Here is a 72,089-nt window from a genome sequence, read left to right as displayed (position 1 = left end):
TAGCTGTCGTGGTTAGCTCGCCGGAACTACTGCCAAAGCTGCTGGCTGGCTACGCAACGTTAGCTAATTCCGCTAGCACAGGCTAACTATAGCCAGTTAACTTTGTGTGTAACGTAGTTAACAAAAACCCATCTATCTCGTAGGAGCGAAGCTTAACATCTCATTCAATACAATTATGGTACAAAAGGAGCACTAATGCCACATGTCTTATGTTGACAACGTGGACGCAGATATAGGAAACAACGAAGGCAGTCGTAATAGTTACCTAGCTGTCTAGGCTAACGCTGTTGCGCTAACGTTAGCAAAACGTCGGCGTAGCTTTAGCTAGCTGTCTAAACTTGTGAAAAGCCGAACAGCATCCCCATCCAAGTAATAAATAAACACTAGGCAAATATGTTGTTACTGGAGCTAGTAGGGTCCATCAAAACGTGAGATATCTAATCGAAAATGTGTTTACAACGTCGGGGGATTTCACAGGTGGGACTGACTGGCAAGTTAGCCCATAGTTAGCATGATGCCTTCTATTTCTAGAGCTAGCTAGATTACCGGTACTTATCTGAACTAACGACATGATCACTGTCACTAAATATAAAGAAAACATTGACTTCACTCAGTGCTATTCACTGACAGTAAAAACACCTCTTCCTCATCCCAGTCAGTCACCATAGTTCTAGTACTAGACTGAGGCACGTCTCCCCAACGTGACGTCATCACCGAATTGCGTTAAAAAAAACCACTAAACGACTAAAACGGTAAAAACTGGCCTTTAACACTATTTGGTGACATTTTTAACAATGATATACATATGTTGAGTGCTTTATGTACCCATTAATCAACAGTGGTGGTTAATCTGCAACATGGGCTTTAACCTCACAAGAGACATGATATTCAGAGTTTTATCATATACTACCTTAAAAGACATTATCATGCGTTGTCCTTACATTTAATATTGTAAAATGTATTTTACCAACTGAGAATATTAGTGTAATGGTCTACCCTCATTTAAATAAATGGCGTGGACAAAATATTTGCAGCACCACTCTGATTGAACACAATATAATTCAACAGCAACACAAACTCCAGCAAACAATAACCATAAAGTTGCATCAACACCTCTCATTATAAGCTTTGTGAAGGTTGGACTTGATGTACTGTATAGCTGCCGTATTAGACTGCATTATTCTACCTTTATTAGAACCAATTTTAGTTTTACACACTAAAAGTAGGAGAAGTTTTGAAAAGTGAGGACATTTTAACATATCCTATTTTCTTCAAAATGTAGGTTTTGGTTAAATTAGTGTGAGGTTTGGAGGTATAGGCGTTTGTTTGTAATGTTTGAGGTTCTGGTTAGGGGTTCTCACAAGTAAAGAAGTAGAGACGTGTGTGTGTGCTTCTCTCTGCCACATCTCTTCTCCTTAAATTAAAGCCATAAAACCTACAAATCAAACAAATATGCTAAAAGTATATGAAACCACTGTCATAGCATTTGTAATAAATTACACAAAGTGGTTTTGAAGCGTTTTAGATTCAGTTCAAACGAGAAAGAGAAATTCACAATTTGCAAATGTGTATGTTTTCTGCAACATTAGTTCAGCGCAGTGTCTGTGAGACTTAGTTTTGACTGTTTCCACCACAGCGTGTTTCCTCAAAGCTTTAGAGAAGTGACACAGACAGCCATTTGTTTTTAGGAATGATTCCACCAGAAAGAAAAAAACAATTTAACGTGTACTTAATCAAGGCTGCATGCTGACTTGGCAAGAAATAAGCCTGAAATGATTACTCTGCAAAGTTTTCATTGAGAGAGGGTCTCACTTTTAGTTTGAAGAATGAAGTGTTGAAATGTATGCCTTGTGCTAGCTCCAGGCAGATAAAAAAAGAAAGTAAAGAAACTATTTGTATTTTCATTGCTGCACCACATACTGTAGTGGAGGCTGCAGTACTAAGTAGTAATCTTGTTTCAGTTAAGATGCAGAGTTAGATGAAGAAGAGACTAAAAAGACAGATCCAAAAAAGAGGATAATTTATCAGTTTTAATGGAACATATGACTCACAGGACATTCCTCTACGCTGTGATTATCTTGCAGTTTATCTGCATAAACACAATCACAGCAAACTTAATGGGCCTCCTGGTCCTTCACTGCCAGACCTGACTCCAAACATTTAAAGACCCGTCAGTGACACTTGGGTGGGGTTGAATGCATGCAATCTTTTAGACAATTACAGAGACACTCTGCTTTCTATTTGTGATGCTAATCTAGTATTACTGTTCCTCCTGTAGTATTTCTCATCTGGAGTTTTATGCTAGTGTACACTGCTATGCTACCAAACAAGACTAGAAGTCTACAGCCATGCTATAGGCACAGTAGCGGTTAAAGCTCAATGCTAATGTCAGCATGTTAACATGCTACAATGAGAACGCTGACAGCGCTAACATGCTGATGTATAACGGTATATATTTACAATGATTACCACTTTGGTTTAGCATGTTTCATACAAAGTACCGCTGAGGCTGATGGTCATAAACCAAAGCATTGGACAAAGACAATGGCGCTGGATGAAAAATTGTAGGGTCACCAAAGTTATTAAAATTCACCTTGAGGGGGCCATGGATGTCTGTACCAAATGTCAGGGCAATCCATCCAATAGCTGTTTAGGTATTTCAGTCAAATTCATAAATGTCTACCTCATGGCATTGCTAAAGGAAAAGTCAGGGGATCACCAAAGTCGGTAGGACTCGTCCTCTTGGGATCAAGAATTTCTGTACAAAATGTAATTTAATTCATCCAATAGTTGGGAGAAAGTTTAGTCTGGAACAAAGTGGTTGACTGACTGACTGACATTACCATCCCTAGAGCCACTAGTGTCACTAAAACACACACTATATTGCAAGCTTTATAATAGTGCTACATGACAAACTCATGCAACATTTTCTAAATACATATAGTGTACACAATAGTGTTGGCTGACATATTTCTTGTGACTCACATGGAAATGTCAATTCATGCTTGGCATTAAAGTGCTCATATTATGCTTTTTCCCTTTCCTTTATTGTGTCATATATCTTTTTTGTGCGCGTTATAGGTTTACAAAGTGAAAAAGCCCAAAGTCCACCCCAAAGGGACTTACCATCTCTAACAGAAAACACTGTTCACAAACTGCTCCAAACAGCTCTATTGTAGTCCAGCCTTTATTTCCGTCCTCACCTAGCTACTGTGCATGTGCGACTCCCAACAAAGATGGTACAGAAGTGAGATGTCTCACTCTGTAGCTAAAACAGAGAGCTCAACACACAGGGTGAAAAAAGGAGCTGCAGCAATGTGCAGTACAACAAAAATATGGTGTTTTTTGAAAATTAAACCATGTAAACCTATCCTGGTACAACCGCTAAATACAATTATGAATCTGAAAATGAGCATAATATGAGCACTTTAAAGATCTACCAAAGAAAATAAATTACAGGACAGAATGTTCAGAATGGCCTAAGGCTGAAACAAACAACACAGACTTTGCTTGAACCCATCTGAAACCATGCAGCTCATTGATTTGTGTGATGTAAAACACGTTCCAAATGCTCGCCCTCGCATGAGAAGAAACCAGATATATAATAAAGGGAATCTTATTCAGCTCATGTGATCTCTGTTTTAACTTTTTTAAATGTGTTAAGCTTTGTTCACGTTTGTGTGTGGTGCACGATACAGTAAGACAGGCTTTTCTGGTTAGTTCAAACAGAAGGCGTGGCTTTAAAGAAAAACTCTTTCTGTACCAATAAAAGGAGATCTTTTGGCAGCACGCTGATATATGCATAGTGAGTGTAATTAACCGAGCAAAATTTGAGTGATAAAACTAGTGATGGAAGGGATTGTGATGTGTGTGTTTGAGGGAGAGAGACATGTGACCTCCTGTGCGTGGGAAGGGGAGCATGTTACAGTCTCACTGCAGTAAAGTAACATTCTGAGATGCAGATGAGGTGTGACAGAACTGACAGCAGTGGGAGTGTTCGTCATTAACAGCAACCAATAAAACCAAGTTTATTTTTTTCTGTCCCTACTCCTGCAGGCTTTACAGTCCCACCTTTACATGCATACTGATATATTACTTTGATACTCTTTGTAAGCTTTAGAGATGCTAGTAGGCATATTTTTTTAACTTTGGACACAGCCAGACTAGCTGTTGCCCCAGGCTTCCAGTCTTTATGCTAAACTAAAATAATCTTCTAAGCGCTAGTTCCATTCCTTATGCACAGACATGAGAGGGGTGCAGAATTGAGTCAACCTATTAACGCAAGCTTGATTGATTTTCACGTTTCGTTCTACGGCATAAAATATGTCCATAAATACCCCACTCATGAATTTTGAAGCTTGTAAGTTTCTTGGAAAAGGCAGTTGCTAACAAGTTGCTAATTAAGACTACAGAGGTTGTCCAATGGCATTACACCCAACAGGCAAAAGCTAGTGGTGGTGACATTGAAGTCATGCAACTGTGGTATAGTTCCTTTATAGCCTAACATTGGCTTTTTACTCCTGGCAATTGTATTTACACTTCTAAAATCATAAAAGTGGTCTTCAAGATGATCTTGCTGAACAAAATATGTAAGTATCATCAACTGCTGTTTGCCACAGAGCTTATTCTTTTGCAATAATCCAAAAGCAAATGGAATAAATCCATTGGCACTTTGTTGAGGGAACCATGCAGGGTGATGCTTACTGGGTAGTTCTTGTCCACTTACAGAACCCATACATGCCAGCACACATAAACACAAGCTTTATATTCTACACACATTGGCTCCTATAGGAAAGTGGTGGGAAATGGGGGTTCAGTCTTTTGAGGTGGGTGGCCCATTGTGGGGGTCCTGTCAGAGACGGGCCAGAGGTGCTGTTGGTGGTGAGGGGCAGCTGTTCGTCAGGCTGCCTGCCTGATTCAGATTGTCAGGGTCATGTGAAATATTGACCTGGCTGTTTGCCTTCACAGGGTTGACTGGGACCTGACTCAGATTGAAATTGATCCATACCTCTGTAATCAGTGCCACACACACACACACACACACACACACACGGTTCATTTGGCTCTAGATCTCCCTACTCAACATCCCCCCCCGGCCCTCACCCCTTTCCCCTGTGATCGTTTTCTGTCTTTTTCAATTGCTTTTTTCTAGTTTATTTTTCCAGGTGTGAACAAGTATTGAAAATTTCATATTTTAACGGTTTCATCATTCATTTCTAATCTCTTTGTTAATTGGTTCAGTGTTAAATGCTTAGTTTAGTATCATAGTAGATGCAAATACATTTTGAAGGAGGAAGTAAAATGTTAAGTTAACTGTTACCAGTTGGAACATTTATTTGGGGGTGTCCAGGGAACTCTCCTGCTTGAATTGTATGAACATCAGTACACAGAAAATATCTGGAGCATGATCACAAAAACAATTTGTCTAAGGCTCGGTAATTACAGATGCATTTGCGAGTCCGTCGGGAGTGGGACTCTACAGTACATGCTCAGATGGGTCGTAGTGTGGCATTTGTTTTGATTAGTGTGCTTTGATGTGTTAAAATGAGCGACAAAATCTTGTGTTGCAAATGGCAGCTTGCATGTTGCACATTTAGTAAAATGGCCCTCACGTTTCTTCTCAAGTTAAATGCACTGGTCTGTGTTCATGCTGCTAAGAGTGGGAAGTGAAAGGTGAAGCTTTGCAGAAACCTGGTATTCAGCAGTTCAAATCAGTTCACATTTGGATTCTTGGTCAACTTTTGGATGAATTCAGAAAGTGTGGTGTAACATCTTGTTTCCAGTTTAACTAAGGAACCGTTCTGAATTTGCTAACAAAAAGTACTGTAACAAGTAATGTAGCCTATATTTTACCTCTACAATTGAATAAGCAGTAAAGTAATGTGATTACTTGCAATAAAGGGTGAGTAATTAACTCCATTTTCACAGTAACTTGCTCAGCACTGGTTGTGGAAATCTCATAGTAGATCCATAAATAACACTGGAAAAAAGAGAAATCCTATAATTATTGATTCTTTCTTGTCTTTTCTGCAGCTTTTTCTCATTTGTGTATTTGTGACATCCCTGTCTTCTCTCTGTTTAAATCACAGACCGATGATGCCCTCAGGCTCTAACAGTGGTGAGCCTCGAAGAGAGCTGTTTATGAATACAGTAAAACTGCACACATGAGCTCATTCCACTTTCATACAGCCTCTTTTCGATACACTTAACATGAATTACAGGAAGCCCTCCAAACCTGAATGGTTGCCATGGGGTTTAGGAGGGAAAAATTGCGGGGAAAAATAAAATAAAAATACAACAGGGAAAAAGGCCCAGCCGAAGGAAGCCATTAAAAACGTATGGGTATGAACTTGAAGGAAACAGAAATATGAGTTTTAGATTATGGGTTACATACAACAGTAATAGACTACAGACTCAGGAATTGTTTCGTCATCTCTGAATAAAACCTTCAGTCAGAACAAATTATGACAAGAGCCTTGGATCACTGGGCAGCGCTGCAGTAAATCCATCAGCATTTACACCTTAGATTTACAGCAGGAACGCTCAGTGGAAAACCGGTCCATAACACTGTTCGGTGGACTCCCTCTTTTTATTTTTATTAATCCAAGGAATGTTTTAACTGTTTCTACTCACTTTTACACAGTTTATACACATTTACACCTTTTCAGATGCCCTGTTTTGATCTCGTACATCTGTCCAAAGCCCTAACTGAATAATAAATGAATTTAATACACTATACTGTAGGAACACTGGCTCACAGAAAGTTCCACATGTATCATCATCAGTCTTTTTGGCGTGAGACTACATAAGAAAAGCGTACCAGGAGTAAAATTCAATTTGTGGGTGTCTTTGTTTCCCTGTTTAGTATTGGTTGTATCCAGCACACATTTTGGATAGCACTGTTCACATATTTGTGGTCTTTTCCATTAGGTGGTACAGTAGTCTAGTTTTTTTATTTTCCATTTTCCCTTATTGTCTTCAGATGACAACATGGCTGACTTTTAAAGAATATTTCAACATTTTGGAAAATGCGCTTATTCGCTTTCATCAGAGAAAATTGATACGACTCTCATGTCTGTACAGTAAATATGTAACAGAGCCAGCAGCCGGTTAGCTTGGCACGAAGGCTGGAAACAGCTGCTGTAGCCTGTCCATCCTCTAAAGCAAACTCATTAACAGGTTATATCTCCTGAGACCAAGCCTTTGCCTGAAACTTCGGCAAAGGAGCAGTCATTTCCATGGAGTCTCCACTGGTTGCCTGGCAACTGGTCCCAGCCATAAGACTGTCCAACATAAAATGTCCTGTAAAACAGTGTACTTTTATGTTATCAAACAAGAAGAAATCCAGTTAATTATGGAGTTTAAGAGGTGATGGTAGACAGATTTTGTTACCTTCGGACAGAGCTAGACTAGCTGTTCCCCCTTGTTTCTAGTATTTAAGCTAAGCTAAGCTAACTGGCCACGGTCTCCAACTACATAGTAGGGACTTTAAGCAGCAATGGTTGAAGGGACGGATACAGCATTCCAGAAACATTCCAATGGGTTGCCGTAGTAGTGGGTACGGCAAACCAGTCCTACTTCCCTACTACACAGTTACGACAGGAACCCATTGGAATGTTTCTTGAACGCTGTAGCTATCCCTTCAGCCGCCGCTCCTTAAAGTCCCTAGTTACCGAACAGACAGAGAGTGGTTTCGATCTACTCATCTACTCTGGTCAAACAAACAAGCATATTCACCAAAATGTATAGCAAGTCATTTAACTCACATACATGAAACTTTATTTATAAAAGAATAAAAGCAAACAAGCATTTTTATGGAAAATAAATAAAATATATAGGTTTTAGAAGCTTTGTTTACTTTATCTCCTCTAGTTTCTTCAGTGCAGCTGATCCTGACATTTGACCTCTAAGGAAGAGGAAGTGTTGGGTAAGAATGTCCCCCCATGAAGCTTAACATTTAACATGAAACCATTTTCTGTGGGCTAGTGGCATCAAACATGTGCACACACATTTTTATTTTAACTCAAGTTTCAGTGAGTTCAGGTTTTAACTTGTTTGTATGTGGTTGAAAGGAAATGCACAGTTATAGTCTGATTCATAACAAGTCACACAAACAGAAACCCACGTCCTAAACTGAAATACGCACCATCAGTCATTTTATCAATTTGCTTAATTTGTTTAACGCAAAACAAACTGACCACTTACGAATGTACAATACAGTAAATGGAGACAAACATGACTCAATGACATAATCAACAAAATAAGAAATACACTCTTCATTTAGTATTTATTTTATGTTTTTTTCACTGCAAGTTACTTTAACAATGTGTACACTCAACTGTATTTTCTGGGTCTCTTATCACCACCTTTGACCATATGGCTTGGAGAAGACGGTTGCCAGAGAGTTTGGTTGAGCTTCATGCGTCATCTGCTAAGAACGTATCATCCATCCATCTAAACAGTATCCTACCTGTTCCAGCTTCCTGTATTTTCTCTGGCAAAAGCCTTCATGACTGCAGCCTTCTTTCATGAAACCCCCTTGCATTAATTAAGAAGTCTGACGCCCACAGAATGATGGCTGATCCTCTCCTGGAGACTTGGAAAGCTGGACTGATCTGACACGCTCAGCGGAAAGGGAGAGAGAGAAAAAGAAAGAGAGAGAGGAAGACTTATAATGTGATTTTCAAAAGGGAGTTTGATTTCATCCTGCAGGTATTTGGAAAGGAGAGAGAGAGACAGGCTCTAGGGATAAGGCTCGCCTTTGTGTAAACTTTCCGCTGTATATATATATAAAAAAAAAAAAAAGATCAACAAGGAAAAAAAAGGACTACTTTAATTTCTGGGAAAGAATACTGGAGGAGCTGCGGTGGAAAGTTGGGGGCAAGTGCTGGGCATGGTTTTGATTAAACAGTATGAGGTCCTGCAAGGGAGCGTTGCCAGAGCGTGTGCACGTTCTTCATTCCGGCCGTCAATCAGCACTCCGTCTGCTCGTGTACCTCAGAGGAGGAAAACCAGATGAGAAAACCAGATAAGAGTTTTTAGCCACAGGAACATTACTCAGACAATGTATCAACCTCATTGGTGAATTTAAACTATGCTGGGTGAAGCTGTTGTAGACCACATGTTAGCTAGCTGTCAGTTTGAATGGCTAACACTTGTCAAGCTATAAATAAAGAATAATCTTGACAGTATCCCAAGATAGTAAAAAGCTAGTCGATATCGACGACGGTTCATTTACGGGATAGTTACGATGCCGCCGGAAGTTCCACCGGATGTCCCTTATTTTCCACTTTCTTTCTTTTGGTTTAAAGAAATGCCAATAAACCAGAGCTCGTTTTTCTTCGATCCAGGAATGTTGTGTGGTGTAGCCAGACCCTCCTCCGCAGCGCTGTGGAGCTAGGTCTGGCTATGCGAGACTAGTGAAAAGCTAACTTAAGTAATTATATCATAATATTAAAATAGGTTGGCAAAAACAATCTCAGGCAAAGAAAAAAAAGTTGTAGCAGTAGCTAGCAAGTCTTCTCTCGCAAAAACAAATTTGGTGCCCATCTATAACATCCACCTCCTTTGACCTGGGACCATACTGTAAGTCCCACTTAACTAATGAGCATATTGAGATCTGATCACAATGCAGGCATAATTGAGATAACATGAGCACCTATTAATAGTATGATGTAATTTAGTCTATATCCTTGACGTTCCACTCCCGGGAATGCTCCGGTGCCGCAAATTGCTTGTGTTGAAATCGCTGCCAAACAGCTCAACTTCCAATAGAAGAAGAAGCGTGAAATTTCCACAGAGCTTTGCCATAGGCCTTAAGATTAGTTTGTTAGCGTCGTTCTGGTTTTAGCCTCTCTTTGTTGGAACACATTTCTGTTTGTCCTGTTTGACTGCTTCGGTTTCTTCCACTGTCGCAGGTTGACTTACTGAAAATGACAGGCTGACGATCAGTGGAGGTTTTTCTTTTAGACATTAAACATGTTTACATGAGGCTGACAGGATGCTGCAGCTTGGGCAGGGCAAGGAAATTCATGTGAGGCCAAACAGAAACCCACATGTGACTTTAGATGAGGTTAAACTATAATTACTACAATGGTTATTTAAAAATGCAGTGACATCTAGACAGTTGTGGAGTTTCATACAATGTTTTAACCCACATTGAACAAGAACAACATATAAAACAAAATGGACCAGTTAATGTCGGCATAAAGGGATACATATTTTGAATATTTAAACACATTTACCCACAAACACACTCCTCTTCTCTTTAACACACATCTGTTTGGTTGCTCTGTGTTCTGTTCAAACATTTCCTCACCGAATTCTCCCAGACAACCCGTCAGCACACACAGATCTCAGCAACACATCATGAGGCCTGGTTGCTTTTCAGCACGACACTCTCTCATATCTCCTCTCAGAGGGCTCCATACGGCCTGCCGCTGAGTTTTAATATTCAATCTCCCACCTGTGAGCTTTGCAGTGTTTAGAAATCTCACTGGTGATCCCACACAATCCTATTCTCCGTTAGGAGGGAGAGTGATGGCGTGTGTGTGTGTGTGTGTGTGTGTGTGTGTGTGTGTGTGTGTGTGTGTTGTTTGGCACAATGAAGTTCAGAGTTTGTATCTCAGACTGATTATGATTTATTGAATTAGAAAATCTCAATGAGGTTACCATCTCAAAAGACATTTTCATTATAATCATCTTTGTGTTTGTTTTTGTTCAACAAAAAGATGGCATTGGTTTATTCACTTTCTGGATTTACAGCCTCCTACAAATGTCAAACCTGAGGCCCATCACAATTAAATGTCATTTAAAAAGCCAAATACCTTTTTGTTTTTAGATGAATGTATTGATTTTGTAGTGACCAATTAGATAAGATAAAATAAGAGTACACTTTATTGTCAGATTCCTGTCAAATTTGAATGCAAAACAAAAGTTTTGAGAGACTCTTTTTCTTGTGGGTGCAACAGTCTATATCCTTGACATTCCACTTCAGGGATTGCTCCAGTGCCGTAGGAAATTCCGCCGGATGCATGTATATTCGCCAATGTCCGTTTCCTTCAGCTTTCTTTGTGTAGGAATATTAATGTTAGGCTTGTATCATATGGATGCAACAAGGTGACAGAAACTACGCACTATAACTTTAAGTAGGTATCCTCCAAATAGGCAAAACTATTTAGTTTTATATAATAATAATTTGTTTAGGGAATAGGGTTGAAGATGTCCTCCTAGGTAAGTCATCCTCTTTTAAATGGTTTATCAGTTCATCAGTGAAAAAATGGCGCTTAAACTGATAATTGAAAAAATGAACACATACAGTAAGCAGCAAATGGAAACCCACAGATTCAAATTGGCATTCATGTTGCTTGACTCCCATATGGGCACATAAATTAGAACGTTTTAACAGAGAAGAATATACGTATTCAGTGTGTGAGCATTCTTGTATGTTGTGTGTGTTTCTCTCACAATGGGAGCATTGCTGACTTTGTCTGTCTGGTCTCCGAGGTGAAATCATTGTGCACTCGCCGGCCTGCACCTGCTAAACAAGTCTGCTCTACACGGAGTCTGTCAAGATTAAATATTTCATCACACTCGGCTGCTTCAATAGAGACGGACACAATGTCTTTTGTTTGAGGAGGAAAAACTCATAACTGATAGTGGAGGTCACTCACTTGTTTCGAGGCTCGTGGGGGATTTATCTATGTGAAAGGAAATGAACTGCTGTTTGTCAATCAGCAGGCTCAAAGTGGCCTCACATGACAAAAGTGCAGATGTTAAATAAGGGAATTGTAATTTCATCTTGGTGCTACTCACTAAATGTTGTCTCTCTAATGACAGTTCAGACATCCTGAATGTGGCTGCTTTCCAACACACAGGATAACATGGGTGGATTTAATGCAGGGAAGAGTTAGTTTTTCTCAGCAGAGAAATAAAAAACTATTTACAATTTAATGAGGAAGCGTAAAAGAGCACAGTATGCTCATAAAGTGCAGAGAACAATATTTGGTTTTTATGAAATATTGGAGACACAAGACATACTCCACCCAATATGAAATCTTCCATTTCCTGCTTTCGCTAAAACTAAAGTCTGCACACCGGATGGCATTTAAGATTCAAAATTAAATACTTTATTGCCATACAACTCAGTTGTTAGGAATTTGCCTCATTGTGCCCATGACAGAATAACAGTAAATCACAGCACACATAATACGAAATAAAAACACTTATAACATTCCCCCCACCCCACCAAACATTACATACATCTATAGATGAAAAATATATAGGTATAGATCAGGGGGTGTCGGAGGGGGTGGACCAGAATACAGCATAGAAAATCTGCTAAGAAATATAGGAACTATTGGATAGGATAGAACAACACAATGTAATTCTGCTAAATAAAAAAATTACATTCATTATTAATTTCACTTATTTTCATTTTAGACAAATTGTATTTCCGAATACAATACACATTTTCTATAGGCTCAGTCTGCCACTTATTTAAGAAACTGTTCCAGCGCGTATTCCATGGTATCAGATTTTGAACAGTCTCATGGAAACATTAATTGGTCATGTGACGAAGGGCTGGGAAATTGGCAGAACAGGCAGTCAAGTTACAGTACTCTGATCCAATGGAAATACCAATTGTCAGAATGGGCGGGGAGGGGGGGGGGGCTCAGGTTGGGCCATATCATATTTCAGTGGAGAACCTGTGCCACACCATGCCCCCCTTCTAGCCCCGCCCCTGAGAACAAAGTGCTCACATATAAGACTTACCTGCACTCTCATTCTCTATCGCCAATCTATGTAATGCTGTTAAAGGAAATTCAAAGGAAAGTTTCACGTTTTGGGAAACACGCTTTCTTGCCCAGAGTTGCATTAGAAGATTTATACCAGTCTCATATTTGTCTACTAAATATGAAATTAAAGGCAGGAACAAATAAGAAATAACATGTTAATTAGTGAGCTTTAGTGGTGCTGGTAGGTGGACTTTGTTACCGTTGGACAGAGCCAGGCTAGCTGGAATGCTAATTGACATAATGGGCAAGAAAGCTAAGCATAGTTAGCCTTGTGAGACCGTTCTGATCTTGCGAGCTCCAGTTTTCCACCCGCAGATAAGTCTGGCATCTTGAGACAGAGAAAATTTGGAGCTGTTCGCCAAACGACCGACCAATCAGCGTTGGTTTTGAGGCAGGTTTAGGTGTGACCCAACGAGAAGCGACTGTTCAGTCTAAACAACATGGCAGCTTCCACGGATGAGATGAGCGTAGCTATCGCACAAGTTTTATCCGAATTAGAAAGTATTCCTTCATTGAAAGAAGAGCACAAAACGGCACTGGAGGCTTTTCTCGGAGGAAAAGATGTTTTTGCTCTTCTCCCCCGACTGGTTTCGGCAAGAGTTTGATATATCGTTGATCTGATTGGTTGATTTGGCCCGTCTACCACCAACATAGGTGGTGATAGACAGATGGTTTATCCAATCAGCTAACCAGTATTTTCGCCCCTTCCCAAAAGTTCTCCAACGGAAAGTTCCCAGATGGATATGCCGAGCAAATGCGAAGCACTCCATCTGCGGGGGCCGGTTAAAGCATAGTAACATATCTACATGAAATTTGAGAGTTAAATGTAAATTCTGCTAAACACTAACCGGATTTAGTAAAACTAGATTTAAAATAAGTAAACCAAAACCTTTAAAATAAGTAAACCAAAACCTAAACTTACTGTAAAAGATTTTGTTTAAAGGGAGATAAAAGTGAGTCGCACTCCTCTGCTCCACAGCTGGATTTTTTTTGCCAGTAATCTAACACAAGATTTACCAGCGGCTGTAATGACAGAAAAGACCTCACTCATCTGCGTCATCTTCTTTTGACAGTTAATGGTTAACGTTTAGGTTCAATTTTGAATGACAGTAAAACAAATGCTCAGACGAGATGAAAGGCCCGTATGTGGCTTCAACTGGTAGAGGATTTGTGTGGATCAGCAGAAATGATGGAAAAGAAATGAGAATCCAAACTCAAAGCCAATTCTGAAAAAAAAAGAAAGAACTCAAAAGTTCTTTAAACCTTAACACTTGGTTGTGTCTGCCAGCAACATGGCATCATGACTTTGTGTAAATATACATGCCACTTTCCTAAAGCCAAGTGGCGTGTTATCTGTATGCATTTAGAGCTATCCTCGTGTATGTCTACACTGTATGCAGCGGACGGCAGTCTGCAACGTCACAGCGTAAACATAAACGCCAAGTGGCACTTTCTAAAGCCACGTGGTGTGTTATCGCGAGGCTACGTCACACGCGGGTTTTAGGAAAAGAAGAAAGCGACGGATGAGTTTAGGAAAACAACAATGGGGTTGGCTTTACAAATAGAACAATGCCACACACGGGACATGAACCTCGCTCTCCTGAGTGAAAGTCCTGTGTTTTAATCATCCACCACCCCAACCAACCTTCCTACATAGCTTTTTGCCCTTTCATACTACTCCCTATGGCGTCTATTCACACGCAATCGCAAGGTCATGTAAGTCAATGGAGGCCAAACAACGTTGATAAACACGCTAAAAAGCAAGCATGCGTCTTGATAACACGCCAATAATGGCATACAAATTGACGTGTCATACATACGCCACTTCATGAGATCAGTCTGCTGCCATAAATCTTTCACTTTTCCTCTCTCGTTAACCACATTTACCATCAGAAATTATTAATCTAAGTTAAATCAAAGTTTTAGAACAATAACATGCAAATGAGGGTTTAAATCTTAATCAAGTTCAGTCTTCAACTACAAACTTCATTTTTGGTGAAACTGAATTAATGACTCAGCCCAGTATAGAGGTTCATTGTTTTAAATGCATCCTAAATAAAAAAAAAATCCCCCGAAGACACTCTAATACACTTTAACATCATTATGGAATGATTTAAGTGTAACCAGTTCATTTTGATCAGATAGTTGCCTTAGCTATAGTAAACAATTAGTGAAGCACACACAAAACAATCCCATGTCAAACAGAAAATAAACAAGTCTGATTTTGTCCACAAACACTTGCTCCTCCTCCCTCTCCTCTCGATTTCTCCCCCCTTCCCCTTTTCCTTCTTGCCAGGTCATGTCAAAACCTGCTTCACATCTGGCCTGACAAACACCAATAAAACAGGGCCCTTTGTTATTCAATAACTTAATTGGTATCAATTTGATGAGGGGAGGGGGGAAGCCCAGAGGCTCACCAGACATTTCCTGAAGGAGGAAGAAACAGAACAAGGGAGGGCAGACATAAATGGGACGGAGAGATGGGTATGAAACTGAAATGTATCCTTTTTGATTTAACTTTTGTGTCACTCTGCCCAAGAGAATGAGCAAGATTTAAAGAATGTATCATAAAATGAAATAAGAACATGCTGAGTGAAATGATGAGTGGGAGAGATAATTAGAAGCAGCAGAGAGAGGGAGACGCAAAAAGGAGAATGATAGAAAGCAAAGTAGTTAAAGTTGACAGGGGGATGGGATGAGTTACTGAAAATAGAACATAGCACATAACACTTCAAACACACCCTTTCTTGTGGCTATAAGTGGGCATAAAAAGGCTGGCCATGGCCTATTCCTGCCAGAGGTGGAAGGTCAAGGGGAACAAGCCCTGCAGCAGTGAAGCGTTTAGAGAGCAGCTTTGTACAATAAAGCTGAGCTGGACAGACTGAAAGGACATCAAGAGAAGTTCTGAGTGCTGCAGTTTGATACTGAGTCACAAACAATAAAGGAATAAAGACATTTAAAGAAATTCAATTACATTTTATTTATAGTGTCAAATCATAACAGAAGTTATCTCAGGACACTTTACAGATGAGGTAGGTCTAGACCACACTACAATTTACAGAGACCCAACAATTCCCCCCAAGAGCAAGCATTTGGTGCGAAAGTGGCGTGAGAAAAAACTTCTTGGTGCCGGTTGGGACACAGAGACACTGATACAAATACACAGATATATAGAAATATGATTCATAGTAATTATATTATATAGCTATCAATACTCATTGCCTGCAGGGTTGAGAGGTAGCTCTGTTAAGCTTGTAGCTCCCTAGCTTAGGGGGAGGGGGGGGGGTGTGCTTGTCTCTTATGTGAGTTAAAAAATCTGCCACTAAAGGGTGTTTTCCACTTTAGAGTTAATTTAAGGGTTCAAAAGGGTTTTATTTGACCAAATGTTCTAAATCCACCAAAGATCAATGTATTTCTAAAACCTTAAAATCAGCATAACGGATATGTTCATGGGCAAGATTCAAGAAATAATAGATTTAACATATCAACGCTACAATTACTCTCTGCATCTGTTTTTCAGACATGTCTGCCTGCATGAGTGTGCCTTCCTATGCTCATGCATGATTTACACATTGCATGCATGTTTGCAGCATATGGCTTACAGGCACCTATGCCCCGGCCTGGTGTAGAATTGGTGTTGTCTGTTATACTTTGCAGTGAAGGCCTAGAAAAGGTGCAAGTCCCTGGTAATCCCTGCTCTGTGCAGTCATGTCATCTCCTATCACAACATGACCCTGCCTGGCCCTGAAGGACTATTGTTGTGCTGCAAAAATACTGGAGCCCAATAAACCCTCAGCTGCTGCTCCAAGGCCCCGAGTTCACTGCAACAACACAACACTCCCCTCATCTACCTGCAGGTTAGCTCTGCTGACTGCACTTATTTTTCACTTCTCCTTCCCCTTGTTCTGTTGCTTCTTCTTCTTTTCATCCTGCAAACTTTTAGGAAGTTTCTAATTGTAAAAAAACAAGGTCTGATTGTTTTTTCAGTTGCAGATTCAGAAAACGTTATTCTCTGTCAAACATACAATAGCTTATAAAAGTAATTTACACAGGATAAAAACAATAATACAATGTAATTGTGCAAAGTGACAGTGATAGTGTTTGTGTGGGTCTTTACTTTTTATTTAGGATGTTTATGGCAGTGGGAAAGAAGGAGTGTTTGTACGTGTTTTTCTTGGCTAGAGGGACTTTAAAGCGGCGGCCTGATTGACAAGAAGATAATTATTTAGCCACATTAACATTCAAATTTCTTTCTCTTCCGTCTCATTTTTTGGTTATTTGTTATCAAATTTAATTTCTTTCATTAGTAAGAGTAGATCACACGATGAGAAGAATTCTACACCACATTTTTGGAAAAGGTTTTTAGCTAACAATTTCAACCATCAGCGAGATATCGGGTGGTCCTTTGTTGCTCCGTGTAAAGACTTTTTCATTGAATTTAAAATTCTGCCCCAGAGAACATGGAAGTCGTTAAGGGCCCTGGGTAAGAGGAGACCTTTGGTCCACAGGCAAATGAATGGCAATTAAAGCTAATTCAATTAAACATTGTATTGCATTTGAGGGAGGAAAAGAGCCATCCACAGCTTCATCCACTGTGTTTTCTCATGAGAATAAGGAATATGAGCTCTCAACCCACACAGTGTGGGAAGCCATTTTGGAGAGAACTACAAAGTGAACCTGCATTGTGTCTTGATTCAGTTTAGCTCTTTAAGTGATTAATGTTGTCTAAAAGCAGTGATGTAAACACCGTTTGACCATCTGTGTTCTGTCTGTTCCCCTTCAATCTCAAAAGTAAGTTCCACTAAACTTCCACAATGACTACGTTTACGTGTATATAGTATTCCGGTTTTTGCCCTTATTCCGAAAAAGACGATATTCCGACTAAGATGTTTACATGGCTAAAGTGAATATTCCACTAATATTCCCATTTACATGTAGCCATAAAGTTTTCCACCAGCGGCGGACTTGTTGGACCGTGCAGACACAGCGTCCCTCTTTCATTCCTTCAACCAGCTTCTTGAAAAGGTCAGCGTTGCCATGTGTGCGCATATCCAAAAACAGGTTGATATCCAAGTCTTTCATAATGTTTTCAAAGTAGGTGTGTTTCTCCTATCCTTCTTTTCTTTTGGGCATGCATCTCTAGCGCAGCCTAGTTGGTTTGTGTACAACAACCATGGCAACGCACAGAGCTGACGAAAGCCATAAACTGCGGTAAAAGCCCCGATTGAGACGCATATTCCGAATGCCCTGTGTACGTGTCAAAAGAATGCCTCTAAAACCGGAATAATACCGGCATATCCCATGTCTTAATCGGAAAATGCTAAATTCGGAAAAAGGCCTTTTTCAGAATATCCAAACGGAATATGCTGTTCACATGAACTGTATAAAATTCTGACTATTGCCATCTTTGTTATAGTAGTGGAATATTGGTATTCATGTAAACGTACTCACTGTTTCCCTAACATTAACAAAGCACTTATTATAACAACCACCATGTTTCCCTATAGCTAACCAAGCCTTGACCATAGCATTAGCATACCATGGTTTTGGAAGGCACTGACAAATGATTCTTTGTTGATAGGGGCATCGGATCATAAAACGCTTTTATGTATCGCACAGACAAACAACATATTTAGTTGTGCGATTTGGAGGACTGGATCTAAGATGAGACGCCGGGACATAAAACTTCAGTTCAGAATCCCTTTTAAAGATTAGAAATGCATTCCGGAAAAGGGACCATAGATCTGTGTTATGAATAAGTGCCAAAAGCTTTAGTGCATTCATAAATGATTTTAAACACTATGAAGTATGTAATTCCCTTTTAACCGAGCCACTCAAACTCTATGTGCCAGAATTTGCTCTTCAAAATGCATCAATGTCCCAAAGACATAAACCATGCTTTTAGTGTGTTAGCAGCTGTGGTAAACATTCTCCCTCAATCTCTCATTGGCCTTTATATTTTACACAGGTATGTCAGCATTGATAGGAAGATATATTGCAGCACAAATGGGTTGCATATGGAATTCCTGGTTGTAATATGGTAAGTTAGGTATAGTGTTTAGACAGAAGTATGTATGCATACATACACACACACACTGAGCCGGGGGGTTAAGAGGCTTGGAGGGCCTGTTATCAAGTCCAACAATCTGTCTGCAGTTGGATTTCACCCCATTTACTCTTTCCTCCCCACTCTTTTCTCTGCAAACTCCATCTATCCACCCCCAGCAAGTCCTGACTGCTTTCATTACAACCAGATTGCTCAAATAAATCAAGCCTACCCCCAACTCCCCTGCTTTCTTTTTTCTCTCTCTGTCTCTTTGTTTTCTCTCGGCACCCTGCAGCAGTCTACAACAGAAGGTCTTTAAACGAGAAGCACATTTCGGGGCTAATGAAGGTGATGGGCTGTGAAGTTGGGGTTTGTTTTAATTTAGGGACTCTTTGTGGACCCAGTGTATGTTGTGTATGTATTGACTGTCTATATTGACCAGGTTTGTTGGTTCAATCCAGTCAAAACCACATATTTAAGAAAGAAAACGCAACCTTTAACCACACAGAAGTCCACGCACATGCACTTTTAAATGGATATCTTGGATTGTGGACGTGTTTTCTACTCTAGGTCTTAAGGGTTTTGTAACTGAAGAAGTGTACTGTACACTGCTATGTTGCATTATCAAAAACTACACAGTGAAACTATTTGAGAGAAACAACACTTGTTGAATATATAGTTTCAAGCCTAAACTGCACTTAAACGTATTGATGCTTTTATCAAATACAGTGCTGGGATGGGACAATGTTATTTCGGAACAATTTGCATTTAGCCCTGATCCCGAGCTAGAAATTAGACAACTGCTTATCAGATGGGAAAAAAGTCAATGTTGGGTGGTTGAAAAGTAATAAAAAAAATGACTGAAATCTTACTATATATAGTAAATATAGGGCTAGCTAGTAACCTGCCTTATCACAATCAAAGTTGTCTTTGTTTTCCATCATCGTTTGCCAGATGGCAATGATAGAAATGTTTTTTTTCTCCTATTAAAAAAAAAGGGGTCACATCCATCAAGTCTGACTGCTTACTTTGGCTCTCATATTTTTTAATCCTCTTGCTAAATAAGTGAATGATATATTTTTTTCACATTTTTCTGTCCAGTGCCGCAAAATAGCTTAAGCATAAACTTGCAGCAGTAGCTGCTGCTTGGCTACCAACTGATCTCTTCTGTTGACTCTGTTACTGTAATCTAAACAGAGAAGATGTCTTTCCCCAGCTCTTCACAACACATTGCTCATATTCATGTCTTTGACAGGTTCAGACAGCATGGCACCAGATGTCATCCTAGCGTTGCACTGATGTCTGTTATGTTTCTTGGGCACAGACACGGATATGTCATTGGTCAAATGTTTGGTCCAGTCAGTTTTTTCAAGCATCCCCGCTCTAAAGTTAAAATCTAAAATTTGTCTGTAGTATTACAAAATTTCAGAAGAGATTAGGCTAATTTATACAAATTCTTCACGATAGAATGAGTGCCACGACCAATCCTGAGAGGCAGGTTGTAATTCAGTGTTTTGCTCAAGGTTTATGTGACAGTAAAGAAAGAAAGAAATTCTCTCTAATTTCTTTCACCAATAAGCTGATCCAAGAAGTCGACCAAGACACGCTCCAGGTGGCTCAATTTCAGTTCCATTTTATAACCCTTTGCACTATTGAGACATTTTATTAGTTTTGATTTGACTTTTGTGTGCACTACAAACTGTTATGCTGAATCCTACAAAAATAAATCTCTCTTTCTTTACTGCCACAGTTATGCCATTCAAGGCCACACCCTTCAAAAGTGGTTCTTGTTTTAGCTAACACAAAATAACCAAACAAAAATGTTAACCCCCCTAGTAATTTTCTGTGGAATTCACAATAATAATCTAAAAACATGCCCACTGAGCCACAGTGGCTGCAGCTCTTTAAAAGAATCCTCTTAATTTTAATCACCTTTTCATTAGAAACTGAAAGGGTATAATCTGTTTCGTGAATATATAATTCGATTTTTTTTTTCTGTATCGACTCCACTGGTTTACTGGGCATGCTGAACTGGCAAATTGACTGATTCAGACCTCAGCATAGAGTTTAATCCACGTCCTCTGAATGCATTTCTTCTGTGTCTATAGATAGAGACTATTTAAATCTAGTTATATCTAAGAAGGCTTCATAGAATAAGCTTTTCTTTTTTTAACTAAGTCCCAATAGTCTACCATATAACTTAAAACACTACACTAATGTTGATATTTTGGCAGTTGGTATACAAAATGTACTCTCAAAGTGTACTTTTTTTTGTATTATTGCTGCTGCCATTGTACCATTGTCCCTTCATTTCCATTGTGCTTTACCTTGTGAAACAATAGTCTCAATAAATACCACTCTCATAAATCAAGCAGTTTTACTATGCTGGAGCACAGCTTTACATGTACTTCATCCTATGTGAACATACCACATTGTCGAAACATCTGCAAATTAGCAGCTCCATTACTATACGTAAGAGCCGACATACCTGAACAGTGAAGTCACTATTGTTGTTTTCCATGGATACTGATAAGTGACCTCCACGGTTGAAAGATGTAGTTAACGCAGCAGTGCCAAAAACTGCAGTTCAGCGAGTGGCCACTTGCAGCTGGCTCCAAAAGCAAGTCAATTCCCATTAGTCTCACTTTGCCAGACCCTCCTCCAAAGCGTGCTGGAGGAGGGTCTTCGGGGATGGAAGGAAAACGTGCTCTGGTTTATTGGCATTTGTTTAAACCAATCACAATCGTCTTGGGCGGTGCTAAGCACCGGAGAAAAGCTGCGGTGCCGCTGCAAAATAGGCTCGGAGGGAACTTGTTTTGGTGGAACGTGTACGTTTAAAAGTTGTTTTACTCATGCAACAGAAAATTCAGATTGGCCAGATAGTCTAGCTAGCTGTCTGGATTTATCCTGCAGAGATCTGAGAAAAGGTTAACCATATATTAGGTTAACCATATATTAGTTATATAGGTGGCTGCCGTCACAGGTGGCTAGCATTGACTGTAGGCTTCAATTGGCCAGCCTCAGCTCCATCCACGCTCCACTTATTTGCCTCTTTTTGGATTCTGAAAGCTGTAGGTGCCGGAAACTAGGTCCATATTTTATACAGTCTGTGTTAGTGACACAACGCTGAACGCTGAAATTAGTTTATATCTGAATTAATAATCTAAACCTTCACTTGGTAGTAAAGATTTACCAAATGCTCAGAAGAGAAATGAACACAATTTTCTTGCATTTTGTGGACTTTTATCCTATTGCACTGTTTTCATTGCGGTTTACTGATGTCAAAATGTTGAGTCAACAAGAAAATGGCAAAAAGCAGCAGAGCCATGTAATGTCGGTTATTTGGAAATTGTGTGTTATTTTGTAATATTTTCCACTGACCTCTGTTCTTGGCTATTAGGGAAAATATAAAAGAAAATACAGAAAATGAGCTCCATCCACAAACCAACATAACGTCACAAAGTAATTATGTTGTGGTTGAGGTTAGTGGGAATGTGTGAGTGTATGAGTGTAATAAGGTATTGAGAGATACGTGCTGTGTAATCAGCTTCTGTTGTTACTGGAAATCCTTTCTCTGTTTTTGTATTTAACTTTGCTCTATGACAACATCCAGAACTGGGCCTCAAATGAGCCAAAATTCCTGAAATCCACAAGGAGAAGGAACACACATGAACGTGTATGTTACTGCATCATTATAAAACCATATACAAGTGACTTGAATCGGGAAGCCAACACCAAGACACAAATGCGTGGGCAGATTTAACATTACATCTTTTTAATACTGTTCTTTTTCTCAGCATTGCTTTTCTGGCAAACACAAACACGTAATTGACATAATTGACAAACATAAAACTATAAGAAAAGAAAAAAAGACAAGCTTCCCTAAATAAAAAGGGAAAGTTCTGTAACAAACATGTTGAATATATTTCAAACATTTCCTGCCCCTCTCACTGTCCCAAGCAATACAAAGAGTCTTCCAGTTGATATATCGGGGGAGAGCAGATATATGAGCATCTGTGTCTGTGTTTATACTGGAATATTGACAGAATGAAGATAGCAGAGAAGCCAAAGAATGGTAAGTTGATTTTGGACAGTGCTGGGGTGTAGTGCATGGACTCAATTATAAAGCAGACAAGGTACTGTGGAAGCTGAAGACACACACACACACACACACACACACACACACACACACACGTAATATGACACCACAAGATGTCACAAAGGCTCTGCATGAATATTGCTAAGGCACCTCTCTGTAAACCGGTTATACTTTGCCATTTAAGATTCTTTCTCATGAAAGGAGATTTTATATATATATATATATATATATATATATATATATATATATATATATATATATATATATATATATATATATATAAAATGAAAAGTAACACTAAAAGCTTGTGACATTCCCAGGCCCAGAGAGGAAATACAGAACAAATACATCAGAACGGTGCACTTAGCCTGTGCATTTCACAGTCTGGTTGGCAGTAAACAAGCAAAACAGTCACCAAACACACACATGCCTATAATCCTTGTTGACCAAAACACACGATGGATGGTTAGAGTGGAGGCACAGAGAGCCAGTGAGAGGGTGTGTGAGAACAGCTTTAGGGGGACACTGTCTAGACCATATCTCAGAAACGGTTCAGTCAGCAACGCCAAGAGGAAACTAGTGCCTAAAACTCACTGACACACACAGCAAATTTCCTTCAAGCTCTTTGAACTTGCTTTTCTGTTCTTGGCACGCGTGTGCTGCTTTGAATCAGTGGATTCTGCGGCAATAGGCCTTTGAACACAATTTTGACAGCTTTGGCTTTCAAAAACAGTCTGTGGCTTGTCCTTTATGTAGCATTGGCAGACCTGGCAGAGAAAATAAAGTGTCTGACACTTAATACACTTTACAGTTACATTCACTTGGTGAGTTCAGACGTATTTTGGCGAACCTCATACAAAAGCATTCTGTGAATGATGTAAAGATTACGGTTTTAATGAAATCTTTAAATTGAAGCTTAATTAGATATTTGATTATTGTTGGTTGTGTTTAGTCCTTTTAGCTCAAGAACCTAAGCTAGTATTTACTTTGCACACACTGCAAGTAGCTCTACAAGGTTTTAGCTACATGTAAGCTAAATGCAAATAGAAAAGGATAGAAATCCTGATGACATAAGCAGGCGTTTTCAAGGGAGAACAATTCATGTTTCATCTGGCAACCATAGCAATATTTAAGGGACATCAACAGAAACAACATGATTAAAATACAAAAAACATGACCAAAACAAAATATCATGATATAAGTTCGACAAAACAGCCTTCCCGTCACGGCACAGAACGATGCAGGCAAAGTCCATTCTCAATGGCTCTTTATTCAGTCCATTTATCTTTCACAGCAAATTCATCTCCTACGAAGCCAAAAGCTTTAGGATGTGTGGAGAGAATTATGGTAAATCTGTTGACACTGAAGGATCCAACTCCACATGTGAAGAAACTTTAAAGTTTTGTTTCAGATTAGATAATGTCAACAGCAAAATATGAAGTTTAGACAGCTTTTACGGTCATCAACCTATTACTAGCTTTGTATTTTTTCAAAGTTTTTGTGTTATTGCATTCCTTTATGTGACCATCATCAGTCTTGTGGCAGTTTGTGACTGGGACACTGGAAAGGAAAAGAAATATTTCTTTTCAGTGCAAGTTAGATTCATAATCCCCATGGAGTGGTTGGTCGAAAAACCCATGTTTTACCGGAGCATGTGGTCCAGGCATCACACATCTGCATCGCTGTTTTTTTATTTAAACCACGGTCACTTCCTCCATTTCTATAGCCCAAACACTGGGGCACTTTTCTCCAAACTGTATCTCCCAAATCCAGCAGCAGGATTACAGCTCATTCGTATAGTTTCTTTTATATAAACAAAGATATTTTTTTATTTTAAATGAGCCACTGGTGACAGTTGTGTCAATGCAAAAAGGCACTTCCGTATTTAGTCTACTACTAGGACCCTTCTAGTCGATTGCACTTAGTTTATGACTTGGTTAGGTTTCACCACCATCAAACTCTGCTAGATGACTTTAAACCACATCCTGATCATAGTCCCAGAGTGGTTTAGCACATTGCCAATATGCTGTAATCTTAAATTCATCATTCAGTATTTCTAAAATAGATGATCCAGTCCGTAGTGTTATCATTTGGACAACAAAGGATAGTAAGCGCCACTTTTCAAATTGTTGATATCTGAAATTGGAATGAAAATTTGATTTTTAACCACTAAGTAAGCCATAGCAGGATCACTCAAGTACTGATGGACAAGCCCACTCTCTCAAAAATGTGTTAGTATTTTATTGCATCTTAGAAATAAGATGGCTTTAAGGATGTTAGATTGTTATTTGATGGGCAGTGTCCTTGCATCAAGGATACTTCGTAGTCCAAACCCTCATTTTGTTGCAAGGATGGAGGCGGCTGAGGAGTGTGACAGCGGTCAATCTCAGGCTGTTTGTGGGGTAGTGTACCATTTCCCCCATTCTCCAGGCAGGCCTTGATCCCCTCCAGTTCCATGGGATCAGGATCTGCTGGGCCCAGCTCCAGCTCCCTTCCTGCCTTTGCCTGTCTTCTTTTTCGGACACAGATGATTGTCCCCACCACCACAGCCAACCCCAGCACCAGGGCCAGTGCAGCTAGGGCGAGGATGAGAGTGTATGTCAGCGGGCTCTGTGTCTCCACCCTGGACTCTGGGGATGACTGTGGAACCCCTTCAGTGCGAGCCTCTGTACACGACCCTGTTTCTACAGAGCTGTTGGCCCTAGAGTTGATTCTTTCACCCAGGGGACTGGCACAGACTGAGTAGGTACAGTTGGGTCTCAAACCACGCAAAGTGTACTCAGGGTAGGATGCCGGTACACTCAGGATAATGGGGCGGCGGTCAGGCCCGGAGAGGTTACGGTAGGTCAACCTGATGCCACGGATATGTGGCCGTGTCTCGATGAAACGGTGCAGGTCAAGAAGAATAGATGTGGATGTGACCTGTCGTGAGCTGATAGCATCAAGTTCAGTGGGCATCGCATGGGCAACTATCAAAACCTCTGCTGCTGACGGTTTCGGTGGCTCAGGAACCTCATCCACATTTTCACAGTAGAGGCCAGAGGTTCCCGACAGACACATACAGCTGAGTTGACCTAATGGGTCAAAATTACAAGTGCCCCCATTGAGGCAGATGTTCGGTGGGCAAATGTGCTCCCCTAGCTCCCTGCTGGTGGAGCTTGGGGAGACTGGAGGTTCTGGTGAAAGAGGGCTGTCTGTCTTTGAGGAGACAGTTGTCTCACTGGGTGGAGGAGGAGGAGGAGGAGGAATGGCGTTGGTATGAATAGTTTCTGGAGATGTGGTGGGCATCAGGGGAACAGGAGTACTTCCAATGGGGGAGCCAATCAGCACTGTTGTGGTGGGTGGACACCCAAAATCTTTGTGCTCCAGTGCTGAAAGCATCTTCCCAGCATTAACTAAAGGGAAGTGACATCTGGTTTCCTCAGGCCTCCCAAGATTCACATCCTTCTCTTTTAGCCAGACATGGAACCAAGCTAATGGACACATGCAATTAAATGGGTTCTCAGCTGCTGTCAGGTGCAATAACCTAGGGAAGTTCTGGAAAAAACTCTGTGAAAATCCTTGAATATTAAGACCACTGAGATCCAGTTCTTGAAGTCCACTTAGTTTCTGGAAGTCCTCCACCCTGAGCTCGCCCAATGGGTTGACAGCCAGGCTGAGCTTGATCAGTCCCTTGAGGGAGTCCTGCTTTAGGGCCTGGGGTACCTCAGTTAACTGGTTTGAGGAGATGTCAAGCTCATGGAGGTTCCCCAGAGAGGCTATGAGATCTTCATCCACAGAGGTAAGCCCCAGAGAGGCCACCTTAAGGGCTTCCAGGTGGGGAGTCTGGAGGTCTGAGGGTCCCAGAGTTGGGATGCTGTTGTAGCTGAGGTCTAGAAGCAGAAGCCTGGGGAAATGAAGAGATGGCAGAGAGGTGAGCTGGTTCCCTTGGAGCTTGAGTTCCAGTAGCATCTCTAAACTCTCAAAAGCTTCCAAATGTATGCTCTGAATGTTGTTTGCGTGGAGATACAGCCTCTCCAGCTGGACCAACCCAGAAAAACTGCCTTTGGAAATGTGGGTAATGTGGTTGGTGGACAGGTCTAAGTTCTTCAGCTTTGAGAGCATCTCAAACACACTGTCTGGAATCTCTGCCAGCTCATTCTGGCTCAGATCTAGCAACTCCAACTCCCCCAGGCCTTTGAAGTCATCTTGAGACAAAGTGTTGATGCCGTTCTGGAAGATGTATAGATTTTGGGTGGTGGTGGGGACACGAGGCACAGTGCTGGAGCGTCGTTGAATGCAGAATATTGAGCCCTGGGTCTGGCAGGAACAGTCTGCTGGGCAGTCAGAGGATAACACCAGACCAGATGAGAGGAAGAAGAGCAGGAAGTAGGGCAGCATGGTGACGTCAGCCTAAAACTCTGAAAGACATAAGAAAGAGAGAGGGAGAGAGAATGGTTGGTGTTACTCACCCTTCGCTTACTAAGCAGGTCACAATTAAAAAGTGAGGCTTTATAGTAAGAAACCAATTCAGACATAAAATACTGTAAATGGATAGATAGGCTGTTAACGACATCATTACTGAGGAATAAATAAATTATGCAAGAAGTATTTTTCTCAATCTAATTCCTAAAGCCTTAACACAATTTGCTCATAAATAAATGCCAGAGGAGTTTTGTCTTCATCCCTTTCAAAAATGCGTCCATACACTCACATTGAAGCATGTGGGCACACAGACAAACACTTTAGTACAATACAATGGATACAAGCACACTTTACCAATCAACACACACACACACACACACACACACACACACACTTTTACATCTTTGGTGAGCAGACACCCCAGGGATCAGGACCCACAGGCTGAGGCGACGGGTTAACACAGCCCACCCAGGGTGAACTTTCTGGGGTAAGTGAGAAACCCATTCAGCCTCTTCCCTGTGTTTATGACATGGTCCTTAGCCCGTGAAACCAAGTCTGCAGTAATGATGCTCAACACTTGCAGCAACACGCGGCTACTACAAACAAACATATCCAAGGTAAATATTCTGCGAGTGTGTTGTACACGGACACTCAATCACATCTTTTGACATATTTTTGTAATAATTTTACCGAAAACAACAGCGGCAAGTGTGTGTGAGTGTGTGTGTGTGACTTACAAAAATTGATCTAATTTAGATCAGACAAATGAATGTGTGCATGTGTTAGTGTAGGTGATGGTTAAAAACGCAACGGAAATATAAATGTCCCTCTTACAGCTAGTCAGTGTTGATACAATATCAATTTGAATTGCCGCCACATAAATTTGGCTAAAAAGTTAGAGAGCACAAGGTCTTATTAACCAAACTGTCCAAACAGAGCTCTACGACGAGATAAGTGGGTCAAACCTCCAAACTTTCCCTGCCTCTCCTCCTACTTTTCCAACTTCATCTTCTTTAAAGTTCTATCTATGCAGTCCAGATTTAGTGGCCTCCTCCTACTAAGGCCTTCTCAGTGTAATACATTATTTGATTCACTTCACTGTGCAAGAAGATAAACAATCAAACTCTTATTAGCCTGACTTATACCGAGGTAATGCATTGTTTCCTTTCCTTTCATTGTCTTGTGACTATTTTCTCACTCCATAGGTAAACTGTCCATGTATTTCACACCTACGTTATATGAAGAAATTCAATTTTGTCCAAATATTGTATATATTTGTTTTATGTTTCATAAACATCTCTGTTTGGACTGGATAAACTAAAGATTGTTTTCTATTTTAGATGTAGCCTCAGATAGAATGGGATGTGCTGTTTGTCCACGCAAATTATATAGAGATAACTGCAAACACTGCTGTGTGGTCGGCATTAATGATTCAATAGTATGATTGGATCAAGTCTGGATACTGTGATGTTGTACTCCAGACCAGTTGGAGCCTAAAAATACTTTTTTCTCAAACTTGTTTAATTTCATCAGCATTTTCGAACACTTAGAAATTGGGTAAGAAATGAACTAGAAGTCCAGAAGAACAGATCTCCCCTCTGACCTGGTCTGTGTTCGTAAACTCTTGCACTCCTGCCCTTTCCAGGACTCCTGAGGTGGAAGTTGAGGAGAAACTTGAGATGTTTTATTAAAGTCAGGAGCGCACCTCCGGCCCCATGCCTCCATTCTCTTTCTGCCCTCTGTCTCCTCCATTTATTCCCCTCTACTCATAACATACGAGGTCAAAGCCCGTCAGTTGACAGGAATTTGCAATATTCTCTCAAGATCTGTCCTTATTAAAGGTGCCCTGCCACACGTATTTCATTACTTTGTGGTGATGTCTGAAGTTCTACCATGGACTCTGTAACATTTTGTGGAAAAAAATGCCTTGGTTACCTTGTTTCAAGCTATTCTAGCGTGGTATAGAAAGCCTGCAAGAAGACTCTGCTCGATTTGTGCCAGTTCTCATTAATATTCAACGAGCTAAACTGCTTGACTCTGATTGGCTAACAGCTAGCCAATGCCTGGCTATCATCATCCTTTACCCAGTGCAACTGGGCGAGCTCATGAATAGTAATGAGCTCAGGCAACATGATGTTAGACTGACCAGCTTTTGTAATTGGCCTGATTTCTCCGCTTATTTATTTTCAGTGGCTAGAGCTGACAGAGGAGGTAGCAGTTCAATTTCACATTCACGACATAACACAAACACATATGAATCTAACATATTTCAAAAAATACAAGTAAAAACGGTTTTGTGTGGCAGGGCACCTTTAAGCACAAAGTGATGAGATGGAAAGGAAAGGAAGTGGGGGAAGAGGGTGGGAAATAGAGATGTTAGTACTGGAGTTTATGCACCGATCCAATATCACGTAATAAAGCCCTAAAGAAAATCTATGTTAAAGTAGTTTATTTATGTTATTTTTCCGTTATAACTTACTGTCAAACTGGATAATAAAAGAAAGTTCTGTCACATTCATTGTTTGTGTTTCTTCATGTTTCACAAAGAGTTTAACCTGAGCCAGACCGACAACAAAGATAGAAATCATATCACATCCATACAGGGATAGCAGTATACAGTTGTTAAAACATAATCAAATATATGACACACTGGTATCAGATCGGTACTCGGTATCGGCCGATACGCAAGTTCAGGTATCAGAATCGGTATCGGGAAGGAAAAAATGGTATCAGACCATCTCTAGTGGGAAACAAAGGTTAAAAACGTGTCAATTGACAAAAAGAACATTGATATCTTAGTGGCAAACACAAGATTGAAACACAAGTTTTTGTTTGTTTTTTAGAACCAAAATTGGGATTTCAAAAGCAGCTAATATAAACCAGAAGCTGCCGAAGCTGCCAATCTTGTGGTCGGGTTTTATGGCTGGCACACTTGTGAAAGATCAAACCTCCAACCTGTTACTCACATGACAGACTAAACAATAAGCCAAAATGCCACACTTTATTGGTTGGTCTATAAATTCAAGTTCTCAGCATGTTTCTAATGCTTTTCTTTGTTTTATAGAAAGTAACTATTGTCATTAACAAATGGGTGACAATAAGGCAAAAGAATGAGGTGGAATACAATGGGTTTTGAGTATGTAGAATTAATCTTTCTCAATCCGCCTTGTCTTGTTGTAAACCACAGAGTGATGTTGGATCTTTGACAGGCTCTTAAGTTTTCTTAAACAGATCCCAAGTATAATTTGTTTTCCGTTGATACTTGTTGGTGCAGTGTTTTTTTATGTTTGGGCCAAAACTTGAAAATGGCGGGAACATCTGTTTAGGTGGAAATGTGCAAGTCCTACACCAATTAGATAAATCTTGCTTGTACGTGCAAAACATGTTGAACTTTCATTCAATGTAAAAAAAAAAAAAGAAAAGAAACTGCTTCAGCAGATAGTTATAAAAACAGCCTTCTATTAAAACTCTGCACATACATCATTCTGGATACTTAAGCTCAAATATCCAAGTAAAGTAACAATAAGTAAAAGACATTTTTTAGTGAAGGGGGATTTGGATATTTGATGTGTTTTTTTTTGGTTTTTTTTAGAAGTTCCACTAGAGTTTAGACGCAACTAAATTTAACATGACCCTTGTACAATTGAGTATCTACTCAATTGTTACTGTCATCAGTTGTTCGTGCCAGTGTGACAGTATTTGTTTTCTTCTGTGTGAAGGATGAGTGAAAATGACGTAAAAAATGTGTGGCATCATGTTGCTGAAGTTACCAAACCAATCAATCATCGCCATTATTCTAACTAAGAATCAGTCAAACAACAATACACACCTTGATTCACATGCACTCACTCAATGAAGCTGTCTGCAATCTGACAGCATTTTCCACCGATGACAAAAGGCTACGACAAGGCATTTGACTGTTTTTATTTAAAGTGCATGACGAGTTTAAGGACACGCTCTGCGGAATCCGGATCTTTCATTGTATGAAAAGACATGTTTCATTGTGTGCAGTCACTTATACTGTTATAGAACAATAACAGAGTTATAAGAAGAGCTGCTTGTCATTTCTTTAAGGGAGCTGCTGCTGGCGCACTGGTGCAGTGAATGGTTTGATGACAGAGGAAGAGAGGAATGAATGGAATACGAACAAAAGAATAATTGTGTTTCTGCGTCGAGAAAGAAAATAACTAATCATGCAATAGGAAGGCTTTGCTTTTGACAATTCTTAAAAATTAAAGTGAATATTACAGGTTTCTGCTCTTGATATTTTCTCCTATAAAAAATTAAATTTCCCCATGGAGGATTCATAAAGTATGTCTTCTTCTTCTACATATTTATCTGCAATGTCAAATCCCAAGTAAACAGTGTATATGTCTTGCTGTTCCAAAGGGACTGTGTCAAGACATGCACTGTAGTAAACCCTCCTAACAGCATGTGTCAGTTGCAGCCTTTCTGTAAGTCTAAGTCAGGGAAACACACAGCTGGGTGGTAAGGTAGAAACACCTACAACCACAGATTATAAGGATTCAAACCTCCATGACAGCATCCACCCTGCTGAAGCATCCTTGTTTAAGAAACCGTTTAAGCCCCATCACGCTACGGGGCTGCTGCTCTGTAGTTGAACCTGACCTCTGACCTCCCTGTAGGTAGGGATGAGACAAAAGACAGTTTTCCTTCAAAGGTCACAAGGATCTTCTAGTGATTTGAGCCTTGTCTCGCCAAAGGTGATAGCATCTTTATGTGTTGATGTCATCAAAAGATCAGCCAATGGGCTGGGAGCTCCTTTTCCAGCTGTGGCCATTGTCAGTGTAGCTTCACTGGAGCATTGTTTTGTTTTATATTCACAATTCTCTGCAATTCAAATTGCTTGAGGAAGCATTTAAATTATGTTTTGTAAATGCTATGTTCCTAATAAGTCCACATAAATTGTCTTGTGTGTTTTTTTAATACATAGTGAGGCCAAAGACATTGGTTTCCATATTCGGTTCCTCACTAACTGATTACATATAGAATTATCAGGGTTTTAATTTCTGGACCTGTTCTTTGAAGGTTGAGTCTTTCACTGAGGGCATTCTGGTAAATGCATGGTATTAATAATGGTAGTTTTTAGGTTCTAATGAGCTGTATTATTCGTGATTTTGTGTTAAACGCACTTGTGCTTAATTTTAGTTTATCAGTGCAGGATTTTGACAAAGACTCTTACAATTATAATAACTTATGATTAGTATTAGTTGAAGTAGTAGTATAGCTTATATGCTGTACTTGTGACATCCTTGTGATCACAGCTGGTTAATATGCACTTTGCTCAACTTTTAAAAGGAATGACAGAAAGAGTGGGAGGGAAACAAGGATGCAGGAAGAGATAAAGTGAAGAATGAAAAGCTGACAGCTCAATCTGTGTATAAGTACCTCTCTTTTTTATCATCTTGGCCCTCTTCTGTTTGATATTGAACGGGTGCCCACATTACAAAGCCAAGAATCTGCCATGTACCATATTAACCACAGCAGTCATGGGGAACATCTTCTTCCTGCATTCACATAACCTGGAGTTGCAAAACCAGTTCTCTTTGCTCTTTCATATATCCATGATTAAATATGACAGTTATTCTGCTGTTAAGACTTCATGGCACACAGTATATCATCGGCTATTTGTCTGAGCGAAGGCTGCATGATGAAAGCAAAACATCGGCGTCAAAATGACATGAAACAGGTCAACATGCACCCAAGACATAGCAACACAGCCACGAACAAACACACATACACTCCTGCACGTGTTCACGCCAGCAGACACAGACACACATACCAAGTCTACAACACAGCTGGATTCTGTTACCCACAATACACAGCAACCATCTCTCACTGTCAGACAGAATGAAAGGCTCACATAAACCTTTGTCCTCCCCGTGATAAGAGAAAGGTGAAGAGAGAAACTAATGGGGGGGGGGGGGAGAGAGAGAGAGAGAGAGAGAGAGAGAGAGAGAGAGAGAGAGAGAGAGAGAGAGAGAGAGAGAGAGAGAGAGAGAGAGACACATTTGGTGGCTTAGCTGGTAGCTGACAACTGCTCTAAAATCTGCTGTAAACAATGCCTGACTCTGCTAAACTTAAAAGTGCATGACAAAAGCCAGATATGACAATGTATTCTCTCAAACTGAGGTGGATGGAGTCCTACAAAATCCTGTTCAAGCACACCTGCTGCGTGACTATTACTCAAGAAGAATTAAGGAATGAGGATATTTTTTTTAGAGGTTTGTGCATGATTCCTAAAACCATTTTACTCGATAAATTACTTGCTGGGATCTGGGAAGTCATTGTCAGTAAGAAGAAGTCAGACAACCAGACAGGTTGTAAACAAAGCCCCAATTTAGCCAAACTTGTTTGGACGAGAAACCGAAGGTGAACCGCCCAAAATGTCTGTGACAAACATCAGTCACAGTTTCCAGACTTCTGGGTTTCAACTTTTGGCGTTTTTCCATTACATGGTACCTGCTCGCCTTGACTCTACTTGCCTTTTTTGGATTTCCATTACGAAAAAAAGTCCCTGGTATCTACTAACAGGTACTTTTTTTTAGTATCACCTCAGTCGAGGTTCCAAGCGAGCTGAGGCGATACCAAAAGGTGATGTTAAAACCTGCAGACTACTGATTGGTCGGAGAGAATCGTCACTAATCACCGCGTTATCATTGCTAGCGACAGACGGTGGTGTCCTGAACAAACCCGCCATTTTTAAATTGTTTAGCCAGCTGTGTTTTTTTTGCTGCCTCCAGCTTCTTTTGAAACAAAATGTGTCTTCTGGCTGTAGCAACAGCCACACGCTGAGACACAAAAACAACACAACTTTGACGTTCTGTGTGCGTCACTTCAGGCAGTTTCCTGCGGCGTTGCTTGACAACCAGCAACGCTCGCCTCACGCATGAGGCGGTACTAAATCTGCAATGGAAAAAGGAGGACGGGGCATCGTCCCACAGCCCAATGGTCCCACAGCCCTATGTTCCCACATTTTTAAGAATTTTTTTTTCACTGAAAATTAGGCTCTATGTCCCCACATTTATAAGAAAAACTGATGTTGACAAAGTTTCCTTTTGGGGGACAAAATTTGAAATTGGGAAAAATTTGAAGTTGGAAAAAAGGTAATAAATCACAATATATCACAGAATATTGCAATTTATTATTTGTGACACAAGTATCCTGATGATATTATATTGTGAGGCCTCTGGTGATTCCCACCCCTACTCATGGTGTGCAATTATTTAACTTTTAGAATTAATAATACTTGTGTTGAAAATACTCAAGTAAAATTAAACAAGTTGCTCTTTTGAAGACTACTCTATGTATGTCCAACTGGCCATCCCAAACATACTAAACATAGCCTTTGTCATTTGATTTCACTGTATTGTTTTTTCTTTTCATTCCAGTCAGGGGTGAGTACTGAGATATCAAAGGAAAGCAGCACAACTCCTGTGGTTAAATCTAACCAGGTGGGGGAGGCTCGGTATTCTTCATTTATTTACATTCTGTGCCAGTAGGGAGCATTATGAAGATTAAAGAAGTCACCAAGCGAAACTGGAAATACTGATGACAAAAACACAGTGGCTGCGATACAAGAGCAACAAAAGGGAGCAGACATTTAGGAGCTGTTTTGCACAGGTGTCACTTTTCCCCACTGTAGCTCTAAGTTCAACTAAGACTTAAACATGCTTTGGTGCACAGGAATGGATGGGTTTTCCCTTTTCCAGTTTTATTAGAATAAAACAAAAAAAACTTGAGTTAGCATTACCAGCTATATCCACAATGAAGAGTACCACCTACAGGAAATCAAAAGGATCAACCATGTTGGCTGAAATCACCACAGCAATGACCTTTAATCACTAGAGATGAAGCTAAAATCAACTAATAAATATTTCCACTTTAAGGAAAATCGGCGAGGAAGGATTTTGGGGGGATTGTGGAAGAGGTGAAGGAGGGAGGAGGAGGGACAGTACAGTTAGGAATGAAGGTACAAAGAGGGAGAGAGGGTATCATAAATTGTGTTAGAAAGTTGGTCTACGGGGAGATTACTTCATTTTCATGGAGAAAAAAAAAAAAGCAGAGTTGAGTTTGTGGTAAAAACCTTCCCTCAACTCCCACGCCCCCGAAACTCCCCAAAGTGGAATATCCTGTTACCTAATGCCTGAAAAAGCTTACAGTACCAGTAAAATCAGTTTAACGGCTTCAATCTTTCTAAAACTCTTAGCCCCAAAAACGATTGTGTAAGCAAATAAAGTCGGCCATATGTGTTGTGTGGGTGTTGCAAAGTGATGAATGGACATGCACAAACAACCACGTGTAAGGATTTAACAACATACATTAATCCTGAACACACACACACACTCTTTCCATCACTTGGTTCGTTCTTACAGTTATGAAACCAAACGGCATTGTGAAAAACACAATGCAGCAAACAAGTTAACCAACTGAAACTAATTATTTAAATGACACAGCCTAAGTTGCTTTGACAACTCTTGATCTTTAACCCCTGTGCACTCAGGCAAATTTTCCCAGTAAGAGTCTACAGTCATGCTAGCAGCTCTCTGAGGCGGCTTAAGCACAAACAAACGTTTTGTTGGTATTTAGTCACAAACAAGAGTATTGGAAGAACAGAAATGTTGACCTGATACCGGCACTAGTTGAAAAAGTAAGAGGAAAACGTTTTTTCCTCCGAGGACGATGAAAATCTGTATCTGTAATATCCGATGAATATTTCATGGCAATACTACAGTATAATTGTTGATATATTTCAATTAAAACCAAAAATGTCAACCTCATGGTGACTGAATAGGATAATTAGAGGTGTCATTAAAGTCATTAGGATATATTGTCTGGGAACCATAAACATCTATACAAAATTGTTGCTCAACACTTTGTATCCATCGAGCAGTTTGGATCTAGTCAGTAAAAACTTGAGGAAAAATACAAACCAAAAGGTCATGTGATGCTACTGGAGGAAAAGTCCTACAAAGACATTTCTGTTGGTCTTTGCTTTCACGTTTCGATCAGAAATCCAAATAGACGTTTAGTGTGAAACGGCTTGACAGTTTTATGATGTGAACTACAAGTAAACAGAGACTGTGAGACATCGCCAGCAACTTAGTCAGCTTCTACGCAGCAGTTAACACCTGAGTGGTGACAACTGTTGTCTAGACTGGGAAGTGACAGCTGTGATTAAGTCTATATTGGGATGAAGAGGGACTCATGAATTCTCTTACTTAAAATGATTAAATAAGGCAGAAGGAGCCGTGTTCAGGACTTGTTGTGGACTTCCCTCTACATGACAGTGAACTGTGAGACAGACGAAGCCAAATCACCTCTTGACTCACAGTAGTGGAACATAAATATGTCTCACTGAACACAATTACATGTAACTGTGTGAAAGAAATAACAATCAAACACATACTACACTTACTTTATTTACCTTCTTTTTGGAAAGCTCATCTTCTCTGTGCCGAACGTCTTTCTTAATATTGCCATTCATTTTGGCAAAATACACACACGCACACACACGACAAGTCACCTCTGGAACAAATTAATAACACGGTGTGTGACAGCCATCTCCTGTTATTTGAAACTACCGTAAACCTCCCTCTTTAGGCTTTCACCGGCTGCCAAATCTTGATCTGACTTGAGTAACGTCTTTCCATACCTGCTGGATTTTTCTTTTTCTCCACCAGTCCTCCTTTCTTTGTGCCTTGTCTTAACGTTGTCTAAAGACTCTGGGCGCTCTCTCTGTCTCCGCTCGCTTCATGCTTTTGTTGCGTTAACAGGCATAAATCGCAGCTTGCCATTTGTCAAAGCCAGAAGTAGCTTCATGTACAGTACAAAGCTTCCAAAGCCTCCATGTGGAAGTCACAGGTCAGGGTCATGGTAGGGATCCAGTGCCTGCTTCAAGCATGCTACAACCATGTGAATGCATGTTGATACAGCAGGTTGACCTCAGAGCTAGGACGTAGTAAATGGTAAAATAAAACCCTCACAACTTAAGCAAAGGTGCACTCAGCAGGCATGAATACAAATATTTAAAAAAAAACATTACAGTTAGTTATGAGTTAGTATAGTTATTAGGCACTCCTTAACCTGGTTACCCACAGTGGTTACAGTGTTGTTAGAGAGATAATCATACAAAATGGTGTGGATGGTTTGGCCTGTGTGGCTTGCATAGTGACGCCAGGGCGTTGTGGTGTCTGACTCAGGTATATGGTAGAGATGACAGATCTGCTGCTGCTGCTAAGATGGAAAAATGCAAAGTGGCTTTTAGGTGTGCTGCTACTGCGTGTCAGACCTCAATCTCTTCTCTGGGTTTGGGAAATGTTGCTGTAAGGGGATCAACCCCTCTCCCACTACAATACCAGATCCTGCAGGTTTCCACAACGGTATCTTGGTTTAGCTTGAGGAGTTTGTGGGCAAATGCCAACAGACAGATTTGTGTTTCCTGCTGAAGTTGTTTCAAACAGAACTGCAGTGACAAGTACCTGACATTAGAGGGGAGAGAGAGAGAGTGTGTGTGTGTGTGTGTGTGTGTGTGTGTGTGTGTGTGTGTGTGTGTGTGTGTGTGTGTTCAACTTCTATCTTTTTAAAAAGGACCAATTTGAGTTTAAAGCCTTGAGAGGAGGGATGTCTATACTTGTGTTTAGTGAGAGCCGTTACGCAGCCTGTGTAGACATACAGATTGATTAAAATAGATGTGTATCTGTTTCACAGATGCATGTGAGACGACTGAAAAACACGCCTGCAATGTCCTTGTTTAGACACGCAGTAAGTGTAGGAGTTAGTTTCATGTCATTGAGGGTCATGTGAAGTGTGTGTGTGTATTTTTAATACTAAAAAGGCCAATGGATGTCTGGTATTTAACCTGCTAATACACATAGAGAGTCTACAAAAAATAAACTAGTTGGGCAATCTGAAAGCTGAAATGTTTTAATTTGAGCTATCAACAGACCTTTCTCACAGCTCACATTTTGGCGTATGAGACACAGGTGTAAGTAATATCACTGATAATTGCTGCATTGCATTTTGGTATTTCAGTGCCAGGTCTCTGGCACCAAAGTGAAACAGAGCCATAATTAAGGTTATTAGTTACGCCTGTGTTTAACAAGTCAAAATGTCCATGGTTAGAAAGCTCTTTCAGACATGGCCCATCCTTTGTGGTTGTCCTTCTGTAACTACATAGTCTCTGTTCCATCAGCGTAACAAGACATTACGTTGGTGCTGCAATAGCAGATAGCAACTACTGCGCAACTGCAACAGTAATTGTTGCTGGTACTCAACTGTTGAGGGACTTCTATTCAAGTCAATCATAAAATAATTGAGCATGTTACTGTACGTTAAGGGAGAGCACTGAAGTCCCACCTATATTCATTCATGCTCCCCCTTCAGTGGGTTATAGAGCAGGGGACGATATGCTTTGCAATTTTCATTTATTGCGATTCTAGAAGTATTGCGATTCTTTAGTATTGAGTGTTGCGATTTTTTTTTCCTTTTTTAACAAAAGGTTATTCAAAAGTTGAATAATACACTTTTATAGGCAATATATCATGAGACATTTCTAAAAAAAGAAGAAAAAAAAAAAATCTAAAAAGAAATGCACATCCCATGTCAGTCAGTCTGACATTTATTTCATTTGTAAAGAAGTACATAACATGTATTTTCTGAATTGATTGCTTTTGGTCAGAGAACGGTTATGATGTAGTTGTAGTCGCCGGCAGCGGTACCGTATAAACAGAAAATATGTAGTTGAATCATTGGTTAAAAAAAAAGGAAAAGGATCGATTTTAAAAATCGTCGCGAAAATAAAATCACAATACATTCCCCCCCCCACCCTAATGGGTTAACAATCAGCTGCTTGTCTTCCAGCTGACTAGTAACAGTAGAGAAAGCTCCTCATGTGCTTAGCAGGGGTGCACGATTCAGAAAATGTCACGATTCAATATCGATTTTCAGGCTCAAGATTCGATTCAAAATCAATTTGATTCAAAAAACGATTCTTGATTCAAAAAAAACGATTCACAGTATGTAAATTTAGTTACTTTTCCCATGTGATTGCAGTTGACATACAATTTAAAAAAAAAAAAAAAAAAAAACATTTATAAAAAATTTGAATCGATTTTTGGAATTCTATGAATCGATTTTGAATCAGTAGCACTTGATTATGTATTGTTTTATGTGAAGGAAGGAATTAACTCAGTTGTGGGTACATGAAAGAGTAGAACAGGATTTGACTTTGTTGGATGTAAGTGGACTTTGTACTATTAGATGTACTCCTTATTATGTATGTAGGTGCACAGCTATGCAGTGATTTGCTAAACAAACTTCCAATTAAAAGGTTGGATTTGAATGTGAATCGATTTTTTTGCACACCCCTAGAGCTTAGCTTTTTGGTGTTGTCGATTCAACAATTTCCAGTGACTAATTGAACTTGGAATGGCTATGTATGACTTTATTTATATTTTTTTATTAAAGACACATTATCCTTAAGGCCTAACAAATGTGTTGCATAAATACCTCAGAAGTTTTTTTTAATACTTTGAAACCTGGACTTAAACATGGACTTGTGGTTTTCTTTCTCTACTCTTTTATTGACATATTGCTTCTTTTTAGTGCCAATTACCGCTGCAAACTACTAGCAGCCTCTGCAGTTCAACATGAGATGTATCCCGTCATCCAAATGCTTATAGCGTACACATGCATCCTCAGAGGTGCAACACAATAATCATACAAGTACATGCTCATTACATGCTAAAACACAATTCATTCAAATTTCACCAATCAAAGCAGTAGTGGGTTTTTAAGCCATTGACCTTCTGGTTACAAATTTTCGAAGTTATCACTATCACTAAATACACTATACGGTTAATTGTCCACTCAAGTAGTTTTGTTTTTCATTACACACTCAGGTAACTGGTCTCTTCCTATCCAGCAAAATATTTAATAGATGCATGTTTTTGTACATATAAATGGTCAGTCGCCTACTTTTCATTGAGCACAGACTAACACTAATGCAAACCTAACTTGCATATAGCGAGCAGAAAGTACGAAGAGAAGAGAATAGAATGTAGAAACGCACCAATTTAAGAGGAATTAACCAACCTTGTTTGGTATTTACTTGTGGCACAGTTGGGCACACACCCTGATTCAGGATGACATTGGTGATACCGGTTTTTCCACTGAGGTGATACAAGTATAAATGCCAGCAATGAGGCACCACAAGCACATTTCGGCTACCTGCAGAGCCTGTCTGTCATCAGCTGGAAATAAGCATGTCACCTGCACTTATCTTCACACAGGTGTGCCAGTGGGACACAGACAATAGAGACAACACTCTCAAATAAAATATCCTTCTCTCATAAATATATTTGTTTAATTCTCCCAGAAGGGAAGTTACAATTCCTCCACTTACTTTGCCAGTAGCACATTGTAAAACCTCTACAGTGGAGTACAGACTTATTACATTCTTGAAATTAGAGTACAGAAAGTATGCCATTCATGGACAAAATGTAAGAAAGCTTCACCCAACTTTTTTTCAGGATGCAACCTACCATCATTGTACTGTTGCACATTGTAGCTTTAAAGTCAAATACACTCCACGTGTCACCTCCTTTCATTCATTTATCTCCAGCCTCGCTCCATCCATCCATCCATCCCTCCCTCTTCCCAACTCTAGGCCTGTTTACTGAGTGATGATCACCTGCGGGACTCTTACCCAATAGGGGCCCCTTTATGCTTGTTAGCCCAGCTGTCAGTTATCAAAGTCTGGCCTCTGGCAGGGTACAGGTTAGGCTGGACTGTGGGAGACGAATGGGGGTGCTAGACGCCTCCAGTTTGTACAAGTTTAGACAGATACTGTACCATTACAGCTTATCTGTACTTACACAAACATCAGAGCCGATTCTAGCTTTGAATGATATTTCTCTTTTATTTTATGTATATGCTTAGCCTGTTAAAAAACATTACACAACCATTCCCAAAGCAGAATTTGGAATTTGTGCAAAAAGAAAAATGCTCAGATCTTCTTTCAGACTTCACCACAGCCTCAGCTGTAAGCTACAAAATCCATGTCTTGGTATCATCATGGGACTTCTGTCTTCACCAGAAGTAATTTGTGCTGGAAATTTACAGGCACGGCAGACTCACACTGGGAAATCAACAACACTCAGTGCAGTCATTTACACTCACATGTCTCAAGATCATATTTGTCTCGTGCAAACACACCTTTACACCATGAACGCTGCCTCCGCTACACCCACTTAAATCCTTAACCAGATGCATGCACACACACCAACACACACACACACACACACATACTGGAACAGGCCCAAAGACCTCCACCAACCGTCCCCTGCTGCTGGATCACCTCATTAACCCAGTGTTAGGTCATGGATTGTGGACAATTTACTGCTAAGAGAGACTTCTATTAGGAACTGCCAGTAAAAAAACACACACACACACACACACACACTCCCTGGGGTGTCTGCTCACCAAAGATGTAAAACTGCAACTCTGTGTGTGTGTGTGTGTGTGTGTGTGTGTGTGTGTGTGTGTGTGTGTGTGTGATGTTTACTTTGTCACTTATCTATTTACTTAAACTCCTGACAGATCCCTTAAAAGTAAACACACACACACACACACACACACACACACACACACACACACACATTCTTGTCTCTGCTGGAAGAGGAATCAATTAGAGCAAACTGTGTTTGTTTGGCTCTGTTATAGTCAGTGACCTCGGCTGGTTCATGACCCAGAAACAAAGGCAGCATTTTACACAGGAACAGAAAATCCGATTTTTTTAACTCTTTGTGGTGCTTTTCAGAGCCACGCCAGGCCATCAAGTTTACAAGACCAGACCTGATTCATGCCATTATTTTCACAGTGTGAAAGCAGCTACAGGCGCGTAAAATGGGTCCTGGGAGGGCGACTCTGTTGAGAACCCTTTGTGTCTGCAGGAGACAGAAAATATGGAACTACTTTTAGTTTGTAAGTTCATCCTGTGCTATTCGAGCAACATGCCAATGCCAGGAAATCACTTTTTCGTACGGTATTTTTCTACTTTTGTTAACTCAAACCATCAATGACAAAATAAAATCAAAAATGTAAATGTTTATGTTTACCTAATGGTGCATTCCATTTGTACTGGAAAGTCGAAATTTCCGAGTTCCAGGCTGGAAATTTAAATTGAACACCCCCTGGAGTCGTGAAACCTCAAAATCCAACATGGCTGCTCCGTGCATCAACAGTAGTAAAATCTGTAGTAATATACAGTTTAATAGCACTTCTGTCTTATTTGTGTCTCATTAAACCTGCCGTACACACACACACAAACTCCTGTTCAACTTCTGTGTTGCATGTTGCTACAGTGTTTGAATGCACAAAAATAATATACATAATAATACGTTGTTATCAACTGTTATTGCTAACAACGGCTAACCTGGCTAGCTCAAACATTCCGACTTGTTTTAATGGAACGCCATCAACTCGGCTATGACGTCAATCCCAGCTCCGACTTCCGAGGTAAATGAACACACACACACACACACACACACACACACACCTGAGCAGACCGTTTATCAGGACAGAAACCAGGCTCTGTCTCTCTATCTCTTGCACATGCTTACTATCAGCTGTGACAAACTGCAAATTTATGAACATTCACCTCAAATAAGAGACAACTTATTCAAAGTCCTGAGTGAAGTGATAGTGGGTGTAATGTAGCCTGTGCTAGGTTGCAACTGTGCTGGTGCAGAAAAAGCAGCTCAAATTTCCCTGCAAGTGATTTAGCCAAATAGGGTCAAAGGTCACGTTGACACTCCGTCTTACTCCTTTTGTTTGTTTACTTTTTAAGTGGGACGGGTTTTTTTCTGGCCCCAGATTTTGTGATTTATTTTTGATAATGTATTGTTTTATGTGAAGGAAGGAATTAACTCAGTTGTGGGTACATGAAAGAGTAGAACAGGATTTGACTTTGTTGGATGTAAGTGGACTTTGTACTATTAGATGTACTCCTTATTATGTATGTAGGTGCACAGCTATGCAGTGATTTGCTAAACAAACTTCCAATTAAAAGGTTGGAGACAGCAGATTGCCTTCGAGGCTTTCACTGGGAGCGAATTGTGAAACTTGGGAGAACAGAATTGGACAACAAACTCAATGACGGTGATTACAACTCAGGAAACCACATGATTCCATAAACAAGAGTTAGACAAGGGAACTGGATTCACAAAAGTATAGAGTAGCTGTCAAAGAAGTTATATTGTGCTTCAAGTCAATAATAAACAAAGTATCTTCAATGAAAGATCAAGATTAACTTTTTACAGGAAGCAAAGCACAGTAAATAATCTAGTAAACATACATATAATTTCCACAAGAGTAAAAGTAAAAAAGATGAAATCACAACAGTTACATAGACAGCTAATATAGTGGATAGCTTAATTATTCTACTAAATCACAAATAAACAAACAATCAAAGCTGTAATAAAAGGTGTAGCTCCAGATAATGCTCCAACAAGGACATCAAGGGAATGGATAAAAAGATGCCGGAACACTGACAGTCTGTTAGTTTAAGGTGCCCACACAAGTCAAATGACCCACAAAAGAAAAAGTCAAAAAGAGTAAAAACAAGAAACTACACCACAACTCTTCCCTAAACTCTGTTGACCAGTAGCTTCTAGCTATTGGGTGGCCGTAAAAAATCCAATGCATGTCATTTTACTTGTGTGCAAGTATTCTGCAGGCATCGCTGCACTCTGCGTAGCGTAACTGGACTCTGAGGAAGAGAAATGTGAAGGAATGGCGAACAACACGCTCCACTGCAGAACGGGTGCTGACACACGACTCGCGGAGAAAAGAATAACCCCGAGGCTTGTAGCGATGGTGTAGAGGGAATTGGGGGTGGGTGGCTGAATGGAGACACACACACACACACACACACACACACACACACGACGACCCTTTGCACTGATATTAGCATGAAGAATGCCTTACTTTATAAACAATTTGGCATTCAGGGTATAAAACAAATGGAGTCATTTTTGGTTTTATAATTTCATTAGAATACATAGAAATAGACGAGTAAATAGAGTACTTGGAATAACCACAGAATGTTCCCAAATTGTTTTTTAATCCTCACAGAAACATTTAGTTTCAATTGTTTGGGATATATATATATATATATATATATATATATATAATTTTAATTTTAATTTTTTAACTTAAATGGGTTTCATAAGGAGCTGAAATGGGCCAGTGAAAGAAATGCCATGCTTCTTTTCAGAATGTTTTAACGATAATATCTGGCCTGTTCAATTCCACGGGAAGGATATGTGAGTTTTAACTAGTCAAAGAACATACTGAGGCTGAGCAGAACAAAATACAGGAAAACCAAACATGGGGTATATTTCTGAGCGTGTGCAGTTCGGCTATGTTAATCACAAGTGTAAGTCTAGCGATGGAAATCAGATCTGAACCAGTTTCCTCACATATAGCTTTGATCACAACAGCTGTGAATAAAACACACAGGTATGCATAAACAGAAGTGCTGAATCACAGCTTGACCATGGTTAGTCCACAAAAGAAACTCAAATCCTTTGGCAAAATCACCCTGAGACAAAACATTTTGTTATTCCACTGTTCCAAAAAATGAGCTAATTGTTCATAACATGTTTCAGCAAACTCAGTTCATGCTGTCACTTCAATTCTATTTTACAGCAAAGAAATTGTGCATCTATTAATATTTTCAGATCAGGACTACATCACTGTTTTAGTGCATAAAAGTAGATTTCACAGTGGGCCTCCTCGAGTTCTTGTGGCCCGAGTTCATGTGGTTTCCACATCATCTGAACTAGTGGTGTGCCTCTACGAGAGTTTGGTAAGAGCGTACATTTACTAAAAACACATTGTGCAAGAGCATAGTGAGCCACAGAGATGTTAAAACAAAGAACCGGTTAACATATAGGCTCAGCTGTTCTTCAAGCTGCCAATTATGAAAATACGGTTTGTTTGTTTGTTTCAACTGTTGGGACATTACTGAGTGAACTTAGTCTTTACTTTTATGCCCACTGTTATTTGCTTTCTCAGCTGTCCTGTGTGCCGACCCTGATGTGTTGTTACCCTCAGCTTGCAGACTAAACTTGTGACTCCCTCTAATGAAGCAGAGGCAATAAACCCATAATTAAAGCCATATTAAAAAAGTAAAAAATAATGATGCATTTGGTAATTTTTCACCTTCATCAATTGGCTAACTATACAAACTTTGAGGAACATCTCTTAAACCCCACAAACGTGCACACATACACAAACCTTTCCATCACTGGAATAATGGCAGCAGTCAAATTTTAATGACCAGGGAGTTTAGCGAAGGCCAGAAGTCTCTGAAGTGACCAACAACCCAATTAAACCCAACACAGATATATTAAGTTCATTTTCTGCTATGCGGCTGTGAAATTGCTCCATCAATCTTTGCTACCACTGTTTGTTTAATGTGTCCCATCTGTTCCAATGAGGGTAACAGTCTGGTGTGTTTTGGCCTCGTCAGAGGTACGGAGCGGCGTTTCTGCAGCTGACTGACCTGCTGACTGCTTGTCTTGGACTTGTGTTGGTGCGTCTGTGTTTATGGAGTGTCTTGGTTTAGCTAGCGGTCCTCACTAATGCACTGGTTCACTACACATAGCAGACACAAAGAAATAAACACTGTCTCCTCTATAAAACTTTAATATAGAGTCCAGCAGGTATCAGAGACCAACTTTTTTGGTAGTGGACCCTGAAATGATTAATTATTTTACCCTCCAATTACTTTAAGTGTTCTCTTAAATTAAGAATTGGTGCACACAAACACAATAATTATCCTATAAAATATGTTTAAGAATATGTATGTCAATGGCAACCCAACATTGTATTTGGCAGCCAATACCTGAGTCATACGTTTTGCAATCCAAAATCACAATAAGAAAACTTTAGGCCTTATTAAACCCAAGAATCACATTTATATTGTCCATGAGCTGATAAGTTTTACGGTTTATTTTCCCCTGCATTTACCCAGCAGCATGTGTGCAGCTAGCTGCTTGTTGGCAGAAGGTAGACATAGAGCGCTAAACATGTAGCAACAAATGTAGCATCCGATGTAGCATTAAAAACGGCATAGTAGCAAAAGTGTGTTGTGGAATGAGTGTGATAACTTAACACTATTTATCTCACAGAATTTACTGAGTAATTTGAGGGTACCCGAACATGAAAAGCAGACGCTAACTTGCTGCTAACTCCTTGCTAACTGAACAAACAAGCAACAAGTATGTAGGCTATAATGTCAGTTTGAGGGCACAACATTATCCAAAATGTCACCCTTTATACATTCTGGGCTCTTGCTATATTCTTAACTTTTGTGCATGCTGTTTTTTTTTTTTTAATATATACATACACTTAAACTCTTGCACATGCAACACACACTTCCATTATTGCCCCTTCTTCCCGCCAGTGTGCATTAAAAGCTGCTGCAGCATAACCTTTGAATTGTTTGCCCCCTCTTTGAAGTGGCTTTGGGTTCTCATCTGTCAACAAGATGTCCAAATTAAAAATACCACAGGCTCGCCCACAGCCAAAGTTTTCTAGGCTGGGTTCAGTGGGTAGAGGATGTGTAAAGTGCCGAGTCAAGTGCAAAGCAATTTAGATTGATGTTCTGAAACAGCAAGAAGTCAACCAGAGGGTTGGTTTGAAAGCCGGAGGGAGTGTTACATTTGAATGACCAGATAAACCTGATTAGTTTCTCTGTTGTTTACACGTTTACCCTAATGCTAAGAACATGACCACACTTAAAGCTTTTTATCGTCTTACACCTAAAAAGCTCAGATTCTGCTAAAGAGGGTTCTTCACCCTGCAAACATACCATATGTGAATCTTTGCTTCTGCAACTCAAAACAACTTTAAAGTGTTCATACTGAACATTCACAACCGTTTGAAGTTTTGTGTGGATCTTCTCGACTCTGTGTAATTATCCTCAGCTTTCCGCATATTTTAATATTTTAGTAGCTGTTTTACAGCAAACCAAACATTGCAATGTCACCCACAAACAATTAAATACATAGCTTTGCCCTGCCGTTGCCTTTTTTCACTGAAGCACCAGACAAAGCTGATTCATTTACAGAAACCCTCTCACTTCCACAGTAGTTCTATTTGGGTACTTTGTATTATATGGATCATTTAGCCTGTCCCTTTGATCTTATTTTTAATTTTCCCCTCAAGATTTGAGTTTTTTTTTTTTTTTTTTAAGTTTGCCATCAGCAGCCTTGTTAACACAATGGAAACTAATGCAGGCTCTAGAAATATATTTTGTGTTACAATATAATGTGCAAGTTAACAAATAGCTAACTAAGCTATTTTTAATATGCGTCATACTGCTAACAGCTAGCTATTTGGGACCAGGCTATTTCCAGGAACAAAAGTGTTGCTTCCGGAAGTTACATTGCCGATGCTTGAAATGTTTGAGTTTGCTACAATGTAACATCTCCGGTCTCTCTTCCGTTATCTGTTCTTGAATGTGTTGTAGCGAGCAAAGGAGAGCGAACTGTATCCAGCATGCCATTCAGTGGTGTAAAAGTTAATAGGGGTCCCGTCTTAATACACTACACTGTGTGTGCATAATGTATTACTAATAAATATGTTCCATAGATCTGAAGAGCTCTTCAGCAATATCACATCAAGTGTGAGGTCGATCGGATTAACGGTTGTCGAAAAAAAAAAAATAAATAAATAAAAATCGACAGACAGACAGCGAATCCTTCCTTTTTTTAGTTTGAAGATGTTGGCAATCCTTTATTGCAGCGCACCTCAAGAACCTTCTACTTTCAAAATACCACAAGCCTGACAGGATCTGTGACATTTAGAGCCAAGCCAACTGTTGGAATCATGACCTTAATCTGCTCTCATCATGATAAACAAGTGAGTAACAGTTGGAGATCTTGCACAAGCCCGAACGCGCTAGTCTGTTGACTGGTCCCCCCTTTGACTCCTGAACTCTTAATCCCCTGCCAGCTGCAGCGAGGCCTCCAAGGAGGACTCTGTGATCGTGTGTGCATGCATGTGTGAATGTGTGCGTGTATCTTTAGATGTGTGTGGATTGGTGAGTGTGCATGTCTCGGATCTTTTCAGCATCAGTGTTGCGACAAGACATGAAGGACTGTCAGTTAAAAAATGGGCTATTGCGTATTACAACATAACTGAGTATGGCAAGACTGTGCAATTATAGTTCTGCTGCAAAAACACTTGAGGCTATTACTTACCAACACAGAGGTGTAATTACAGTTCACCTGCACACAAACACTATGCGTCTGACTTAAGGCAAAACAAGTCAATCACAATTTTCCTGGTTTAATTAGTTGAGGAGCAAGTGTGATGCCACGCCTCAAGGCTGTGATTCAGTATTCGCCCTAATTGTACTGTAGCATAATTCATCGGGTTCAGTTACACACCTTCTCTCATAAAGCAATGAATATAACACTCTGCAACCTATAATATACTGTAGTTTAAGGAGCCATCCACACGGAGACGCCTTTTGATGCAAACGCACATGTTTTGCATCGTTTGGGCCGACCGTCCATACGAATTCTGTAAACGTACTGCCTGAAAACGCACTTTTTTGAAACCTGGTCTCAGGGTGAAAAAATTCGAAAACGGCTCTCTTTTGGCTTCGTTTGGACGGAAAATACGAATACGTCCGTATCGATGATGTCATCGCCACACCCCTCGACCTCTAGTGCACGGCCACACACGACTTCACTCACTGCGGTGAAGCTAAGCGAGCATATCCCATCTCAGTGGTCAAACCAGCTCACTTCATCTAGCTAAATAGTTTGTCTCTGCTCCCTGACACTTCCCTCTGACAGAATTGCAAAATAAAAAGCAATCCAACAGCAGATTATACAATGTAAACAAAGACACGTTTTATTGCGGCGGCCTTTATAAAATGAGCAGTGGTAAAAGTTATTATAGCTAGTTCATGGATGTATTAAGAGAACGTTATGCCGTGTTCTATTTACCTCGGAACTCGGAAGCCGGAGCTGGGAATGACGTCATACCCGAGTTGAATGCGTTCTATTTAAAAGTCGGATTTTCATTGTTTTCATTAGCTCTAGCCCGGTTAGCTATTGTTAGCAATACCAGTTGATAACAACGCATTACGCCGTTTTTTGTGCATGCAAACAGCGTAACAACATGTCCACAGATAGAAGTTGAACATGTCTGTGTGAACGACTGATTTAGTGAGACACAAATAAGACATAAGTGCTTATAACTTTATGTTACTGCAGCTTTCACAACTGTTGATATAGGGGGCAGCCATGTTGGATTTTGAACTTGGGCTACTGTGAGGTTGTACGAGTTCCGAGCTCGTAAATACGAGGTCAGGGGGCGTGTTTACGACTTTGACCTCGTAAAAAACGAGTTGCGAGGTAAATAGAACGCGGCATAAGTCTAGCTAGTCATGTTATGATGGGAAGTGGAAGTTAACTATGCTCTTCTTCTCCGTGTTTTGGTGAATTTCTGCAGCAGAAACAGCGTCGCCTATAGGCCTGGAATATGAAGTAGCGTGTTGAGTCATTTACAAACGGTTTCATTTGGATGCAACTATTCTTGAAACGAATCCAGGGAAGATGGGTAAAAAAAAAAAGATCGTTTTGGTACGTGTGGACGTGGCCTAAATGTATCCTCTGAATCCAATACAATAAAACGGAGGAAACAAAAACAGCAAGAGCTTCAACCAACAGATCAAAGTTCATCTTTCTATCTTTCTAGACTATGTTGCATAAAACTGCATAAAATCTTAATGGCTAGACGCTTATGTGAAGCAGGTTGAAATGCAATAATTTAACACTTTTAAATTAATCATATATAAATTAGATCTAAATTAAAATCATTTTTCAAACATTTATCTGCATTAACGCCACTACAAAAACACAGTTTTAAGAGTTAAAATGACGAACACGCACACAGACACAAAGCAAGGTTTACTGAACAACAAAAGGAGGATAAAAGGGGACATGATACTTCATGTGCAGCTGAATGCAGACAGACATAAGCACAAAACACATTCCTCTAAGCTTAACACCTGAGGCAACTGCAGCTCAATACTGTTTCACACGTCCTGACACATACGACGTGCTACACACAAGCGTTGACTTCTGCGCACGCGTCCATAGTAACCATAACTGTCGGATACCTTCTGTCAAACGGCTTCTCTCTTCACCTGTTGTGCCTTCGAGTTGTTCAGGACATCATAGATCCAGACCTCGGCTCTTTGAAGTGCTTTGTGAGGCCCTGCAGCCCCCAGGCCATGGTCTACTTCCAGCCTGTGTCTGTGTGTGTCTGTCTGTGTGTGTGTAGGGAAATGAGGGCTGTTGAATGGGGATGAAAGAGTGTGTGTGTGTGTGTGTGTGTGTGTGTGTGTGTGTGTGTGTGTGTGTGTGTGTGTGTGTGTAGCCAGAATACATGCCCTCAGGAAAAAAAGAGAGAGGGGCTCAGAAAAAGGGAGCTAGAAGGTGGGGTTTTCCTAATCTACCACACCACCCCCTACACCAACACCTCCCCTCAGGTAGTGGTTTGGCTGCTCTCGGACTATGGAGGGGGAGGGATGTGTTATCTCAAAGACTTTGAACAGATTAGATGTCAAGTCAGAATATAAAAACTTTCTGTACATGCAATCTCTGCTTCTAAAGAAAAAAGGAAAGCATGTTTAATACTTGGTTAATAATTATGAATTCTCTGGATGACTTGCTGTTGTTAATGGTAAAATGCGTTGGATTTTAAGATCTTGGACACAGAAAAGGCAGATATTGTTTCCTAACTAATGAAAAAATGAGGTCTGATAAGATAAGTTCAACATGTCGGCCTTAAAGCAAAAAGCATTCTTCGTGCATGATCTCCCTCTCTCCCAAGCGGTCGTGTCAGATGGCCGCCCACCAAGAGCCAGGTTCTGGCCGAGGTTTCTGCCTGTTAAAAGTCGGATCTCGGCAGACCTCCGTTGCTCCGCTCCTCCGTGCACTGGCGCCAGGGAGGGAAGCCAAACACCATTCATCTAAACACACTGCCCGCACAAAGATGACAAAGAGCTTGATTAAACATCGGCAAAGTATCCCTTCATGGGATATGAACTGAGGGAGAAGCTGCTAATATCAGGTTATCAAAAAGGTTAATCGTTCAATCTCAGCTGAGGGTTAGGGTTGCATCTTTCTGTCCTGGTGCCTCCTGGTACCACAGAGGAATGTTACGAGAAGCTTGGATGTGTCACGCTCTTTACCTTCCTACTGAACCGCCGTGTTTATAAAACACACTGTGAGGATGAGGGGGGAGATACTTAGAGACACGCTTCATGGGTTAGTAAAGGAGTAGCAACCCCTAAACCCTCCCTAGGGGTGGAGGAGTGGAGGCGGGGGTAGAGTTTTAGGAAAGTAGAGGTTCCCCTCTGGTGAGCATGTTAAGTCTCAGCGTGTTGTAGGTTTGAGTCTAGAATTCCTCGGGTGTCAAGGAACCTTGTAAAGATGTAACGTGAGCCTTTTTATGCTGAAAACAGAAACCAAGTTTAGCAATATCCTAACTGCCATCATTTTATTAATACTATGATCAGCAAGTTTATGTATAGAGAGGAGCGTTCATGCCAGAAACTTAAACTGGGTTTACGCATATTTGTTTAGGCAATATTCAGTAATAATCAATTAATTAGTCATTGAAGTCATTTATCAAAAACAAATGGCAAACACTCTCTGCTTCCATCTTCTCAAACATGAGTATTTTCAGCTTCTCTCGATTTTATTTCAGTGTAAATTGACACTTTGGGTTTTGGACTGTTGGTCAGATAAAACACGCATATCAAAGATGTCACCATGAGGTCGGGGGGGGGATTGTCATAGGCATTTTTTCACTCATCAAGAGAGTAATCAAGAATGAGAGTGATAATAGTTGCACCTCTAGACACTTCCAAGGTTAGATGGTTTAGAGTGCACAATAATTTGGAAAAATGCATTTGCCAAATGCTTGAGCAAGAATAGAGCAACCAGGGAAACAACCTATCGTCAGCATATATTATCAAAATAGCTTGTTACTGTAAATGGTTTCAGCATGGCTGCAGAGTTCCAGCATGTTCATGAGGGGGAAATTAGCCCAGAGCAGCATAATGACTGAACTGAGCAGAGTGATTTATCAGCAGTCAGAGGCTTGATGCTGGACGTCCGCTCCATCTGCGTGGTCCCTGCTTCCTTAAACGTTCCCAAATGAGCTGACAAGCGACTCAGCCCACCCCACCTATACATCTGCACGACGGCAAGAGAAGGGAGAGATCAAGATTTCTTCCACCTGTTTTTATAAGCAGTTTGATGTGTGCTTAAAACACTTAAAAACAGAACACCAGCAATAAAAAGCCAATGTTTTCAACTGAGCCTTAGTGGAGGTTGAAAAATGTCATATTAATAAAGAAAAAAAGCACAAAGCGATGGGGCAAATTCCTTTTTGTTGAAAGTTTCTATGTGTACTATGTCTTATTTGGTTATAGCCTCTTTCAATAAGTTTGTGTTAATAGAAAAATTAAACAATCCCAGTGAAAATTGGTGCAGACTCTGTGCTGTCTCAGCCCAGGCTAGTGGCAAGCTTTGCTGTTTACTACAGTGTCATTCTTGACACTACCACTTGGCGGCGCCCAAGTAAGACATTTTCAAAATTATACACAGTGGCTTTAAACAACGCATTCTCCTGAACGGGTCCGTATGACATCGTACGAAAACGTATGCACGTATGATATTTTTGCAAAATTACAGCAGCTGCCGACAGGTCACGTGACAATCAAGTTTAGCTGCCTTTACAGTGAAGTTTAGCCGACAAAAGGTGACTGCGGGCTGGGCAGGCCTACCCGTCACAATGAGGCAACGATCGTGACAGCAGCCACGACAGTTAAGTTTGGCCACAAAAAAGTGACTGACATCCAGCGATGTGAGAGTTAGGTTTAGGCATCAAAATGACTGGTTAAGATTAGAAAATAGTTTGTGGTTTGCATTAAAAACACCGGTCCCCGTAAGTAGTACTGTCGGAACAAGAACACCCGCTTCCTGAGTAAGAGTAGAGTTGCGTTTTCCCCTTAACTTCTTGTTGTTATTAAACACCCTTCTGCAACTTGTTCTTGTCAAATTCCTTACAGTGATGCTGTAGATGCTGTAACTCTACCTGATATACATTCATTAATAATGCTGTATATCAGGTAGAGTTAGAGAAGACGCTATGCCGTCCATCTCAGCCCAGAATGGAGAAATGTCTGGCTGAGTCCTTTCCGTGTCATGCTCAGCATCCTGAAGCATAACCAAAGTTAAAATGCAATCCTTCACTAAGCATACCTTATGTCCATGAGCTTTCCCTAACCTTCACCATGCCATAGTTGCCATGCACAGATATTGTAGAAGGAAATACTTCTACAAACATGGCAGTGTCATTGAATGTAATCAAGGGTTTTGCAGAATCGTCCAATATCAGTGATTTAAGTGAGAGTGTTTGGCACTCTGTTCAGAGAAATCTACAGAATTAGGCTAACAGCAGAAAACCCAAGATGGTAAACAGATCAAACAGAAACCAGAACATGAGAGCAGAAGGGTGCAGGCTAGACACGAGCCTCTCTGCACTGGTAAAAATGTCACATCTGCACATGTCAAACACAGTGGGTGTAGAGAACAGCAAAAAAATGGTTTGTTTGTCCCTGAAAGCGAAGAAAAACTTTAAAAACTGCAACATGGAAGTAGAATGCAGAACTTTTTAAGTGTCAGATAATATGAACAGCCAGTTGTGTTGTTGATTTTATTTCCCTATAAAAAAAAAATCTACCCGACCAGTGGTACAGTGACCGAAATCTGACCTGAAGGGAGGGTGTGTGTGTGTGTGTGTGTGTGTGTGTGTGTGTGTGTGTGTGTGTGTGTGTGTGTGTGTGTGTGTGTGTGTAAGTAACATCCCAGCACCACAGGGCACACTTAAACCCCACTAAGAGGAGGGGCTTTAAGTTGGTGTGGCTGATCACACACACACACACACACACACACACACACACACACACACACACACACACACACACACACACACACACACACACACACACACACACACACACACACACACACACACCCCCTCTTGTACCTCTTAACTTCCTTCATGGTGTTATTAACTCCCTGATTGTGGAGCTTTCCTTTGGGTTCACTCCTATTTAGTTGTCATGGTGGCATGACCCAAACACTTATTAGCTGACCCTTGGGATTACTCCAAGCTGGAAACGGGAGGGAAGTGGGGTTAAGCCTTCACCTTGAGGTGCTCGCTGTAGCATCTCCTAAAAACCTTAATTAAATTGCTCAGACACAGAGTCAGGAATGTTTGCTTTGCTATCCCTCTCTCCCGTACGTACTTCAGTCTCCACCTTTCTTTGCTTTTCCCATACTCATACTCCAGGCTGGCTTTATTTTTTCTCCCTGCTCACAGACCAATATTGATTTGGAAAGCTCTTATTGTACCCAAACTCAGCAAGTTGTAATGTATAAGGTAAAGACAGCAGTTCATGGTCGACATACCACTGTCTAGATTTATTGGATTCTCCATGCATTACAAACTCTCATTTACATATTGCTCATGGGTTACCAATGCATATCACAAAGTGCAGGTTTATATGGCAGTTCAGACATGAATAAAGATCACTTAAGATTTTTTTGTCTTTTCTGAGACAAGAACAAGGACTGCAAGGGCACAGGCAAATGTCACAGCTGGAGCTGTAACTTATTTTTGATAATACGTGATAATGCCCATATCAACTTCCCAAAATGACGTCCTGTTTCCTTGTTTTGTCTGACCAACAATCCAAAAACCTTGAATTATTAAACTTGCAGTGATATAAACCAAAGGAAAGCAACAATTCCTCACACTTGATATGCTGGAAGTGCCAAATTTTTGGCATTTTATTCTTGATTAAAAGCTAAAGTAGTTCATCAATGATCAAAATGTAATCAGTCTATCGACTAATCATTAATCATTAATTTCAGCCAATTTACAGTTAGCTTCTGCTGCAATAGAGAAATATGTATAGGCTGTCAGTAATAGAGTAGAACAGAATAGTGGGGCTGCAACTAAAGTATTTTCATTGTAGAATCATTTGATGATTGTTTTCTCATTCAATTTATATAAAATGTCAGAAAATATTCAATTTACAACACATCCTCACATTTAAGAAGCTTGAACCAGAAAAGGGTTGACATTTCTGCTGGAGAAAATTTACTTTGGCAATTAATCAATTAGCAAAATTGTTTGAGTTCTATAGAATAGAATAAAATAGAGTAGAAGTGCATAAATAAATTAAAAAAAAAAAAAAAACACCTGAGTATATGTGCAAACCTAAATGCACACGGAACCGCACATGCAGAGAAGAACATTATAAAGTAAAACCGTTTTAAACCCACAGTCAGCCTTTATGTCCCAATGGGAATGTCTCTACGTGTCTCTGGGGATCAGCAGCCAATCTTACAGATTAAAGTCTCCTCATCCGAGGTGAAAACAAACGGCTAGAATTGAGAGGAACCATAGAGGGGCAGATAAAGATCCTCTAATCCGAAACATTCGACCCAATCACGGTCTGAAGCAACGACAACGATAAGAGCTAATCCTGTTTCCACATATCTCTGCAGGAAACACTCCTCTCAGTGTCTCCTGTCCGTGCCTCCCTCTGAGCGCGTCTGGCCGCCAGATCCTGACCCAAGATAGTGAGCCGCGCGCCGGGGAGAGGAATGCGAGGATACAATGACAAATCCACATGTGAAGCCCGGCTTGAGTAAAGAAGCTGAGGCTGGATCAATTATCAGAACCTCTCGGAGTGTCACGGTTTACAGGATAACTGATTAACTATGTGCTTTTATTCGATAATACACACCGCATCTAAAAGACTTCACGAGGAGGGGTTCTCTTTAAAATGCCGTAAAATCGCATTCATCTCAATTGAGAAACATGTGGAGTTCTTGTTTTATTCAGTCATTCGCATTTTGCACTAAACATGCACTTCTGCATTTCATTGTGTAGAAATCACACTTGAAGCTTACCTTGGGAAAGTAATCCAGAGTCCGCGGGAATGCGCTCGAGCAGCTTCTTCTTTTTATCCACTTTGTCGGCGTGTCTCTCTGTGCAAAGCCCCAAAACTGTTCAAAACCCTTCTGCTTGTGAGGAAGCAGAGTTAGCGTCAACCCGAAAACCAAAAGGTGTAGGCAATCACTACAGCGCACTCGCTCCGCTCCGTCCGTCTGTCTGTCAGAGAGTTGGAGAGACGCAGGTCCGCGAGAGTTCAGGGGCGCACAGACTTTTCAACAAAAGCGCTCATCGAAGTAAAGGAGGCGAGCACTTAAACAAGCTGGGAAAGTGGGAGGGACCGTGTGAAGCCGAGGCGCGCGGTCGTGCGCGTCCCCGAGGCGCATTGCACCTGCAAAACAATATCCACAGCAGGAAAGATGGTTTATTGTGAAATCTTGACACTAAAAAGCTTTTCACAAAACTGCAATTTACAAGACTTTCTATTCATTTTCTATCTTCCATCTGGTTATATATGTATTTGTCTATTTCTAAAGTGCCTGGCAGTCTGTATACCAGTTTTGTATGACCCATTCTAAAGATTTTAATTGATTCAAGAGTTCAGTGATGTGTTCAAGGACACATGAGGAGCGTTCACACCAGCATTTTGTAGCAGTTTATCAAATGTCTGGAGCTGATCTCCTTAAAGCTGCACTGGTTATTGTTTTTGGGCACTTGGGGGCAGTGTTCACTGTTCACACATCACTGACATATGTTGTCATATATGTCAATATGACAACCTATACAACCACACATACAATATGGTGTAGTGTTTAGCAAACAGTCTCTCAATAAGAATATTTACAGAGACACAGACATTAGCATTTATTATTACAGTATGTTTCTGGCCACTTGGTGAATATAAGTTTTATAATACCCTATGTCCTGTTTTGGTCCCCAACTCCTGAGGGAAATATTTGACTCTTTAGCTGTTAACTGCTCCACAATGTTCACCAGCTAGTCGCTATCTTACTGTCATTAAGTGCTGGGTAGCTAGGGCACAGTGGGCTTTAAGAGGTTTTTTATGCTGAAAAAAATTGCCTGCTGTCAAGAGATTTGTTCGATGCGATAATGTAATATCTAATCAACGACAGGAAATGACCTTATAACACAAGGGTTCATGGGTATAAGGGGACGGATGTTGAGGTCTGGAAACCCCACAGCTCCATTACAGTTGGAAACCTGAGCAGACAAAAATGAAGCTTAATTTTTCCTCCTTCCTAACCAACATGAACATCAAAGAAGGCCAATTACAACAAATAATGCAGACATCTGTTGTGTTTAGCTTAAGTAACAGGGTTTCCACTGTTCCTACTAAAGTATGGCCAAAATTCCAGGAGTAGGCCTACAAATGAACTAAATTTAAAAATCCAATAAAGAAAACCTTTTTTTCACTGATTAAATGTAAGAAAATGTAATTGTTCTGTAGATCTGATACAAATGAACATGTTTACTGTCAGCAACAAAAAAGTAAATCTGTTGACAAGACTAATCTAGTAACTATTTCCTTTTATTTCTCATCACTTCAGTATTATGATAAAGTACTAAAAAACCACAGGTTCAATCCCCATAAAGAGTCTCCTGTTTCCTGTTGAATTGACACTAGTCTCGCATTGCCAGACCTTCCTCCACAGCGCTGCGGAGGAGGGTCTGGCTAGTCCACACAGCATTCCGGGATGGGAGAAAAACGTGCTCTGGTTTATTGACATTTCTTTAAACCAATCACAATCATCTTGGGCAGTGCTAAGCGCCAAGCGGAGCCACGGTGCCTCTGCAAAATAGCCTCGGGAAGGAACTTGTTTTGGTGGAACATGTGTAGGCTACGTTGAAAGGTTGTTTTAGTCGTGCAACAGAAAACTCAGATTGGACAGATAGTCTAGCTAGCTGTCTGGATTTACCCTGCAGAGATCTGAGGAGCAGTTAACCATAGTCCTCAGAAATTGTAGATCATAAATTGTAATCATAGACCGGAGTTTAAAATTACAACACAAAGAAAGCGGAAGGTAACAGGCATCCAGCCGGAAAGAGTGACATCTGGCGGAATTTCCGGCAGAACGAAAGCAATCCCGGAAGTGGAACTTTGTGGATATTGACTAAATTGACACTGAACCTGATTTGTTGTTAGTTGTTTCTAAAAAAAAAAAAAAAAAATACACTCGTGGGTAGGCGTTTTTAACTTACAAGCCACACACAATCAACATTTATAATAAAACTTTGCCAGCTTTGCTCTTCTGAAAAATCTCCTAGCCAACTGTATCGCAAACGTTTGCCCACCCATTACATTTCTTTTTATTTACAGTTCAGTCTCCAAGTGTGCATTTCCATTTTAAGCCTGTGTATTTATACACAGTCGTGGGAAAGTTACTGTAGGTGCACCGCTAACCAAATACTTTCTACCATCACCTTAGCTGTAAATGAGCTGTGGATGAAGACACTAAATTCAGCTGCTGGGTTGTGCTGCGTGTTCAGGAACACACTGAAAGCTGAAACTCGTTGTCACCAGCCCTCAGCTTGTTATACTGGGTTTAACAGCATCACTGTGGACTGACAGTGAAGACCACAGGTGTCACTCACACACATACATACACAGACATTCATAATCAACTAATAGAGGAAAAACAAGACAAAAGCATGTACATATAGCATATTTACCAACATATATATATATATATATATATATATATATATATATATTACATGTGTGTGTACAGCACCCAATACACAGATGCCTACACACACACACACACACACACACACACACACACACACACACACACACACACACACACACATAAACACATCTGAGAGTCTAAAATGAGACGGTCAGTCTGACAGGAATATGCATGAACTGTCCAGATAAAATCCTGCTCCCATCTACATGACTCACACACAAGCCAAAGGTGGTGTGGCTAATTCTGTAGAAAAAAAAGTTTTTAAATACTATGTCCATTAGAACTTCACAAAACATTAAACTGGACATTAACCCAGAAGTCTCGTGAAAAAAAACTGGATTATCTGGATTGCAGCATGAGGAATCAAGTCTGTTACAACAACATTATCACATTAGTACATTGGATACATTTAATAGTACAACAGTTTAAGTCAACAGACAGGAGTTTGAGAATGTGATTTACTGTGTGTTTTAACCAGGACGTACCTCCTAACTAAAGATGTTACGCAATCGCATATTTTTTTTAAATAAGCATAAGCACCAATCTCATTGGTCCAACATAAATTCCAAACACATTAATAATTTCCATTAAAGTTGACTTTTAATGAAAGATGCTTATGTTGCTCAATATTTAACGTGACGTCATGGACTAAGGTGCGTTAAAAGGTAAAACTTATAAAGCCTATAAACTCATTTCAAAATGACAGTTGACTTTTAGTTTCACACGGGACACAAATCCCGGTCTCCTGAGTCAAAGTCCAGTGTTTGTTTGACCCTTGACTCCCAACCTACCTTCTTATGCAGAATTTGGCACCCTCACGTTGTCACGTCACTTCCTCCAATTACTACAGCCACGAGAGATCTAACAAGAAACGTAAATGTCGGATGTTATAAGTTGCTAGCATAGCATCAACCCATGCGGTTGTTTTCTGGGTGAGGACGGGTTGATCAGTGGCCTCAACTCCCTGAACAAGGCCAGATGGGCTGTGGGATCAGTCCCTGTGTGTGTGTGTGTGTGTGTGTGTGTGTGTGTGTGTGTGTGTGTGTGTGTGTGTGTGTGTGTGTGTGTGTGTGTGTTCTTGTTTAACTATATTCGTGGGGTCCAAAACCCCGGAATACAGTATACTTGTGGGGTCCGGACAGCTTTTTGGGGCCTAAATGCTGGACCCCACAAGTTTAAAGGGCTGTTTGAGGGTTAAGACTTGATTTTAGGATTAGGGTTAGAATTAGGTTATGGTTAGGGTGAGGGTAAGGGTTAAGGTTAGGCATTTAGTTGTGATGGTTAAGGTTAGGGTAAGGGGCTAGAGAATGCATTATGTCAATGACGGGTCCCCACAAAGATAGTGAAACGCACGAGTGTGTGTGTGTGTGTGTGTGTGTGTGTGTGTGTGTGTGTGTGTGTGTGTGTGTGTGTGTGTAATTGCAAGGCTGAGAAAGAGGAACAGGGTTTGACAGGAGTGCGAGAAAACAAACACAACAACCCTGATCCTCCACACTCATGTTTGATCTGCTGCTTTACAACGAAACACTAAAGTGGGATTTTCTCATGGGAAGAAATCAATACACTGAACTGATGGGTTGGCCGCTGACTGCAGATGAATCAAAAGGGGATAAAGGTTCCATTGTGTGTATTTAATCATCTATTTAATCATTGTATTCGGAGTACCAAACCAAAAATCTGATACATAATAAAGTAAGAAAAGACCCCTTTGGTTTCTTTTATAGCATTAAACTGAAATCAATGTGGATTTTTAGCCATGCTAGAGGTATAACTATGTATTTAGGAATAGACCATCACCAAATGTATCGACGTCCAGGGCTGGAGCTGCCATTGATGATAATGTTTCTAGAACTTTAGGGGGGTTCAATGACTTACAGACAGGTTTAAGGTTAATACTGTTATTTCTTACATAACTATCTTAAAATGTCACCTTTGCCAGGCAAAACACAATGAAAATAAAACAATATATTCTCTACTGGAATTACATACCTGGCAGTGCGTAGGGCTTTGAAACACTTTGAACTGTAATATTGGAAGATTACATTCAAATAGAAATATAACTGGAAAGTTCAAAGGGGTGCTCCAACAATTTTACACATAAAGGTTTTCTCATCATGGGGAGTGCTACTCAGCCTGTGAAAACAGCTGTGTAATGCCTTCTGTGGCTCTGGATTGAGTTTTCTCAAATTTGGGGAAATAACCCTGGCAATGTCATCCGGGTTATCTTAAGTTAGGCTTGAGACTTGAAATATTTGACAGCCTGTGTTACGGAGTTTGAAAGAGGAGAGCATTTACCAAATAGAAACTGAGCCAAACTAACTTTTCAAAGTCAGAGTCGGGTTAGGTTGTACTGTGGAAATATGACATGTCTCCTCCGTTCACGTCTCCATCCATAAAAGGTCCAAAAAGTCTGCTACGTGACTGTCAATGGACGTATAAGACATACAACAGCATCTCCATACCATAACACTAATAGTACAGTGCTACGTGGTGTGATAAAGACTGAGTGTGACGCCTGCAGTGTGAGCACCAGAGGGCTGTTAGTCGGGTACGAAGTGGGAGTGTTTCAGTCTGAGTGTTTATGTGATTCACACAGCCGGGGATGGGGAAGGCTTGACCCTTCACAGACCTCCCCAACACAGCGGAAATGACTTCTGTCTATGTACGACCCTCGCTTTTCTCTTTCACAACCGTCCAAACTCCCCAACTTGTTGCTTTACAGGAATGTAAATAAAACAGAATTTACAATAATAGGAATAAAGCAGAGGGAGTGTTAGCCTTTGTGTATGCTTGTATACTTCAGGGTACGTGCTTGTATGTGTGTGCATGCAAATCGGTCTACATATACTTGTATACTACACATATACAGTGTGTTTTACAACATTGCAGACATTGGCAGGGTTCCTTTAATGAGGGCTGGTACACAGACTGTGTTTCAGGGAGAAATTGCAGCGGTGGAGAGGAAAACATGAAATAACACAAAGGAATTCAGGCCTGGAGTTACTCTCCCCAGGGGAGGCAGTCAGACTTGCTGTTTGGTCCTGAGCCAGGAACACTAAAGGAGGACGAGAACAGCGTCCATGTCTTTTTTTATTCTCGTTTCTCTGTCTCTTAACTGCTCTTTGTGTGTGCTTCTCTATGCCTTTACTGAAACTCTGGAGAAAAGGTCCTGTTATAATAATACAGTTCACTTTCTTTTTCTTCTTTAGTGCTCTTTTTACTTTCTCCATATCTGTGTGTGTGTGTGTGTGTGTGTGTGTGTGTGTGTGTGTGTGTGTGTGTGTGCGTGCTCCTCTAAGACTGGTATATTAATAGAACTTTTCTCCACTGATGATGAAGTTGCCACCTGTACACTGACACACACGCGCGCACACACAAGTGCGTTTCACTATCTTTGTGGGGACCCATCATTGACATAATGCATTCCCTAGCCCCTTACCCTAACCTTAACCATCACAACTAAATGCCTAACCTTAACCCTTACCCTCACCTTAACCATAACCTAATTCTAACCCTAATCCTAAAACCAAGTCTTAACCCTCAAACAGCCCTTTAAACTAAAAGCATTTTGGCCCCACAAAGCTGTCCGTATACTGGATGCCCGGTTTTTGGACCCCACAAATATAGTTAAACAAGAACACACACACACACACACACACACACACAACCAACCATGCACTGTGTTGATTCCCTCTGATTATCTCAGTTATGGACTGCATTTACATTGAGCCTTTTTTTTAAAACTCACACACACATTGATGTCAGCGAAGCTACCAATGCGAGGTTCTTGCTCAAGCACATTTTGACATGTAGAAATACGGAGCTGGGGATCGGACCACAAACCTTGCAATGAATGCATTCTCCCTTTTTAAACAACAGAGCACTCTTACAGTTTTTTTGTAACCAGGTGTCGTCTGGAGGACTCCATATGTGCAGTTATATGAACTGTAAAAGTGAAGAATAGAAAGGAGGCTAGTTAGGAAATTCTAAATGATTGTGAGAGAATGAGTGGAGTATGTTGGGAAATGCTAGTAGCACACTCAATATGAACCATACAGAAACAGTATTAGAAAAAGTGCGGTAGCTGGGAAGTGGTTAGATATTAATAAAACAAGTCCTGTCTTGTGATTCAAGTCATTGTTGACTTTCACAATATTTAACAAAGGCAACAGGTGTTTCCCTAATCTTAACCTTGTGTTTTGAGTTCGTAAACATAACCACAAAATCAGTTATTATTGTTTAGTTGCTATAAGCAAGTATTGTAGAGAAAACAAATGAAATATGTTGTCAGTTTTTTGCCAACACTGTGTGCCTTGGCAGATACGTTATTTACCTGTAACGATTCAAGGGAAACGGGGAGGCATGGGGAGGAATCAAAGGGAGAGATTGAAGAAGACAGAAAGCGAAAAGGAAGGTAGAGAAAGACAGAGAGAAAGTAAAAGAGAGAAAAAGCAAAGAGAAAAAGAAGGTGAGATATAATGATAGACACTGAGTGGGAAGAAGGGAGTAAGATAAACAACAGGGGAGAGGGGGGGTGACGGAGGGAGGTGGGCGGGAGCTGACACAGCCATGGGAACCCATGTTTGGTCCACGCTCCAGACTCTACAGTTGTTAGCCTCGTCAGTGTTGTTATTTTGTTTTCACATGGCCTTCAACCTCGCCGTGTGGACCGCAAACAGATGTTAATGGCATTTCTCACAAGAGTTTCTACTCAGAGTCATCAGCGCTGCTAATGGGCTGTGGTGAGACGTTTTGTGAGGATGGACGCCATCGCAGAATTAACAGAAGCTGTAACAAGACTGCAGCAGCAGAAACACTGAAGGGTCAAACACAGGCAGAAATAATATAGTAGACAGAAGAAAGGGTGTTGTTCAACTGACAATTAACTGATTTTTTTTTATTTTATTTTATAACTAACCAACAGATTCACAAAATGAATCAATCTATGTATTTTTAATATTATTATTAGAATAACAGTAGAGTAAAAGTCCCACATATGTCAATAGTAAAGCCTGCACACCAGCTCCAAACAACAATTGTTATTGAACGTTTATAATACTTTCAATCTTTGTCGATCAAAAAGTTTTAAAATAGTTACTACACCCATAAAGTCACAGCTGACAGCCTATATGTGGTATATACAGGTGGGGTTAAATTCCATTAAACCCATCTAAGGTAACAATTATCTTTAAAAAAAAAAAAAAAAACAACGTAAAATTACCAGTAACCAAACTGTACATTACAAATAGTACAGTACATTATAATTATAGACAAATTAAAGAAAAATCCATCGTCAAGTATCTAAGCAAGGTGTTCGGTCACCACAGTAGCTTTCATGCTCCATGGTGGAGATTCTTTAAGTCTGTGGAACTTTACTGCGGAATAGTAGAGAGGAGAGGAATACCATTCAATCAAAAGATATTCCTCATTTAATATTTACATGATGGAGGTGGAGAGCGCAGACTAGCATGTCACTCCAAGATCTCCAGTAGGTGTTCAACTGGGTTGAGATCTGTGAATTTGAAGTTCATCATGCTTACCAAACCATTCTGTGACACCTTGTTCCCTGTATGCAAGTATCTACCCTAGTCTCTAGCTTTTTCTTTTAGATTTTTCTTTTATTAAGCCACTGTTTGTAAAACCAAGACAAATTTAAAAAAGGGTTTTTTTCAACAATAAGCACTCGACTCGAAACAATGGAAATTAGATTCAATAAATCTGCTTGGTGTCAAAGTGCAGAATAACTTGTGTGATGCATTGACTTTAAAAGCCTTGCACCTACACAGTGACGTGTTAACTTTACTTTATAAACCAACCTGATCTCACAGAATTCCATGAAATGAACACGGCCCCTTAACTCAAAATCTGTGGCAGTTTCACAGAATCGCAAAACATTCCGTGATGGGCCCACGGAAGAATTCCGTTTAATAAACACGGCCCCTTAAGCTAAGGAAAAGGTCGTGGGTGGGCTTATGGTTCTGTGACACACGGGAAGAACGGGACGGTTGGGTTCAGGAAAAGGTCATGGGTGGGCTTACGGACACGCAGGAAGAACGAGACAGAAAACAAGAAAGCGACTTTAAGAAACTTGACATGCGGGACACGAACCCCGGTCTCCTGGGTGAAAGTCCTGTGTTTGACCCATCTACCACCCTAACCAACCTCCTTATGCAGAATTTTGGCCTTACATACTACTCTCTACCATAGTCGCTCTTAATGCTACGTCATCTTCTCATTGACTTTACATTGGCATTGTTTTCCGTGGTGCCCACACAGATTTTTCACACATTCCGTGCCACCACCACGTAATGCGCTGTTAACAATTTGTGATCATTTCACGGAATTCTGTGCGACCAGGCTGTATAAACTGTGCTCATTTATAAAACAATTCCTGGGCAGCACAGGTTTGGGTGCATGTTAGAAACCAATCTTCAGTTCTTCAGAGGTTGTAAAGCAAAGATCCAGACTTCAAACTAAAAGTGTTGCACAAGTAGCTACATTTATAGTCTTGTGTTAAGGGGTTACAGCGTAGCTACAGCGCCTTTAACATCCAGTACTGTAACTGCCATAGCTGAAGCTGAAGAGGAGGACCCACTTAAAATATGTTGATACACATTGGGGTCACAGAGTCCATGGTGATGCATAAGTGATACATGTGATAATTGCTATGATGAACACAAAGCAAGCTACTTTAGCATTTTTCAACATCTATAGCAGAGCAGCTTTAACAGCTGTGTTTGTTTTAAGAGACAGAGAGAGGACGATTGATACAAAGCAGGAGGAAGAAGTCATGTGGGCCAGTATGTATACTTACTTACTCTATGTCTACTATACGTTGACTCCTGACATGTTTGTGTGTTTTTGTTTGCGTCTATGTGCACGCGTCTAGGGAGCGGGCCACAGCAGCGTGAGTGGTTCTCACAGCCCACAGAGTGACTCTCTGACAGGGATCGTGAGAATGGCAGGGTCCTTGTGGTTAAGAGAAATTCGACGAAATGTAAAGAGAAGAAAAACAGCAGTGTTCCTAGATGTCAACAGCATAACATGGCTTGTGGAAGGCATTTGACAAGTCTGCACAGGAGACTATTTTCAACGTGATATCATGACTTTGCGTAAACATACACGGCACTTTCTAAAGGCAAGTGGCGCGTGTTATCTGCACGCATTATGAGCTATCCACGTGTATGTCTACACAGAAGAACGTGACGTTGCATTTGGAGCTATCCGCGTGTATGTCTACGACAGAACGGGACGTTACATTTGGAGCTCGGGTTGGGTTTAGGAAAAGAAGAACGGGACGGTTGGATTTAGGAAAACAATAACGGCACGGTTGGGTTTAGGAAAGGGGTTGATGAAATTAACACGGCCCCTTAAGTTAAGGAAAAGGTTGTGGCGGGACAACGGGATGGTTGGATTTAGGAAAACAATAACGGGACACGGGACAACAATGGGACGGTTGAGTTTAGTAAAAGAAGAACGGGACGGTTGAATTTAGTAAAACAAGAAAGCGACAGTTCAGTTTAGAAAATGTAACACGCGGGACACAATCCCCGGTCTCCTGGGTGAAAGTCCTGTGTTTGACCCATCCACCACCCCAACCAACTTGCGAACGCGAAAGCGACCGGAGTTTAGAACAACAACGCAAAGAAAGTGAAAGGTTAGGGACATCATGCGGAACTTCCGGCGGTGCCTGAACTATCCGGTAAATGAACCGTTGTCGATCCAAACTAGCAGCTCTATGGCTCGCTCTGTCGGTTCGTTGCTCCACATAAAGGTCCCCACCCTTTGGCGGGCACAGTTTTCGCGCTAGGAGGCTGACATTTGGCATGGAGGTCAAGTGTCTGTGAGGTTGTGTGTGTGTGTGTGTGTGTGTGTGTGTGTGTGTGTGTGTGTGTGTGTGTGTGAGAATGCAGGAGCGTGTGGATGCTTAGACATACGTGGTCTCAGCTATTGTGAATTTGTCCTTGTTTGACTGCTTCCTATTAGAATCATAGCCAGTGGAGAATAAAATTGGTTGATATTGACATTAATCACAGTCACAGCATTATAATCACAGTTTAAAAAAAAAAATGAACTGTCAAGACTTGAAAGTAAAAGTGAATACTGAGATAGAACTGGAACCAGCAGCAGGACATCTGTATTTCTCTCTTTTCCCACACCTGTCTTCTTTCTCTCATCTCTCTGCTCTCTTGCTTTTCTCTGTGTTCATCAAACAAAATCATCTCCTCTCCCTCTTTCTCCCTCTGTCCTTCATCTCAAACTGCAGCTTCCCTCATGTCACTGTGAGGCTGTGGGATTATTTATGGGCTGGTGAATGGAGCGAGATAGTATGAGACCCAGAGCTTGGCCTCTACCCTTCCACTGTCTGCTAACCCTAAATCACCACCAGTCTGGCTCACTTTCACATTAATGGTGTGTGTGTGTGTGTGTGTGTGTGTGTGTGTGTGTGTGTGTGTGTGTGTGTGTGTGTGTGTGTGTGTGTGTGTGTGTGTGTGTGTGTGTGTGTGTGTGTGTGTGTGTGTGTGTGTGTGTGTGTGTGCGCGCGCGCGCGCGTCACAGACAGACAGACAGACTGGTAGACGCTGCGGACGCTATCTGTTAGTTACGTCTGATAATTTGACTTCAGATTTTTGCCACTGGTAGTAACTGCATTAAATAACAGATTGTAATCCAATTCAGACACTATTTAATTGTAATTACATTCCATGCATGGGTTTTATTTGCTGCTTTGTATCCACTGCTGATGCTACTAAATATGATGTCTCGTTTTTCGCTAACTTCTTGCAGCAGTACCTCCTCCACCTCAGAATTACTAAAGTTTTTCTTTCTTTTGGAGTCGAGGCCTCCACAGCCTTTTTCGACATTTCTCTAAGTGTGCACACGGCCCTGCCATCTCATGCCCTTTTACGGGAATTAACGGGGCGTTTACCTATGCTAAATAGGAGCAACGGGCACGAGTTTTTAAATTTTAAATTACGAAGACATTGGGATTCATCATTCTAAGAACACACCTGCGAACAATTCTGCTGTTTGAGAACACGTCATGAATCAGACATAGACTTTTCTTAGGAACTTTCTTAAGAACACATTTAAAAAAAAACGTAGGAAGATATTGGTGAATGCGGCCCAATCTTGTCACAGTGTCCTCTAGTTTAGCTGTAATGAGCAATGTGACAACCACCCCGTGTGACAGCCAACCCCGGTCTCCCCTACTCATCAGTAAAATTAGTTGTTGTAGTGTTTAATTTACAAAGAAACCTAAATTGTTGTGGGCAGTACTGTAGTTGAAGACCACTGTTCCAGTCTTCAGGGTCTTCATCTGGGATCTGTGTGTGTGTGTGTGTGTGTGTGTGTGTGTGTGTGTGTGTGTGTGTGTGTGTGTGTGTGTGTGTGTTGTCTGTCTGTAGCCCAAAACAGGACCAGCTGAAGTTCATGACCCTGCAGTGCTCTGTTTTCTCAGGGTGACAGAGAGGACAGCCGGTCTGCAGGGGGCAGAGGGGGGGAGGTTACATTACAGCAACACCTGGTCTGTGAGTAAAACTGGAGAATATTGGCGGGTGGATGATATAATTTCTATGCTTTTAATGTAAATTTGGATTCGAGTTTAAAGCTTTAGTGCGTAACTTTTTGATATTAATTAACGTCCGTTATATTCAAGCCGTTGCCAAATGAGTTGCTACAAAGCTAATTAAGACTATCAGCTCCACACAACTCTCTCTGTATTTCTCAGTGTGGCTATGTTCAGAAGATTGTGTTGTCCGGCGACTTTCAAGCGCAGAAACTCAAGTGAAGATAATGAACTCTTCTGAAGAGTCCATTATGTTTTTTTAATCCTCCGTGTCCTCCTTGGCTACTAGCAACTGTGTGGGGGAGGTGCGCGATCACGGAAGGCTTGTATCATGTAGACGCGCTGAATTACTTAGAATTCCTCAGGGGGGCAACAGAAACTACACACTATAGCTTTAAAACAAAATCTAGCAGTAAAGGTGACTGTAAAATGAAACAAAGGAATACTCAGCCTTGATAATAATTTAAGAACGTGTACCTGCCTACCTGTGCTGCTGTACATCTATTTATTACGTAACAATATCTTATCTTAGAAACAATTACATCTGACGTTTTAGGACAACAATACAAGCAATTTTCTATTTTGCTTTGTCTGGTGTCAGGTTTGCTTTTTAAATTCCTGTCTTTCTGTCTTCCGAAATGTGCCTTTCTTTCTTTTTGTATGTCTTCCGTCTCAGACCTTTATTACAGACTGTTCTGTACTTCTGCACCAAATCGGTAAGAAAAGCCTTTGTTTTAAGACAAGGAAAGGAATATACATAATAGTGAATCCCCAACATGCTACACACACACACACACACACACACACACACACACACACACACACACACATTACATACAATAAATAATACAGGAATCAACCAACTCAATCCCGTCTGAGAGCATCAAAGTAGGGAAGAAGATGAGCAATTTCCTCTGTAGTGCATGTGCGTGTGTACAAATTGGAGCGTCTGTGTAAGCTCTGTGAGGGTTTTGTGTTTATACCTGAATTAGCGAGACAATAAATGGGTCCAGTATTGCAGAGGCAGCAGACACACACCCAAACAAACTGTCTGGTGGGCACAGACAGGAAGTGGAGGAAGAAATATGTCTGACAAGGGGAATGAACAATCCTAAGTGCCTAACAACACAGTTGTGCCAAAACAAGGCACTAAACTCCAAAACTGTACATGAAATACACACTGCACAGGATTCACATGAACAGGTATTTATCTGCCAGGTGTAAAATTGCACAGTGGATAGTGCCAACAGTGATTTACGCTGCAATGCCATCCACTGAGGAGGATCTTTGACATTAGATGGCAGCAAAACTATGAATAATGTGTGGATCCAAGCTTTGGGTTTTCAGCATCTGTGTGATTTATGCAAGCTGCAATCAGCAGGAAAAGGGAGAGCAGGGCCTTTGACTTTGGGGATCCTCCCATATTTGACAGAGGGAGAACAGATCATAGACAGCTGCAGATGAATGAGAACCCATGGGAGAAGATAAGACTTTTCGTGCCAGAGAGGAGGGGACAGAGTGCCAAGGTAAGGTCACTGTCCTCTTTTTGCTTCTCTTTTCTAAGACGTATATGTGAAGAGAGACCCTGCTGTATCTGTGGGCATGGTTTGTTGTTAATTTAAATATATTTATATATATACTATATATTCCCCATTTGAACAGGTAAACTGGTTTGTAGTGACTGTTTGTGCTGTTCTTGTTCTTAGGTTATCCGTTTACTACATTGAGGCAGTAGTGGGAGACATATTTAGATCCTTTAAACTTAAGCAACAGTACTAATACTACAGTGTTAAAATACTTTACTACAAGTAAAAGTCTTGTAGTAAAGTCTGAAACTTAAGTGAATGTATGTAAGTATTATCAATATGTATTTTAAGTATCAAAAGTAAAAGTACGTATTATGCAGTGAAATGATCCCTGTCAGTGTTCTACTATTATATATAATGCTTTTGGATTTTCATAACTGGTGTATTAATGTTAAAGTTGCATTTCACTGCTGTAGATGTTTAAAGTCCCAGTAAAACGGAAGTTGGAGCGTCTTTATTTTCTGTACTGTGACTTATTTCTTAGTGAAACAGAATATTTGAGCAGTGAATCAAATCCTTCGCATTTGATTGGGCCGCTAAAAAGTGGGCAGGCTTACAGTTTAGCACAGAGGACTGTTGGCAATGGCTCCACCCAAACTTCCCTCACCTGTTGTTGCTGTTATAGTAGATCAGCAGGAGGACGGAAGATGAAAGGGACATTTTTATGATTTTTAAAACGGCTCTGTCACTGCCAGTCTTGTGTAAAGTACTCGAAAAGCAATACTTAGTTAGAGTAAAAGTACAAGTATCTTACCAGAAAATGACTTTGGTAGAAGTTAAAGTCTCCTTTTAGAATATTACTTGAGTAAAAGCCTTAAAGTATCTGATATTTACAGTCCTTAAGTACATTTAATATCAGAAAATTGCTATGGATTAGAAGTCAAAGTAAAAGTAAAAAAAACTTTGATTATGAACTTTATGGCCAAAGGTGTGTAATGTTATCTTCATCACCAATGTCACTGTCTGGGTTTTCATCGTCTGTTACCATGGCGGCAAAGCCTGCACCAGGTGCTTCCATGACACTATCAGTCATTATGCTTCCTCCTCTTCTTCTTTAGTTTTGGCCTATGGGGTTTTTTTTGTTGCCACTTGGCCACAAACAGGCATCACATCACCAACTGGAATGGAGCGTGCATTATCTTGGCAATTTAGGAGCAATGATTTGCCAAATTTCTCTTTTTCAGCGTAATATATTTTTTCTGATTTTATTTTGTAGTAACGGGTAACTAAGATGCTTAGGGGAAATGTAGTGGAGTAAAAGTATACATTTTATTTAGGAAATTTAGTGGAGTAAAAGTAAAAGTTTCCAGAAATATAATTAACGAAAGTACAGATACGTAAAAATTCTACTTAAGTACAGTAGTGAAGTATTTGTACTTCGTTACATTACAACACTGGTCACTGCAGCGCCAGCAGTACATGCAGTTAACCTGCGCCAGACGGGGGGGCTGCCCATGGTCCATCGACCCGAGCAGTTGGGGCCTTGCTCAAGGGCACTGAGGCAGTGCCCAGGAGGTGTACTGGCACCTTTCTGGCTACACTCCTTACTTAGTGCGTGTATAGGGACTTGAGTAAGAAGTGTGCCAGAACCAGCGACCCTCCGGTTTACCGAGCCAAGTGCCCAAAGATTGCTACTGCCCCCAATAATTCATTTACCTAGTATTCATACAGGATCTAAATCCTACACATTTTTTTAAATGGATGGATAATAGATCTATTATTTTAGAAGGAAATTCCTACACATGTATGACAGTTCATAGATGGATTTTATGCAGTATAGGTCA

General features: G+C 40.5%; 1 protein-coding gene across 2 annotated transcripts; it reads right to left on the bottom strand.

Moving 5' to 3' along the window:
* Positions 1–24,192: 24,192 nt before the first annotated feature.
* Positions 24,193–56,721, bottom strand: LOC116042877 (vasorin-like). 2 transcript variants are annotated; one of them, XR_004897190.1, is made up of 3 exons: positions 56,458–56,721; positions 25,042–27,342; positions 24,193–25,006 (listed from the first exon to the last, which is right to left on the bottom strand). XR_004897190.1 is itself a non-coding variant. In XM_031289301.2 (2 exons), exon 2 carries the CDS (start codon positions 27,320–27,322, stop codon positions 25,193–25,195), a length of 2,130 nt encoding a protein of 709 aa, XP_031145161.1. In that variant the 5' UTR covers positions 27,323–27,342; positions 56,458–56,721; the 3' UTR covers positions 24,193–25,192. The 2 variants fall into 2 exon arrangements, 1 of the variants encoding a protein (XP_031145161.1); XM_031289301.2 differs by having other exon boundaries at positions 24,193–27,342.
* Between the last annotated feature and the right edge of the window lie 15,368 nt (positions 56,722–72,089).

The sequence above is a fragment of the Sander lucioperca genome, chromosome 4, assembly GCF_008315115.2.
Source record: "Sander lucioperca isolate FBNREF2018 chromosome 4, SLUC_FBN_1.2, whole genome shotgun sequence".
In the NCBI taxonomy this organism is placed as follows: domain Eukaryota; kingdom Metazoa; phylum Chordata; class Actinopteri; order Perciformes; family Percidae; genus Sander; species Sander lucioperca.
Note: the sequence above shows the minus strand (reverse complement) of the source record. Positions and strands in the feature narration are given on the sequence as shown.

Bases quoted from the DNA above. Each gene is read 5' to 3' on its own strand.
- LOC116042877 (XM_031289301.2), bottom strand. From the start codon at position 27,322: ATGCTGCCCTACTTCCTGCTCTTCTTCCTCTCATCTGGTCTGGTGTTA.